Source organism: Oscarella lobularis, chromosome 13 (genome assembly GCF_947507565.1).
Source record: "Oscarella lobularis chromosome 13, ooOscLobu1.1, whole genome shotgun sequence".
In the NCBI taxonomy this organism is placed as follows: domain Eukaryota; kingdom Metazoa; phylum Porifera; class Homoscleromorpha; order Homosclerophorida; family Oscarellidae; genus Oscarella; species Oscarella lobularis.
In genome coordinates this window covers 1527163-1598579 of record NC_089187.1, presented here as the reverse complement: position 1 = coordinate 1598579, position 71417 = coordinate 1527163, and the positions used below count along the sequence as shown (strand labels likewise).

At 48.1% G+C, this 71417-nt stretch overlaps 3 protein-coding genes, 1 long non-coding RNA gene and 1 pseudogene across 4 annotated transcripts; 4 read left to right on the top strand and 1 right to left on the bottom strand.

The window, feature by feature from the left end:
* The first annotated feature begins 38195 nt into the window (after positions 1-38195).
* Positions 38196-38915, top strand: LOC136194562 (uncharacterized). The gene is made up of 4 exons (XR_010671672.1): positions 38196-38331; positions 38383-38596; positions 38645-38753; positions 38807-38915. It is a non-coding gene; the product is annotated as an uncharacterized lncRNA (long non-coding RNA).
* A 1025-nt stretch (positions 38916-39940) lies between these two features.
* LOC136194876 (uncharacterized) lies at positions 39941-42514 on the top strand. Its single transcript, XM_065984125.1, has 2 exons — positions 39941-42195; positions 42235-42514. Exons 1-2 carry the CDS (start codon positions 39941-39943, stop codon positions 42512-42514), a joined length of 2535 nt encoding a protein of 844 aa, XP_065840197.1.
* A 514-nt stretch (positions 42515-43028) lies between these two features.
* On the top strand, positions 43029-50426 carry LOC136194875 (uncharacterized). The gene is made up of 5 exons (XM_065984123.1): positions 43029-43565; positions 43620-43691; positions 46842-48871; positions 48970-50368; positions 50403-50426. The coding sequence occupies exons 1-5, from the start codon at positions 43029-43031 to the stop codon at positions 50424-50426; spliced, it is 4062 nt and encodes a 1353-aa protein (XP_065840195.1).
* A 3211-nt stretch (positions 50427-53637) lies between these two features.
* On the top strand, positions 53638-54779 carry LOC136194874 (troponin I-like). Its single transcript, XM_065984122.1, has 3 exons — positions 53638-53988; positions 54142-54469; positions 54526-54779. The coding sequence occupies exons 1-3, from the start codon at positions 53638-53640 to the stop codon at positions 54777-54779; spliced, it is 933 nt and encodes a 310-aa protein (XP_065840194.1).
* Positions 54780-55602: 823 nt separating this feature from the next.
* Positions 55603-56663, bottom strand: LOC136194873 (uncharacterized; annotated as a pseudogene).
* Between the last annotated feature and the right edge of the window lie 14754 nt (positions 56664-71417).

The following is a 71417-nucleotide window of genomic DNA, read 5'->3' as shown; positions in this document are numbered from 1 at the left end:
GTGCTGCAACCTTAGTAATCAAACGCAGTCAACAGTGCCGCAACCTTAGTAATCAAACGCCGTCAACAGTGCCCCTACTTTATTCATCAATCGCAGTGAACAGTGCCGCAATTAACCTTAATAATCAAACGTAGTCAACAGTGCCGCAACCTTAGTTATCAAACGCCCTCAACACTGCCGCTACCTTAGTGATCAAACGCCGTCAACAGTGGCGGAACCTTAGCAATCAAACGCAGTCAATAGTGGTGCTACATTAGTAATCAAACGCAGTCAATAGTGCCGCAACCTTAGTAATCAAACGCAGTCAACAGTGCCCCTATCTTAGTAATCAAACGCAGTCAACAGTGCCCCTACCTTACTAATCAAACGCAGTCAAAAGTGCCGCAACCTTAGTAATCAAACGCCGTCAAGAGTGTCGCTACCATAGTAATCAAACGCCGTCAACAGTGCCGCAACCTTAGTAATCAAACGCCGTCAACTGTGCTGCAACCTCAGTAATCAAACGGCGTCAACTGTGCCGCTACCTTAGTAATCAAACGCCGTCAACAGTGCGGGAACATTAGTAATCAAAGGCATGACACAGTTGTGCTACATTAGTAATCAAACGCAGTCAATAGTGCCGCAACCTTAGTAATCAAACGCAGTCAACAGTGCCCCTACGTTAGTAATCAAACGCAGTCAACAGTGCCGCAACCTTAGTAATCAAACGCCGTCAACTGTGCTGCAACCTCAGTAATCAAACGGCGTCAACTGTGCCGCTGTATTCATACGCCGTAAACAGCGCCGCAACCTTAGTAATCAAACGTAGTCAACATAGCCGCTACTTTAGTAATCAAACGCCGTCAACAGTGCCCATACCTTAGTAATCAAACACCGTTAACAGTGCCCAAACCTTTGTAATCAAACGCCGTCTACAGTGCCGCAACCTTAGTAATCAGACGATGTCACCAGTGCCGCAACCTTAGTAATCAAACGTAGTGAACAATGCCGCAACCTTAGTATTCAGACGCCGTCAACAGCGCCGCTCCCTTAGTAATCAAACGCTCTCAACAGTGCCGCAACCTTAGTAATCAAACACAGTTAACAGTGCCCCTACATTAGTAATAAAACGCCGTCAACAGTGCCCCTAACTTAATAATCAAACGCCGTCAACAGTGCCGCTACGTTAGTAATTAAACGCCGTCAACAGTGCCGCAACCTTATTAATCAAACACAGTCAACAGTGACGCAACTTCAATAATCAAACGTAGTCAAATGTACCGCAACCTTTTAATTAAACGCCGGCAACAGTGCCGCAACCTTAGTAATCAAACACAGCAATCAGTGCCGCTACCTTAGTAATCAGACGCAGTCAACAGTGGCGCAACCTTAATAATCAAATGCAGTCAAAAGTGCCGCAACCTTAGTAATAAAACGCCGTCAACAGTGCCCTACATTAGCAATCAAACGCATTCAACAGTGCCCCTATCTTAGTAATCAAACGCCTTCAACAGTGCGGCAACATTAGACATCAAGCGCCGTCAACAGATTCTATGCCTTAGTAATCAAACGCCGTCAACTGTGCCGCAACTTTAGTATTCAAACGCAGTCAACAGTGCCGCTACCTTAGTAATCAAACGCCGTCAAAAGTGCCGCTACATTAGTAATCAAACGACGTCAACCGCGCCCCTAACTTAGTAATCAAACGCAGTCAACAGCGCCGCAAGCTTAGTAATCAAACGCCTTCAAATAGTGCCGCGACCGTAGTAATCAGACGTATTCACCATTTCTGCAACCAGCCCCGTTTTATCGCCGTACAGTATTGTTTGAAATAGAGAAATGGAGGTGCGTCGTTTGTGGAACACCGTCAGACAAACGGAAGAAGACTTGACTCAGTGCGAAAATCGGCTGAACTACTAGTAAGCGTCTTTGAGGTTCTTGAGGGTCAGGGTTATGCTTCACTAGCCGTTAGAGTGTGGTGTTTTAATAAAGTAGGAAAAATAAAAAGGAGCTTTCAAAAACAGAAGAAGTGGTTGTTTTAAATGCCGTACATCCTGGTTGGGTAAACAGTTTTTCAAATAAAAGTTACGAAATTTTTTTACTTAACACGGATATAAGGGCTACTATGTTACAAAAGTAGGCATGCGCACTGAACTTTATTTTTCTAATTCCACCAATTTAGTGGCAATCATTACTTTGGCAACTGCTGTTTCTTTGTTTATTCATTAAAAATTCATAATCTCTAGTGACTACGTAAAGTAAATAGAATAGAAAAGGGACCCATAATAGAGAAGATCAGTGTTTCGTTGTGTTTTTTCTGTAATTCCAGTACATCCGGCATTGATAAACGGCTTATAAAAAAATTGAGAAAAATCTCGTTACCCAACAAGGATATCGAGGCTCTCTTATTTTTGAGAGCGTGCGCAATGTAGACAATTATCTGAATCTGCCAATTTTTAGCAATCAATATTTGGCAACTGCTTTTAAATAAATAAAACAATAAAATCTCTAGTGTCTAAATACAGCACTAGAGAAAATAGAAAGTGTCCCCTAACAAGAGATTTGGATCTTTGTCACTCTCGTTGAAGAACAGCCAAAAAATGAACAGCCTTCTTGCGCGGACAGATTGGCGAGAACGGAGGAGGGTTGTACGGATCAGTTTGTTCGCGCTTGGGCGTACAGTATAATGGTCACGTCAGGCCGGGATTGTCGTCAGTTGGTATCCAATAATGCCGTGTGCCATCTGCCTGGTCGATGTTCCGACGTCCGGCCGGAACGGAGTGCAGATTTGCCGTCAGTGTCGGCATACATATCATCGTTCGTGTTGGACGCACTTCCGAGTAACTAATGCGTATCGTCGATCGTTCGCGTGTCTGAACTGTCGAAACGAGATCGGTAATAGCATACAAATTGTCAGGACACAGTTTTAATGAGTATATTCTAAGGACGTCAAAGATTCAGCCGAGTCGTTCGAAATCAAGGCAACATATTACGCAGCTGAAAGCGACGACGTGTGCAAAGTGATCGTCGACCGCGCCTACCAAGGCGGTTTCGAGACGAGCCATCCTCGTACCGTTCAAGAGTTGAGAGGAACAGTAGCAAATCGGCGCGAAGAGATTCGGCGCTTGGAAGACGACCTCAACAGCAGCGACAGAGGCGCCTACTACTGGCAGACAATTTTGTTCTTTTCTTGCGCACGTAGCGACTTTCTGATGTTCTTTGATTAGTAGCGTTGTTAAGATATTATATTGTCGAAAAGATCAATTGCATTTTTGTGTTCGCTAGGCGGAAGAAGGGGGCGCGCAAAGTTTCCGTGTTTTAGCGTGGTCTGCCGAGAACGATCTCGACGCAGCCGATGTTGCTAGACGATTAAACCGCGGACACAACACAAGTGGCCTTTACAGCAGACATGTTTAATATCCAGGCGAATTGGCTTACGCCCGTCGAACGGTAACTGTTAGAAAGCTATATGGCTGCACGTTCATGCGCGTGAGAAGCGGATCTTTTATGCAATTTCCGGAGAATACAGATCTCTACGTGATCTTGAGAAATCAGAGTAACGATTATTCAACAAGAGAACTCGTCGAAAGCTGAGACGGATTCATCCGTGCATTGTCAACGGTTCGTATGCGTGAAGCGGGGAACCTCAAAAGAGAGACAAATTTAGCCTCTAAGTTACGAGGAGTCATTAATTGGAGAGCTTTCTACGGTGAAGCATGTCACACAGACCGAAAAATGATCGCAAGAGAGGAAACGGCATTCACACGTTGCGCGTCCGACCCAACGGATTTTTGCCTGTTACCTGTCTGTGAAACAGATACACAGGTAAGCAAAACTATCGCGGCAGACGGCAGCGGAGCAGAAGCGCTACATAGAGGTTCTCGTCGAGAAGGAGCGCGAGTTCCAAGCTACCTTACGGTCGCGCCTCAAACAGGCGCCAAACTAAGTCAAAGAACAGAAAAAGTATGCGGGACTTGAAACGAACGGCCGCGTTTAAAGAAGTGAATTTGGTCACCCTGAGGGGAACTGAATTTTGGTTAAGACATCGAGTACTGAGACAAAAGAAACAAAAGAAGAACGCAGACGAGAGTTGAAGGGCCAATGTACGAGGCAGGAGGGTTTGGAGACGAGGATCGTCATGAGGTAGGATAAAATTTCATAGAGAAATAGTACTAGGAATAATGCCGGGGAGAAGAGAAAGACAAGTGCAAGGAATACAGCAGAAGAGAGGAGGCGCAACAAGGCGACCCAGAAGAAAAAAACAACACGAAGAAAGCGTCGAGCAAGAGGATAAGATGGAGACCATCCAAAAGTATTCTCATTTCCAAAACCTCATCGTTCGAAGATGACGAGCCACCAGAGATCAGTGAGGAAAGGCCAGAAGAAGAGCAAAGGAAGGCGTCAGCTGTCCAAACTTCTTCAGCTACTCAAGCCGTGTCAGCCCCGGCTGCTTCACCTCCTCAACTGGAAGCTACTGTAAGAAGATCTTTGCGCGCCAGAATGCCCTCGTCACGCCCAGAGCCGTATATAGAGAGAGAGCTGCGCCCACTTAGCGCACTTGAAGCCTTCACGTGCCTTTACGGACGCCATTTTGTGTCCAACTTTGTGCCTGCGGTAGGCCCGTACATGAGGCGATTCAGCCTCAAGATTATCCAAACGAGTAGAAAAGAGCTTAGATAATAGCTCGCTCTGCATCTTATTAAAGCGTAGAGAGCACCTCCTGCGTGGTTAGAAGGTTCGCGTTGTAAAGGCCAGTTTAGGCGATCCTAGGCGAATGCTAATTGCTAGGCTCTAAATGCTCAACACTGCCTGTATCTAAGCTCAGACCATGTTTTTTACCACGTCTTGTCACGTGACCAATTAAGTTGGCGCAGCTCTCTATATACGGCTCTGGTCACGCCTAGTCGAGCACTGGACGGTGTCAGATATCATCCACAGTGAGGCGCTAGGCGACGAGAATGAGTAATTTTTTGTGCTATGACGTTAGAAAATTGACGCCATTAGAATTGTCTGTGGTTTAGGTGTTGCCGAAGAAAAGAAAAAATCCCAGCCACGAATGGAGAGAGCGAGCAGGGTGAACGACGATCGTAAAGTTTATGAGCCGTTATCTCAGCTTCTTCTTTTTGCAGTCATTCGAACAGAAGAGGTATGCACACTTACGCTAAAGTAGACAAAAACCTGTGCCAAGCTTGCAAGCTTTAGAAGCCTTCAAAGATAAGTACATGGCTCAAAATCACCTCCGTTTGAAACGTTTCGAGCAATGTTTCACCAAGACCGTTGCTTATGGTGTTGCTTACGCCATTGCAAAGTCGCTTTACCAACGTTTCGCGAAACGCTGCTGAGTGCGTAACTTCAATACGATGTAATTAACTTAGGTCGAGAGCAACTAATCTAATAATGTAGGTCACATGCCCGATAACAACTATTAATGTGCTGGCTTGTAAAATAGTCACGGTTCCCAAATCCTTATTTATTAAAACAAGCATCTAAGTATATATTCAGCTAAACCAAAACGTTTTCACAAAAATACTATAAAAATGCTATAAATATGTAACTAATTTAAAGCAATGCAAAATGAAAATTTTTCTAAGTTAGAACACTTCACAAAGGCATAAAAAATACCTTAAAAGGTAAAATCATAAAAAAATTATAAATTGACTAAAAGTCAGCCACAGTTAAAAATTAAGTATGATATCACTTAGGCCTGCAAAAGAGAGAAATTAGTGCCACAGCTATTACGATAGAAATTAGGATGCAAATTTAGAGAAAAACTTAGCTTGCAAAAAATGCTAAAGATGAAGTTCGTACAAAGCTACACAAAATTAAAGCAATTACAAGTATTTACCCTGCAAGAGAAATAACCAATATTAGATTAACATGAAGAAAACAAAACGTATTGATATGCAGGAAAAGAATATTAGAATTACTAAAATTTAGTAGAAACTGATTTCAGTACAGGCAGCTCTATAGCTAAAAATAGCTGCCAGTGTCTCGACTCACCTTCTAACGCCTTTGAGCCCGCAACCATCTCTTCCAGCGCGATCGTACAATCCTAAAATAGGTATAAACGTCTAACCTCCGCGTAGAAGCCGCCGTAGTAGCTTGAACGGTGACCGCCCAGGTTCTTCGTTCCGGTTCGCCATCCCGTTTGCTGTCAACCCGCCGATCAAATACGCGCTGCGAGACTCTTCGAACACAAGATTGATCTCCTTGAGTGCGGAGCAAGACAAATTTCACCGTGATCCGAAATCAAAATGGTTCAAAAATTCCGTTATGCGCGCAGCGAATACGGGAGTCATTCGACGGGTGTAGTATGGTTACCGTTGTTGAATTGTGAATGAATGTCTTCGTCTAATGTGAACCGCGGCTAGTTTACGTGAGTTGTAACCTAAGTAACGAGGAGCGACAGAGTTTCAAGGGAGAGAAACTTGGGGACTGCAACTCCTTGAAACTCTAAATTCCCGACTGCTGCATGAAACATTTCACGAAACCTTTCTGAAACAGGTGATTGTTAGCCATGTACAACGATCGCCCAAATGTAAAAATACCTTAGAATGTCGAAATGCCTCGTGAAGAGCTTCAACGGCTTTTTTCGAACTTCCGCGAAAGGAATAGGGCTCCTTTTCGACCAAACGAAGGCCATGAATACGGTCAGAAAGAAAAGAAATCGTGAGACTAATGGTAAAAGCAGTCATACGCCGTCGTCGAAGAAGAAACGAGAGGACTTCGATTTTTAAGAATTTTTGAAACGACCGCGGCGACTCGTGAGTCCAACTCCGTCAGAAAATCTCGCGGTGTGCACTTCGCGAGAGCCGAATACGGGAATGTAATCTCTATGACGTACCTTACTTGCGTGCTTAGGAGGAGCTCGTGAAAGGAAGATTTACTACGGGACATTAGAATGTCGGCCTACACGAGCATGCGCACTTGACCGACCCCGGTGCCACCATGGATGCTAGAAGAGATGGATAGGAAACGCACGCACGCGACTCATTGTAACGTTGAATCCGTGTCCTCGCCACGCCCACACATCGTCGGACGACAAGTACATTCGCAACCTCCCTAATCGACGGTGTGGGTCATCTTGCGGCTTTCCGTTACTAGTGATGCATACAGTAATGATAGAGCTATTTTCTAGCGCCTTCTCTGCTCCAGAATATCCGTTCCTGTTTCGAAATCGCGCCTACTTGTGTCTCGCGCACTCGCGCACGCTTTTGGGATTTTCCTCGCTTCGTCACCCGTGTTTTCGACAACAATTGTTTCTGAGGAGAACTGTAATCGTATTAGACAGCTCGTGCGAGCATTTTCATTTGCAGAGTATCGGTTTGTTGTCCACATACGGGGGAATTAGTTCGTGAAAGTACGTTAATTCGTGGTATTTTACCGACTTTCCCGAAGATTTGCAAAACTATATAACAGTTCAAAAGTAATGTCTACTGTATCCCGCGGCCGACTGAACATGGGGAAAAGAAAATTTTCTTTGTCAATCCCACCAAAAAATTCGACCAAGACGCCGAAGTATGAGCAGTCTGGTAGGCCAAAAAAAAGGCGTTACAGGAAAAAGTCCGAAAAGGTAAAGGTAGAGTACACACAAAATTATAAGTGATGTGGAACATTCATAATCTTTAGGCCCAACCATCAGCTGAAAAGGATACTCTTGAATCAGTGAAACGTCGATAGTCCTGACTACTGAAAGGACTTTGGAAAAAACGTTGGAAGGGCTGCACATTTACAAGTTTAACTTACTTTCAACTGAGACCGGCGAGACTGCCGCCTCCCACAACGTCATAATTGACACCGACCTCACTTGGCGTGTTTGCTGTTTTGACCGCCCCGCGCCCCTCACCAATCCTATATTCAGATCTCTTCCTAACCGTATCACCTGCAGCCTGCAGCACACAGCACAGTCTATGATCTTTTAACGAGAGTGAGCTCAGCTTCTTTTTGTCCAGGAAATGACTTTTTTTGGATCTCGCAATTGCAAAAAAAAAAGGAAGGCTTCTCTCTCCTCGCGGAAAAAACTACTGCAGCCAGCATCACTGCACAGTATCCAAAATCAACTGAATGCCAAACAGTTAAGTCCTCTACTTGCGCGGTGTTGCAGCTGCAGAAAATACCGTGGCACGCTTCTGAAAGCTTCTAAGCGTTTAAAAGAAATGCAGAAGTCACCTGGTAGTTCACTTAGAAGTGACAGCAATACCAATTTCCGGTACCTTAACACGCCGGAAAGACGTCTCCGCATAAAGAATACAAAGTCACGCCTCAATTCAACCGAACTAAAATACAAAAAGAATGGCTCAAAAGTCGCTAGAAACATCCGGTGTTGTATTGGATGATGACGGGCTCCAAGACATCGAAAGTATCATGAAAGAAAAGATCCAGGAAGTAATGGACGGATGCTCTGACAGTTCACTTTTACGTGTCTTTTTGGAAGTAGCAAATTCAGGCATTACAAGTGAAGGATCGCCGTCAGATACGCTGGCATCCATCGGTAATTCGGCTGTGTCTTTATCTCAAGTACAAATCTTCAAGTGCTGTGAAGTCACTATATTAGATCGGGACTATATTTAATAGAACAGCAACGCTCAATGATGTAAGGTGCTTGCGTAGTAGCTAACTAGGTTAAGATACGTAACCATCCCTGACAACGGCCCCGTAACTCAATTGGCGATTTTTAGAAAAAGTTTACGACGTTTCACACCAGCATACATACTGTACAGTGATGAAATTTATTTTTTATTGATTGGGACGTCTTGTCATACCAAGAGGGTGAAAATGGGACAATAACTTTCAGTTCTTATATAGTCCTGTTCTAATATAGTTCCTTCTAAGATGGCACTATTTTAGAACAGGGTCTATTTTAGAACAACCTATTTCAGTACAGAAACAGATGAAGACTCATGCCAGTCACCGCCTGGTAGCTACCGTGCATGGCCTGCATGGGTGCACGTTGAAACAGCGTCTGTTCTAATATAGTCCCGTTCTAATATAGTTCCTCCTTAGATGGCACTATTTTAGAACAGTGTCTATTTTAGAACACCCTGAACAAACGTTTATACGAATCTTTTTCTTTAATGACTGTATTTCCTCGAATAGAACGCCATGGTGCTCTAATTTTTCGTACGAGCGAGACGGTGGCGTTCAATTGGCGCATGGTATTTCACATGGGCATGGTATTTATTCTTTGGTAGCCTCATCGCTTCTATATGTGAGTCCTATTAATTTTCGACTTAATCGACTTCTTCTAAATCTTCTTTTTGATCTTCTTGATCAGAGTCGTAAGTCTCCTCTAGTTCTTCGCCTATTTCCTGCATCTTCTCAGCGAACTCCTGATTTAATCTCTCTTCTTTCAGCTGAATAGCCTTAATGGACTGAATCCTTGGTACAAAAACGTGAAGGACCGCCGCAGTCAACCCCGTCCTTGTTGCGGAATTAGATCATTAGCAACTTTTCCCATTTCAAAGCGCGTATCTTTGTAAATACGAAAAGCCTGCGGGAGTAGCGGTGCGTCTTTGGAAATGTCAAAGGGCCTTGGACCGTATAGCAGATAAAGGATCACAAGTCGTCGTTTTGAATATTACCAGCTAGCGATCCTTCACCTATCGGACGAACGGACTTACGAAATTCTATCAGGAGATCTCATATTGTCTCTCGTACTTGCGATCAACGACTACGTTGATAAAGCGTTAGAAAAACACGTCATTGACGGCGTCACTTCAGATTACCTTCGACGAGACCCTACAGACGTAAGAGCGAAACACAAACTTTGTACCAAAAAATTCATAAAAATTCTATAAATACCGACCTATAGCATCTGGGTGTTCCAAGCCAACAGAGAGATTATCTAATCGATTACCTAGACCATATTATGAACCCGATTGCTCAGACTAAAAATTTGTATATACAGGATAGTAAACAATTCATTAGTCTTGTCGAACGAACGAAATTGCCACCTTTTAAGTATCTAGTCACTATTGACGTAACCTCGTTATATACGAGCATACCACAACGTAGCCGGTGAACCTCGTCGTCACCCGACGAAGGAAACCTGAGTCCGCGAATTGGTTCTCGCTCCGTTCTTAACCCGTGAAGGAGAGACTTCTTTGCTTGACAGCTCACTAACACTAGCAAGAACGTCCTCTACACTTTCATGAGTGAAGCATCGTACAGAGAACCGCACTGTTGTCTTGGTGAAGGGCCAACTTGACCGAGAACGACGTTTGTTGAGCAATTCGTTGTCAGGCGTTGAGCGACATGACGAAAGGCAACGACTGCGCCATCTGACCGTCGTCTCATGTTCTCCTTGCGCGGATAAACGCACGATCGGCGAGCGGCGCTGTCTTGACGACGCTGGCAGTTCATTCTCCTGCCAGTAGAGCGCGTGACAAGTCCGCTCAGCGCACAAAATCCCGTGATAAAGCTATTGCGCATTCCTCATTGCGCGGGCGCGGCTGTTGCGAACGAATATTTTTTGTTGCGCAAGTAAAGTTTTTTGCGCAAACCGGATTACCACACATAAAAGCGCTTGCGCTTCGACGTGAAAACAGGCTTTCACGACAAATTAAACGTGTTCTTTCCGATATAGGCGCATGCGCTTATATGCGAACAACCATTTTGAGTACACGACGTGAGGCAATATAACAGGCAAGTCAAAAACAAAGCTATTCGTTTGGGTTCCGAAGTTCAATCTTTGTAGAGATCGCCCACATCTTGGCCCACATCTCTATGGAACCTGATGCTTTCGTCTGGATGCTCTGATTCATCGTCTGACTCATCGTCTCCTTCAAAATCAGCCGCAGGTAGGCGAGCAGCATCGTCGCGTCGTCGCAATGTCTTGAACACCGAATGATTGTGTTTGCCGTAAAGCAGGTGGCCCAACTCGTCAGATCCGGAACAGGGTAGAGCTTTCTGCGGGTTCCCGGAACTAGATCACTCAACGGATTGGCCTCCTTCAGCGTGGCCACCGGGCTGACGTTCTCCGCCACGACCTCCGTCATGTCCACAAACTGCTTGGACACAATACGTGCCTCCACCTTTCTTGGAATAGCGACGCCTTCGTCCAGGATAAAAGTCGCCGGCGTGGCAGCTTTCTCGAACGCCGCCCCTTTTGGCGCTTTCGCTAGCAGCGACACCGCCTCTTTTTTCCCTCGTACGCAGCACCTCCGATGGCCGCCCAACGGCGGAAGCAACGCCCGCTCCCGCCGCTGACGCGCCCGCTTCTCCGTTCGTCACGAGAACGTCGTCTACCACAGGGATTTTTCCTAGAAACGCCCCAGACGACCGATTAGCGCCACCGCCCACCAAGCCAGCCTCGCCTCAGATCAGCCGTCTGTCGTGCCCATCGGTCTCCTATGTCGCCCGCTGTCGGCCGCCCGCTGTCGGCCACCACCAACTCAACCACAACGCCACGCGCCCGGATCTCCGGCCAAGCCAACCGAGCGGCATCGACGTCGTCCGCTCGCCACATCCCAATCTTCCCGTTAAGTCCACCGCGGGTCATAAAAATGTCGCACGACGTGGGTACCCCGCGCCCGCATGGGAAAACACGACGACAACCGAAACCAAACAAAATCGGTCGCGGCTCTATCGATCGCGCTGCGCAAGCCAACAAGATGCTCTAATATCGGCAGTGGCATCTGTGCCAGAATTGGTCGTGGCTAAACTGGGAGGCCTTGCTGGAATTGCGGCCATGGCATTATCGCTACGAGTCGTCGATCGATAGGCGGCAGACGCATTCTCGCTAGCAGTCGTTTCGTCAATCGCGGGAGATGCAATAGCCTTAGGTGTCGGTGCTTGAATAGCGGCGGAGGATACAGCGTTTGCGTAATCACGGAAGGAGCAATCGGAAAGGAACGATGCTGCCGAACGACTCGTCGGAAAACGATCACTGCTGCGCATTCCGAAAACGACAGCCTACTTACGGAAACGCAGCTGTTACAAAAAAATAGCTTTGCAGCGAATTAATCGCCAACCTTTCACCGCTCCTTTCAGCGCGTCGCGTCAGCTTCGACGGGCATTCATCTGCAGAAGTTTCAGAAATAAAGTAGGAACAAACTAATGTTAAACAAAGTAAAAAAGCTCAGTAGGTTCTCTGCAAGGGCTACCTCCAAACTCAAGTTCCTGCATCAATGGAGCAATTGCTCGCATCATTCTGGCTATAATCGGCCGACAACCTCTCGATGGAAAGATCTTTCCAATGGCTGGGAACTTTGCGTTCGTCGACTTTGCCGCCGAACGATGACGTCTCCTTTCGCTGCCGCGTAGTTTCACTGCAGAGAACGTCAAACTAAAGCAATATAGAATCTCACCCCGTCTGAGTCATACCGAGACCGGCTGAGACATATTGAGAACCCTTTTGAGACATACTGAGACCCCATATGAGACATATTGAGACCCCTATTGAGACGTACCGAGGCCCCTATTGAGACCTACCGAGACTTCTAGTAAGACCTACGGAGACCCCGTCTTGAGACCCTGTCTGAGACCCTGTCTGAGAGCTTCTGAGACATACCAGTTTTCAAGCATTATGCAATTTAATATATTTTATTCATAGTTTCGTATTTATCAATTTGCCTCTGTTTGTCCAAGTTTGTGATATAGTATCACATTGGCTAAAGCCGGCTGCATTGGCGAAGTCGCCAGCGAGAGCGTCTCAAGACTGAACGAAAGCCCGTGCATTTTCATTGATATATTTATGTACGCACGAACCACACCTCCAAATAAACGAGCTCTGCATCGCACTAATACTGCACTTGACCGTTTAATGTCTACGACGTCCTTTTTCTCACCAGCCGAACGTCTTCCAAACCTGCTTTCTAGAACGTCTTCGTAATGTAGACGTAGTCGCTTCGCCTTTGTGTGACCCTTACCGCAATGACGTACCAATCGGAAGAAGCGTCTTCGGTGGCCTCACGTGAGTGTACACCTGAGGAGCCGTCAGAGCAGAGGTACTTAGAGAAGCTGACATCGAATCCTTTTCGCTCCTGTATCTCCCCGCAAACGGAACAGTAATTTTGAGCGGCTTTGTTTGCTCCACAGGCGTTGCACCGCCTTAGTAGCATTCAAGAGTTGAGACACGTACTTATAGGAAAGCCTATGAACACTATTAATTAAGAAATCAAAACAAAGCGTGCACAGACAAATTGTAAATAAGACAAAGCGACTTGAAACGGCGTCAAACCAGCACCAGTGAAAAAAATTATGTGAAGTCTAACCCCCACCCAGTTAGACGCGGTTGATATCCGGGATATCGGGGGAAAATAGATAAGGCGCGCGCTGGCAGCGTAGGAGTCAGTCGTCAGGCTGCCAGCGCGCGAAAATTATCACTACTCAACTTTCTTTTGCAACTCTCTCGATGGAACAGCAAACGCGGACGACAACAGGAGCGGGAATGCTCACGCGCAGTCAGACACGGACAACGCCGTTGGCCCCGGCCGCCTCGGCGGGTACGTCGACGCCGCTTTCGGCCGCGCCCGTGGCCGCTGCCACGTCCTCTCCGCTGACGTCAAGCTTACCCGTTCCCACGCTACAGTCGGCCTCGACGACACCGACGACGGGAGTGTTGGGATCGCAGCCCCAACAATCGGACATCCTGCTGCAGACAGCCGACGGCCGTCGCGTTCCATTACGCGCGTTCGTGCAGTCAGTGGTGGCGGAAAACACATTGACGCGCGCAGGTAGGCAGGGGTTGGTTCAGCGGTTGCGACGGCGTTGCCGATCGCACTCCGTATCGGGGTCCCAGTTTGGGCGCGTTGGCGCTCGGCCAGGGAAAGCCAGCGGTTGGCGCCCAAACGTCCCATCTTGGCGGGAACAGTGGCGCGCCCGCGGGAGGGGTGATAGGCGGGGCTCAGCCTGGCGCACTTCCCACAGGTGGCATAGGAAGAGGCGGGCTGGGAAGTCTGCCCTCGGCGAGTCTGTTATCAGCGTTGGGCCGAACACAGACGGCGGCGGCAGGCTCTCGACCAGGCGTGAGGGGAGCGTCCCAGTTCCCGCTAAGGGGCGGGTTCACGTTTGGGTCTGGCCTACGCCCTCAGGGCGAGAGCGCGGTGCGTTTTGCGTCGGCGTCGGGATCGACACCGAGCGGCGCGGCGGTGGTGCAGCCGCCGCCACCCGGAGTGCCGGGTGCGGGCGTTGGTCTGTCAGCGACGGGCCTCAACCAGGGCTGGGCGCGGGTCACGATGCACCCGGAGGCGGGACGGCGTCGGCGCAATGGACGCTTTCGGCGTGGACCACACCTCCCGGATAGATGGATATGGCTCCGGCGGCAAAAAAGGCTCGCTCGGCCCCCTTCTTCATGAGAGAGGCTCTCCCGCTGGTGCCGGGAAGGGCGGTCGACAAAATTCTGTCCGGAGAATATATCGATTTCTCGGAGTTGCTCCCGGACAATATTGAGCTAATGCGCAGGGATGGCGAGAGGAACATGGCGGCGGGGTGGCAGTCAGTGCGCTCGCCGATACGGCGGCTGACGTCCCTTCTGTCCTGGGTTCAGGCATATGCCGCTTTCGCAGCGGTCGTGCTCTCGCACCAGCCAGATTGCTCCACAGAGCTGATGGCATACCTGCGCGTGCTGGTGCGGGAGGCGCAGCGGTGCGGCGGAACGGGCTGGAGAGCATACGACCAGCAATTCCGCATGCAGGCCGGGGCATACCCGTCAAACGCCTGGACGTCACTCCAGACAGCGATATGCGGCGGCACTTTCTGGTCGACAAAGCACGCCGGGGCAAAGACCCCGGTAGTATGTGACCATTGCCTTGAGGCCGATCACGCAACAGAGGAGTGCGCGCTGGCCCCGGCAGCGGATGTGGTTTATCGCCCGTCGAAAGCGAAACCACTTAAGACGAAAAAGTCACCAGCCGCAAAGTTTTGCCGACAGTTCAATTTTGGCAAAGAGGGTTGCAGCTACGGGGCTGACTGTGTGTTTGCACACGTTTGTGCAAAGTGCGGCGCCGAGGGGCACAAATCCGGAGCGTGCAAGCTGCCCGCAGCGGCGCATGGGCAGTAGCAAGCTGGCAAGAGGAAGGCACGTTCTGCTTTGGATTACGGACATTAGATAATGGCGCTGTGTTGCGCGAACGGTTTTCGAGCGTTTGTTTTGTTTTCGGGGTATGGCATGGGGCGGGGTCCGTTAAGCCGTCTGTTGTGTTTTGCTGCGGTTTGGACTTGTTAGTATAACAACCAGTTGGTACGCGCGTGATGGGCATGTCTCTCGTAGATGCGTGTGGCTTGGTCAACGGGCACCACGTTTTACTGCCTCGGTTGCGATCCCTTGAAACGGCGGACGCATCGGGGTCCCAGGCGCTCCCCGAGTGGGACGGGGCGTCGTCCTCGCCGGTGCGGGTGGAAGCATGGCGGACAGCGCTGGCGAAGCACCCCGATCGGGCGTTCGCGCAGTTCATCGTAGCGGGCCTGACAGAAGGTTTCCGGATCGGGCACGGGGGCTCGCACGTGTGCAAGAGAGGACCGTCTCGCAACATGAGGTCGGCTGGGGAGCACCCCGACGTGGTGCAGCGTTACCTAGACGAGGAGCGGGCATCGGGCGCCCTACGCGGTCCAGTGCAGCACCCCGAGGCCGTTCATGTGAGCCCGTTTGGCGTCATCCCTAAATCAGGCCCACCGGGCAGGTGGAGGCTGATTGTGAACCTGTCTTCGCCGATAGGCGGGAGTGTTAACGACGGCATTTCCCCAGCAGCCTGCTCGGTGGAATACGTGCGCCTGGACAAGGCCGTTCGCCGATGCGCGCGGCTGGGCAAGGGGACATCGCTGGTCAAAGTTGACATCAAAAGCGCGTACCGTATCGTGCCGGTCCATCCGGACGATCGGCATTTACTTGGCGTAGCATGGAGGGACGACGTGTTTGTGGACACGGCACTGCCGTTTGGCCTTCGCTCGGCCCCGGTGATCTTTTCGGCGGTGGCCGATGCACTGCTGTGGATAATGTTGGACCGGGGCATCCAGGACGGAGTCCATTACCTCGACGATTACTTACTTCTGGGCTCCCCGGCAACGGCGGCGGGCGAGCGCAATCGCAGGATCGCGCTGGAGACCTGCGCGGAGCTAGAAGTACCCGTGGCAGTGCAGAAACTGGAGGGCCCGAGTACGTGCGTAGTCTTTCTCGGTTTGGAGTTGGATACCGAGAAGCAGGAGATTCGATTGCCGGCCGAAAAGCTTGACAGAGTGCGGGGGTTGATCCGCCTGTGGCAGGCGCGTAAAAAATGCTCTAAGAGGGACCTACTCTCGCTGGTGGGTCTACTACACCACGCCGCGACGGCGATCCCGGCAGGGCGGTCATTCGTTCGGCGTCTGATCGACCTGTCCATGGTACGGCCGGCGATGCACTACGTCATTCGTCTGAATGCGGAGGCAAGAGCGGATTTGCTCTGGTGGTCGACGTTCCTAAAGCGTTGGAACGGACGTGGATTCTTTGCTTGTATTGCGGCAACTCCGTCGGTGGTGGTACAGACCGATGCCTCGGGTCTATGGGGCTGCGGGGCAATCGCGGGAAGCGTCTGGTTCAGCCACCAATGGTCGCCCAGCTGGCGCTCGGAAAAGATCGCGGCGAAGGAATTGGCGCCGGTGGTGGTGGCTGCAGCGGTATGGGGCCGCGACTGGACGGGCTCGTCTGTGCTCATAGAGTCCGATAATTCGACCGTGGTGGCGGCAGTCAACTCGGGTTCAAGCCGGGACGCGTCGCTGATGCCGTTGCTGCGGTCGTTGCAGTTTGTGAAGGCAATGTTTGCCTTCTCACTGCGGGCGCGACACATACCTGGCGCGCTGAATGTTGTGGCGGACGGCTTGTCAAGAAACCGACCGCTGGCTGATATACGTATGCTTTCCCCGCAGATGGCGTCCGCGATGTCGTCGGTGCCGGCGGAGATCTGGGAATTGCTGGAGCCCGGCCGGGTCAACTGGTTGTCTCAGGGCTGGAGAGCGCAGTTTCTGGCTACGCTGCGCTGGGCATCGCCGACTCCACTCGCCGGGCATATCGCGCCGGGCAAAACCAGTTTGCCCGTTTCTGCCGGCATCTGGGAGTGACGCCGGTGCCAGCCTCCGAACACTTACTGTCATTATTTTGCGCGTCCCTGGCGAACGAGGAAAAAGCTTATAGTACGATTAAATCCTACCTGGCGGGGGTTCGGCACTGGCATGTGGTCTGCGGGTCGGGGGACACGCTCTCGGTAGCACATCCGCAACTGGACTTGGTCTTGCGGGGAATAAAACGGCGCCAGGGCGGTCCGGCACCGGACCGCCGTCTCCCAATCACGCCGGAGATTCTGCGCCTACTGCGGGCGGTGTGGGGGCGACGCATGGGACGCCCAAATGCTGTGGGCGGCGAGCTGCTGTGGCTTCTTTGGCTTCATGAGGTCGGGCGACTTTACGGTGGACGGCGAGTTCGACCCGTCGCGTCATCTCTCGCCGGCTGATATTTCGGTGGATTCCTGGAGTTCCCCTTCGTGGGTATGGTTCACCTAAAACAATCGAAGACGGACCCATTCCGGCGAGGGGTGGACGTGTACTTGGGGCGCACGGACTCGGACCTATGCCCGGTGGGAGCACTACTGGCGTACCTGGTGAGTCGCGGCTGGGAGTCGGGCCCCCTATTTCGTCATCGCAATGGGCGTCCACTGTCGAGGACGACGTTGGTCCTACGCATTCGCCAGGCGCTGACATCGCAAGGAGTGCAGGCGGGATCCTTCTCGGGTCACAGCTTTCGGATTGGGGCGGCGTCAACAGCAGCAGCGCGCGGTCTGGAGGATTCGACGATCCGAACGCTGGGGAGAGGGAAGAGCGACGCGTACCAGGGGTACATCCGGCTCCGCCCAGAAGAGATCGCGGCGTTTAGCCGGAATTTATGCGCGTAACTCGGACGATTCGGGCGGTCTGAGAGGTTTCGTTGTGTCGCGATCGCGTGTTATTGTTTTGCGGTTTCTCTGGTATGTGGGCAAGGGCCCGGATTTGGTGATCGCGTACTACACACTGATCTTAGTGGGGTGGTCTGGGGGCGTCGGTCACGGCGCATAGCCCCGCGCCCGACTTGTGTCTGGGGTGTTAGTTCGGCGACGCCTAACTTACAGGTGACCACGCCCACGGCGGTTACGCAGCCGGACACCTCCGGGCACCTACCAAACCCTTGCAGGGCAAGGGTGTAGATATATACGGGTGGGATAGGTGGATGTCAAGTGAAGTCTAACCCCCACCCAGTTAGACGCGGTTGATATCCGGGCTATCGGGGGGGGAAAATAGATAAGGCGCGCGCTGGCAGCGTAGGAGTCAGTCGTCAGGCTGCCAGCGCGCGAACATCATCACTACTCAACTCCCTCCCTCCCCTCCCGCGGCAATACGTAGTTCTCCGCTAGCCTGGCTAGCGTGACGTGCCATACGGGGGTGTTAGTTCGGCGACGCCTAACTTACAGGTGACCACGCCCACGGCGGGTACGCAGCCGGACACTTCCTGGCACCTACCAAACCCTTGCAGGGCAAGGGTGTAGATATATACGGGTGGGATAGGTGGATGTCAATTGCGCGTCAACACGGCAAAGAGGAGAATTTCGAAAGGCGAAAGCGCCAAGAATGTCTTTTGTCTAAAGAAAAGAGTGGTTTATAACCCTATTCAGTCATCTCGCACAAGGAAAGCCTTTAAGATTTAGCTTGTCCGCGAGTTTAGGTGACAAGCTAGGACCAAGGCAAAATGCAGCCAAACCAAATCAGTTTCCCATATATAAGCGCTTTGAACGACGTTGATGCCATGTTGCCAGTGACGAAGCGGCAAATTGAATACTTTGAAAATCAGACGCTGCTCTAGCACAATTCGCTCTCCTGGTACAAGATGCGAGTTGGAAGGATAACAGTAGAAGTTGTATGCACTTTAAAATCTGTCACAGTTGCTAATAATTAATAAATATAGAAAATCAAGGCTTATTTGCTCCTGCGCTTGATTGGGGTAGAAGTAATAAAGAGAACTACTACGCCAAAGAAACCACCCACCGTGACGTTGTTCCGTCCTTGAGCGGACTTGAAATGCCGTATGTCGCTCCGATCTTCGACGGCGCAGTTTATTTGTTTGTGATGCGATGAGAGCGAACTCGTCGAGTAAAGACTGACAGTGCCAGTAATGGCGAATTAGATCCAATCATGTCAGTGAGGTAAAATCTGAACGTCACACGAATCTACGATGAGCGTCAACGTCTTCGTTCTACGCAGGGAAGAAATTCTGAGTTTCGAGTCCCATGTCTGCGCGATGGACTTCAAGAATGCGAATAAGACAGGGAACAGGAAAATCAATAAAGAATCGGCCCAAGACTTCCTCGTGAAGTCCCTACACGAGCCTACATGGATTATATCGTAAGTCAAAGACCTTAGAAAACTAAAGATTAATTTTTCATTTTTAGGTCATGATGATGTGCACCAATGCGGCGCGAAATGAAATGATATTCCGTTCTTGAACCTTCCCATGACGAAGGTGGTCTTATCACACGAAACCGACAACGACTTACGACGAGACCGTCAACGACAAAACCGACAACGACAAGGCTTCCGAAGGACCCCCTGCGCCGCCTTTAACCCTTCCGCCGACGGAAGAGTCGACGAAGAACTCCTCCGTCGTAGTTAACGCTGCCGCCGACAAGGAAAGTCGACGAAGGACCATCTCCGCCGTAGTTAACGCCGATGGAAAACCCGACAAGGAACCCCCTCCTGGCGGCAGCTCACGCTGTCGCCAGGAGGGCTCCCGAAAAAGAACCATCTCGCGTCCGGATGACGCTACGTTCGACAACGCTCCAGCGCACCGAGCACGACGCCAAGCGCGCCAAACACTCCAAGCGCGGGAAGATCCTTTCGCAGGCGCCTTTGCGCTGGGCGCCGTTGGGCATGAGACTTTTGTGTGCGCCTATGCGCTATCTCTGTCCGTGTTCGTTCTTTTTTCTGTGATAATATTATACTTTGCGTGGAAAGTTTTTTTTCGTTGGCGATCGCATTCGAGCGCAATCGAGGGCAATTAATTAGTCCGCGATCCGAAAGCCGCACGCGGATCCGAGGCGAAACGCCAGCGCGCATCGCAGCGAACTTTCCCCTGAGTGGTGCGGCGAGTTTACGGCGATTTCACCTCGATACAAAGAAAGTTGACGCGCAAAAACTGCTCGATGGATTGTAAACAAATTACGAAGCTTCCATCAGTTTCATCATAAATTATTTATCTTTATCAGTATCCTTTTACGGTTCTGAGTCAGAATGTTCATACGAATCTGCGTTCTTTGGTCCAGAGTGGTCTCGTGATCCATTAAATAGCGTGAGCGCATTTCATGGCGAAGATAAAAATCGCTCCCCTTTCGTTTTGACCCAACGATTCACTTTTCCCTTCGTTTTTGGTTCGTTCGATGGTCAGCGTGAAACGATGACAAAGACGGAAGTTGAACTGGACGAGGTTTGTCTTTTGAAATGTTATTGTGGGTCGACTCTGTTCGAAATCGTCTGTGTCGAAATTGAGTCGCAATCACATGACATACATGTTTCTTCCCGCTTTTGCGTCGGGCGCCGTTTTTACGGCGAGCATGGTCGACTGTACAGAATGCTGGGCATGTCAATGATTTGTTCTGCTGTAACTCAAAAATTTCCTTGAATCGCCCTGAATGTCAATGATTTTGTCTGCTGTAACAAACAAATTTCCTTGAATCGCCCTTACAGCCAGCATTGGAGAAACGCGACTAATCTTCTTGCAGTGTGGTGAGCAACCTATTTTTGACTGCTGCCTCTAACTCAAAACGGCATCTGAAAGTCGTCTTTGGTGGAGCTTAGGATGTGGAGTCATTATATTTAGAATAATACTGGTAACTGACCGGAAGCTCTAGATATTCCAATAATTCTGGAAAGAAACTCATAGTCACCAAAGACAAAGAATTTACTATAAGAAGCTAAATACATCCTCTGAGAATAATTAGGCAGGGCAACGTGGTACCGCCAGGAGCATGAAGAAACTTTTTTGATCTCATTGTTGTCCGGGAAAGAGCGACATTTAAATTGTTAATAAAAATTGACTAAACTCAAACCTAGCCATGAGATAGCTCAAGGTTCCTTTTATTTTTTATGTTGGGAACTCAACTCAAATGTTCTGCAAAGACAAAACCAAAGAAACTAAAACTCAAAAGCTAAAAGGAAAAGGAAAGTCAACAAAGCGTCGCCGAACGCGCGCAACGGTCGCGCAAAGGGCGTTCTGATCTTAGTCAGGCGACGACGGTGGCGATATGACCGGTTCCACTTCCGGCTCCCGCTCAGAACTCCCACTGGCTTCAGCAGCCACACCTTCTGGGTTTGTTATGGTCGTGACCTGCGCCCCAAAGAAAGTACAGCATTTTTAGCGATGCGGAAAGAATCCCTCAAGTTTCACCGAGAAAGGGGGCATTTGGATCTTTCCGGGAACTCGTCGGCGCATCGACGACAGCCAAAAGATGCTGACGCAGCATGTTGTTATGACCACCGAATTTGCCAGCGGCTCAAGGCAAATTGTGCACTTAAAAATGTTTTGAAGTCGTTCCATTTGCGACGCATTTGCCGCCAATTCGTTGACTTTGAATTTGATGTCGTTCACATCGGATTTCAACTCCTCCAATTTTTCCAGCATGGTCTTGGTGGCGTTCTGCATCGGATCGAGGGGCTTGATTGAACTGGTGATAGTACAATGCCAGCAGCGTGACCCCAGCCACGGGTTGTGATTATGTCCTCGGCGCTTTCGTACTCCCGCCGTCGAACGGCGAAGATTTGCTTGTTTTTAAAATTCCAGAAGTGAAGGCCAAAGCATCCTTATCAGAAGTGATCTTAACTCAATTAGCACCTTACTTCGTGTAGGAGGCTCGTCGTACAACTTTGAATCGTTCCTGTTGAGGAGAAAGGTTTTCTCATTGGGCGGGATCACGCCACCGTTGACGAATCTGTCTTGCGCTGCGCGTATCACGTCGGGCCCGGCTTCATCTTCTTACAGTCAGGAGAAATGTTGATCTTCGCGAATTCGATTCTGTTTCAAATTTGTCGTTTTTCAGCGACCGCTGCTTTTCTCTTTCGCCTCTCTTTCGCCCGAGGCGAAATGACGCCGGGGAGCTTTGCATAAATCAGCCTGCTCCCGCAGCAGGATGAGGATTGCGACGCAATGGGCGAAAGAGGCTTAGCATGATCGGCAGGCTGTCAGCAGGCGGGGCAAATTCAGTGCCTGGCGCTCTCGTCGTGACCTACGACGACGCAGCCAATTCGCCATTTCCTTCGCCGGGATCGACGACTTTGTATTATTTGTTTTTCAATAATTCCACGCGCTATATACCCCTTACACTGACTGCCCTTACTCTTAAAAAGTAAGACTTTTAAACGCGGCAAGGTGACGTCGGCGGGCTTGAAAATGAACTTCGACGTTTCCTTGACGATGAAGGCGACTTCTGTGGCAGACATTTCCTGGTCTTGACGTAAGAGCGTCTCCCATCGATTATGTACTACGTGCATCTTATTAGTAAGATTCGGCGTTGCTGCATAACAAAATCTTTTGAAGTTTGATCAGTGCGGCACCTTTCGTCACCTTTCGCCTCATCTCTACACGCAATTGCTTAAACGAATTTCCGTTGGTCTTAGAACGGACATTCCCTTATTGACTGTTTCACTGCAAGTCAAGTAGGTGCTACTGTAAACGGTTGTGCGCTGGTAATGAGGATTAGGTGGCCCTAGGCTCGAGGGTCCAGACCGTTGCTTCGCCTAACGCGCGCGACGCGTTAGTCTCCACAACAGGCTGGACCCAACTGATTCACGTGACCTTAGCCGGCCAATCATGGCCGAGTATTACGAATTCCTCCTGCTCGGCGCTGATTCGTTCGTTTGATGTCACGTGATAAACACAACTATTTTTAGCCCTGCGTGTAATCGTAATGCGGGCTACCGATGCGAGGCGTTGCGACGAGCAAGAGGCTTACCGAAGGCCGAACGGCGTCGATCTCAGATAAGTTTTCTCATCTTGAGCCCAGCCAACGCGATTCTTTGTGGTCCCTCGTTTAGTTTTGCTCGCAGCGCGAGCTCGCGGCGACCCACGAAGAAGATCGCACGCGCAATGAGCCATTTAGTCATGAGAACGTCGATTAGATCGCCTATTTACGCGTTTCTCTCGGAGTAATAGAGCGCTACGGTAAGTAAATACCTTGCGGATCGACGTCTTTAGAGCTTTCGTTTGCTGTGCGTCAGCCGCGGTGTGAAGACGCGCAAATTTGGCTTCGCCTGCTAAAGAGAGAAGGTGCTGTTTGTGCTGCGTTGCCTGTCAATCGCGAGATAAGACCTTCAACGTTGTCAAGAATGCGAGTCTTTTATCGGATTTTGAAGATATAATCGGAGCCATCACATACAAGGATTCGTCACCCATTTTGTGCGATGCTTGCAAGAGACGAATCGTATCCGCCAACTCCGGAAAATCTGGAAAAGAGAAAATTGTAAAGGTTACTCGCCGATGGAGAAGTGTCTCGGGGCCCTGCAGAAGCATCTTTTTGCCAAATTTGCTGTCTGCCTCTGAAATCGACTGTTTTTAGCCTGAAGACGTTTGCGGATTCTCTCAAGTGGGTATCTGTCAAAATTCCCATTGTTCCAGGCAAGTCTAATCGTATCTGCCACTCCTGCAAGACAATTATCCACAAAGTCACCGCCGCCGAAGAGCTCGCGAAAGAAATCCGTCGTGCGCACACGAGAAAGCTAACTGCGCTAGGAAGAAGCGGCTTGCTGCAACTCCGACATCAGCGAGAGCTAATATGTCGGACATCAGACGCAAAAAGCAAAAGATTGACACATCAACAGGAAATACACTTTTGCCTGTTCGACTTTTTCATAGCCCTGTACGCTGTCGACCTATTCTTCCTCGCACTGAGCCCGTCTTTGCGGATAAGACATGCCCAGAATTAGTTGAATCCGCACGTGCAGAGTCAATGGCTTTTCCCGCTTCCCCTGCGGCAATCGACAGTCTTGAGGTACAAAGAGAGCACAGAAATAGAAATAGCTCATATAACGAAAGTGATTTATAATTAGGTCACCGTAAAATACAATGAGAGAAGCACTCTGCAGAGAAAGTTGCCACCTTATCTGTTTCAAATAGGACATTCACTTGCTCGATATTACGACGGCAGGGAAATGGCTAAGGCGGTCATAGACCATCCCTTACTCTATCCCCAAATTCAGGAAGAAACATTTGAAATAATTGCTGATGAGTGCAAAGCGCTTTGTCGAAAATCGTTAGACGTTTCAGTTCTTCGGCTTACGAAGCCGCAGCATCTCTTTTCATTCGGGTTTAAATCTCTTTCTGGGGAGTTACACACTGTAGCTCCTGTTTTGATGAAGATGTTAGCTGTAACTGCTACATCTGAAAGAGAAAGATTGCAGCAGAAAAAACTTTCCGAGAAGAAGATTGATATTAGAGTTCTTTTAGCTGCGACAATTCTTTTGAAGGCACGAGACAAAGATATGACAGCTTGTCATCATCTCATTGGACTGTTTTTGCATCACGAAGGCTGTACGAAGCAAGCCTTAAGACAGCTGTCGTCATTGGGCATCAGCACTTCCCACACAACAGTTCTGAAGAAGATGGATGAAGTCTGCTCTACTTTCGATGAGAAGCTGCGGCTATTAGCGATCACTACGCTGCTACGGCTGTTACGCTTACTTCTCAAGGTAGTTGTTGTCCCACTGTTGATTTCCAAATTGTGGGAGACAATATTGATTTTGAGATTCATCACACATTGTCTACCCTAAAATACAAAAAAAGAGTCGGTTCATTGGTTTAATTCAATGGCCGTGAAACACAGGATTCTTGGGAACGCCTTGCCAGATACTGAACCCCAGCGATCAATAAGTGACTTCGATGCAACATTCCTGCTTCCTACAGCAGATGATCACTCCGCACTACGGGAGGCATTTGTGATTCTACTAGAGCGAATTTTTACTTTGAGATTGAAAGCTTTTCATTCTCTCCGTGACGTTGTTAATTGGCATATTCCTCACAAGCATAGCAGTAAAACAAAGAAACCAACTGAAGTGGTAAGAAACTTTATTGAATTTACACACCATAAGATCTTTCCTTTAGGACTAATGCTAAAGAATGAAAACATAGCTTCAGAAATGATTGAAATAATGCAAGCCCTTCAGAAGTACGTACCTAAAGGCCATAATATTTTTCTGGGCGGTGACCAACTGACGTCAGAGCGAGGACGAAACGCTCAGCTTACTAAACAGGATAGTCAAACGTCAGATAAGCGTCTTGAAAACCTCATATGCAAGTCTGAAGATTGGCACGCTGGGGTTTCGTTTCTAACCGTCGTAATGCAAGTTCTCTATAAAGAAAGCAGCGTGCAGGAAAAAGGAACATTGTACCAGTTGCAAAAACTGCTTAATCGAACTTACGTCAGTAAAAAGGTTTCAAAGAACGTAGCCTCGGTCCAGGAATTTTTGTCAATTGTTACAGATGCTTATGTTATCTCTTCTGGAATGGACTATCTTGGATTAGACTCCTTAACGAGTATGTTGGATTTGGGGGCAGATCCGAGGAAGTATCTGAGGAACGCTGCTACTGCTGTGATGGACAAGTACATTCTATTTGATCAGGAAACGGAGAAGCAGCGATTCGATCAATTTCGAAATGAGTGCAAAGAGTTAGGAACAAAGTTTCGTTGCAGATTTTGCCAGAAGCAATTCTCCTTACCTAAACTCCGAACTTTCCATGAGAAAACAGTTCACCAAGTAACTTTTCCCTTTGAGGATACAGAGGGTGCAGCGGAGCTCGGGAAAGAACTTCTGGTCTGCGACCATGACTATATATTTCAATATAGCTCAGCAGTGATGAGAATGGGACTACTATATCGAAACTTCTCCGACGCAGTTTCTGAAGGAGACGGCGAACGCGTCTGTTTAATGTGGAAATATTTCGCTCTTCATTTCCACGCCTTCGGCAAAAGAAAATACGCACTGGAGGGGCTCATTTTGGCTGCACGACTTGGCTTCACCCTAAGCGCCAGAAAGGCTGAACAATTGAAATGGAATCGCTTCGTCAATGTTACTGGCCATATAGGGAAAAACAAGTCTCTGGATCTTCATCTAGAACAGCTTAATAATTATACAAAGAAGCTGCTAAAGCGTCTTGGAGCGAATCTTACAGAAAGAGCTGCGGTTCGCTCAAGTCAATCGGCTGGAGTTATGAAAATCCTTGAAACACATCGCAGGTCCGAAACGAAGACGAGAGAAGCACATGGTCACCACGGCACTCCAAAACCGCAGACCGATTTTCAAGAGCTAATGAAAGAATTAAGGGCAATTCGCGCAACTTCTTTCATTCCTGGAAGAGCTCACAAATCCTTTCCTGAATTTCGCAGCGACGTTCTATTCAAAATCAGTTTGCCAAAGATGTTCCAGTGGGCGAAAGAACACAAAAGAAAGATCGAAACTCGCCGAGGAGACTTTCTAGTGTAGAGTCACAATATGATATTAAATTCAGAGTTCGTTCGTTTCGTCTTCGTCTTCTACTGCTTGCTGTATGTCTTCTTTGCCCCTGTCGTCTGCCGAAGCTACTGCTTTCTGCAGTCCAAGTGGGCTAACGTCGTCGTTCTCATCGTCAGTGCTCGAAAGGCTTGTGCAAGACGAAATGCTGCTGTCGCTGTCTCTTTCTGCCTGAGAACAATGTATTCCGCGGAAGCACGCTTCATGAGCCACTTTAAGCTCGTCTGCAATCTGCAGCTTTTCCTCCGTATCACCAAAGACTTCATCAATCACTGAAATCACCAGACGCGCCTGCGCCTTTCCTCCTACTGATGGAAAGAGCTCCATGCAGTCCGAAGAGGTGAAAAGCAAGGGATAATTGGCTAACACATCACTGATGAGGTCTTCAGATATCCAAGTTCCGATAGTGAGACTGTAAGTTGGAATTGTGAATTTGTTGATTTTAATTTCCCTAAAAGTTTCTTTCAGAAGAATTTCACTTTCAAGGCAACGTTCTCTAGGCGGTTGTTTTTCCTCATTCACTTTCTGCGCAAATCACTATTAATTGATGTTTAGAGGAACAGAAATTTATTGCAAAGGTCTACCTCACAAGAAAGCAGAACAGCTTTTTGGATTTCATGATCGGCGTTGCCTTCTGGCAGTCCTCCTGGCCGCAGTTACAATATTTTGCACAGACGTCGCAGCAAAAGTGTGGTAGAGTATAGGACTTTGGCAATTCCCATCCGAATTCTTTAAGGAGCAGCTTTCGACGACATTCACTGGTATTGTGCAAGTAACGCTTCATTTCTGCACTTGCCGTTCTCAGCTGCCGTGAATGCCAAAGCAGAAATGCTGTGGAGAACTTGCCATCCCGCCCTGCCCTTCCGCATTGCTGAGAATACTGGTCAATCGTATTGGGCGGACCGTAGTTAATTATGTATCGAACGTCTGGAAAGTCCAAACCCATTCCCAACGCCACAGTAGCGAAAACGATTCTGCACACAGAATCCAGCGCAGCTAACGACGAAGCAACAAAGTACTTGATTTCGCAATCAGTAGATCTGTGGTACATTGCGTACAGTCGATGTCGAAAAGTCATGGGTAACTCAGGTGAGGCGTACGAAGAAGCTCCAGGCAAAGCCGTTCGAAAGGCGTCGTAGAGTAATCCACACTCTTTTAGGCTTCGACAGTAAATGATTGTTTTTGGAGTCATCTTCCCCTTTTCCCTTAGCAGCTCGATCAGCCAGAAAAATGTCTCCTCTGGTTTTTCTGACGTCCTCTCAATGACGTACTTTATGTTTGGCCGATCAGGGTTTGCTTTAATAATTGCCGGATTTTTTAGGCACAAGATCTTTGATATCTTCCGTTGTGTGCTTTCCGAAGCAGTGGCGGTGAGGCACAAGAATGGAACGTCGTGTTCCACCAGAGCCCTAATTTCGCCTAAGTGGCTGTACCACTCTCTAAATGCCCTAGCCTGTCGTTTCCTCTCGTTCATTCCCCTAAATTTGCGCTAGGTAATACGTATAGAGTTGCACGTTAGTGTTCACTTAGCACTCAGTAACGCAGTGTACTTCGTCGATTACAACTGCAATCAACCGTTCCTTCAAGACATCCCTCCGGAGAGCGCTCCTCCACCCTAACGACAGAATTGTTTCAGGACTTGAGAATGCGTGAGAAACTTCAGGCATGATTGACTTCCTTCCATCCTTTTCGGTTAAAACTACTCCACGAATAGCCATTTTTGTAAGCCTGTCTAGCTGATCAGCGATGAGCTGCGTCAGGGGCGAGACAACGAGGATCAAAGCCTTTGAATGTCGGTTAGATACGCAGTCGTGCACCAGTGGCAGTAAGTGGTATATTAGGGACTTTCCGTAGCCCGTCGGAAGAATAGCGAAGGTGTCCCTTCCTTTCAAAACACTAATTAATGACTCCAGCTGTTTCTCTTTCAAAGGTCGCGCAATGGCAGTGTATCGAGAAAGGACATCGACTAACCCACGCTGAATGTCTTCACCGCTCGCGTGAACAGAAGCCATAGCTAAAGACGTCGATCCGCAAGGTATTTACTTACCGTAGCGCGCTATTACGCCGAGAGAAACGCGTAAATAGGCGATCTAATCGACGTTCTCATGACTAAATCGTTCATTGCGCGTGCGATCTTCTTCGTGGGTCGCCGCGAGCTCGCGCTGCGAGCAAAACTAAACGAGGGACCACAAAGAATCGCGTTCGCTGGGCTCAAGTTGAGAAAACTTATCTGAGATCGACGCCGTTCGGCCTTCGGTACGCCTCTTGCTCGTCGCAACGCTTCGCATCGGTAGCCCGCATTACGATTACACGCAGGGCTAAAAATAGTTGTGTTTATCACGTGACATCAAACGAACGAATCAGCGCCAGGAAGGAGGAATTCGTAATACTCGGCCATGATTGGCCGGCTAAGGTCACGTGAATCAGTTGGGTCCAGCCTGTTGTGGAGACTAACGCGTCGCGCGCGTTAGGCGAAGCAACGGGCTGGACCCTCGAGCCTAAGGTGGCCCGGGTTAGAACTAGCGTAAAATGTAGGAAATTTAGCGCTGCTACCCAATCGCGCGATGAAAGAGTTGGTAGACGAAGACGATATCCTAGCGTACATTGGTCAAGGCTTCACGCACGAGAAAATAATGGACCTGCTGACGGAACAGCTTCACGGTGTTTGAGGTTTTAGTGCCCGCAGTGTTCGACGCTATTGCAAAGAACACGACATTCACTGCACCACTGCTGTCACAGACGATAAACTGCAACGCGAAGTGAAGAAGGGCGTGTAATATGATCAGAAAAAAAACCAGACGTATGTAACTGCGATATCTGTATAGGTTGGTCCAACATACCGGCAGAAAAACGATGAAGGGGTACCTAGCTAGCGACGCAGGGACTGCACGGAATCGATGAGGTAGCTTCAAACCAGTTTCTCGCATTTGTAGGCGAGGGTGGGGCAGGCTTTAAAGAAGGCGGCGCCGGCATCGGCTGCTCGTTGAGCAAATCCAATACCATACTACGCCGACTATTTTGGCTACAAATTACACATCACAAACGAAAAGTTAGGAATGTATGGCGTCACTCACGTCGCGGCGATCGACGCTTACAGCGAAAAATTTGTTCAAAACAGCTACGACTCCGCTCAAGAATAATCAAGTAATATATAGAAACGTCCTCCGCCCAGTTGCTTTGAGGTACGGACAGCTCTGAATTTTTCTCACGCTTTTCTTTTTAGAAGGTCTCTCTGCGCAAAGGACAAATATTTAACGAGAATGTTACGTGCATTCAGATTCGACACGGGTCAGTGCTATCAGGCTAATTAACCTTAAACGATTAAATAATTAATGAAATAATTTAGTACCACCCCATTGAAAGGGAATGGGGAGAAGTACATCAACGTGCTTACATTTGTCCCTCCCTCTCGTGTGCATAGAGAAAAATGTTGACGGTTTCCTGAGGTCTTTACCCTTTCTAAATCGCTTTGCAGCCAGCCCTATAACAGTCAGCTCGTTTTCTTTGGGCGATCTTTTCCTTTACAGCTGGAGGCATCGTAATTCCTGTCAGGAGGAAACAAAATAGCACTTATATTGGTACTGAGAAATTGATACCTAAACTGGTTGTTTGATTTTCTTTCAAAGCGTTCTCGTTTGGCACCCTTTGCATTTGATGAGTCTGTGCTCTTGGAGAATACAATATCTTTCCTTTCTAAAAAATAGTCACATTTTCTAAGTATTAACACTATTTTTATAGTGATGCTTTGATAATCTGCCTGAAGAAGCGTCTTCTCGGTCGGAATCGTTCGGAATCGAATTTGTCTAGTGAGAGCAACAATCTCAGCGTCCGGTCGCTGTTTAATATTATTAATTTATTCATTAGTTAATTAATTAATTAATTTATCTATTATGCATTATTATTTATTTATCATGTAATATTTGCGTCTATACATATTAACTAAAGTCTGCAATGTATATTGAAGCCTTTCTACCTTCTACTTCGAATACAGAATCTTCTTTTCCTTCTTTCCAGAAGTCGATCAAATCCAACAACACTTCGAGTCGTCGTTGAAAGTGGACATTCGATGCTTTCCTTTTCACTAAATTTAGTTGTCTAAATATCAATTACCACCATAGTAGGCTTTACGAAACTGTTTGTGATGCGTCATTCCTTTGATATGAGAAGCACTGGCTTCAGTGCTCGTGATGAAAGATGTGGGCTCATAAGGTGCGGTATCGAATACTCGATGTACTTGCCTGTAGTAGTCAATTGTCCACCGTTTATCACAAACTAATTCGTCGAACAGAGGCGTTCCCAATTCTTTTGCTAGAGAATTTATATGGCAAACAAAGAAGCTCATTGATCTGCGAAAGATACAGCTGCTGTCGCAAAGGCCGTCAACTACAAAGACAGCTGTCTTTAATAAGATACACTAGTTGCCACGTCCATCCGCTCGTCATGACCTACCGGACGGAACTCTCTTTAGGCTGGGAAGCAGGGGAGGGAGTCTCTGCGGCAAAACGTGACGGGGCAGACGAAAACCGTACCGAAGCAGTTGTGGCAGTCTCGGGGCAAGGCGGCACATAAGGCAACGGAACCGACGCTGGAGTGTCCGTCTGAAGATATTCCGATGCAGGGAGCTGCAGAGACGAGCTTGGTGTCTCTTTCTAAGGTCAGTGGGGCTCAGGCAGGGACGACGATGAAGATACCGCACCCTTTCGCGAACCTTTCTTTCGCGTAAACGGACTCGAGGCATGCCTAAGCAGGAAAACAAGGCATTGAAAAAATCTCCCGAAAGCAGTGCTAAGCAAGCCGCGTTTGCGTTCCTAACTGCATCAGTTATCTAGAATGGCTGTTGGCGAAGAGACCAAGCGATCGAGCTCTGTAGAAAGTGCCGTGCCGCGACTCTGTGTGTTCTCCCGGTAATAACTCGTAGGTGGAGCCAAGCGCGATTATGTATTTAAACATACGACGACCCCCGTTTGGCGCGTAGGCGTATTCGTGTATCGCTAGCCGACCATACTACTTCGGCGTTATTTGAACGGCACCTTACCATTAGCTGATATCTCAGAACACTTTCGCTTCAGACAATTGTTTCAACTAAGGCGAAAAGAACACGAACTCGGAAAATGTATACGGGACAAGCGAACAAAAGGCTACAAACGCCTTGCTTCACCCACGTTCTACAGGACGGATCACGCGATAACGCGAGTTACCAATCCCTTCTTTTATTTTACCTATGCTGCCACGGACTCACTTCAGTGTACCACAGCCCAAAGTAAAACTAAGACTGCATTTTAGTTACACTGCACAATGACAAACGTTAAAAAAGTATATTGAACTTGCCCAAAAAATGTTGTTTCAGACGAAGGTCATTACGTTGACTATCAGACTGTATCAATCCGTCGAATTAATGACGTTGGAGACACTATACGTTGCCTTAAAGGAGCAACGTTTAAGGAATTAAGGCAAGCTAATAGTAACTGAATTTGTATCGTTCATGTGAATTTTGTTTATCAAGTGTAATTTTTTTATAAGCAGGTTACAACACAGGTGGTTTACGTCGGCTGGACCATACACAGTGCATCTTTTGAATACATCAATAACCGCTGATGCTTGCTTAGACAATAGATAGAAGAAGAGAGGGATTGGACACTCTCCGTTATCACGTGACTTTTTGAGGGTCCAGGGTAGTTACGTTCGCGCCCTCATGCGATTGACTTTTTTGGGTCGAATCGCACTGAACACTGTACAATACCCTTATCTAAACTGCGAGCACCTTTAAAGCTTCTTGTTCGACGCCGCAAAACGATTGGAATTGCATGTAGTCGCGTACGCAGGGTTTATTCGGTTGTCATTGGCGCCTCTGACTGCGGACGAGTTGGCGACCTCCCGACGCAATTGTCTGTATACCAAGTGTCTTTCCTAGGAACTCACAAACATCACCGGCGTGTTCTCGCTATCTTATTATTCGAATTACCGAAAGACTGCAATGCACCAAGAGCACTGTTTTCAGTCAACCCTGTTTATACTTACGGCTTAAATTAACCGAAAAAATGAGCAACTGATTCTTGATGTTCTAGTTCGGAAAACATGCCACTACGAAAGCGATCGCGTCTCTGCACACGTAAGTACTCCCGTCATTGACCCCGTCAAAGCTCGGCCAAGTCTGATAGCCTCATCCCTCTTTCTGACCCGTCAGAGGCGCCAATAACAACCGAATAAACCCTGCATACGCGCAATTACATGCAATTTCAAACTTTTTGCGGCGTCGAACAAGAAGCTCTAAAGGTGTTCGCAGTTTAGATAATGGTATTGTACCGTGTTCAGTGCGATTCGAGCCAGAAAAGTCAGTCACATCCGGGCGTTAGCGTAACTACCCTGGATCCACGAAACGTCACGTGATAACGGGGAGTGTCCAATCCCTCTGTTCTTCTATCTATGCTTAGACCTAAAGCGCGGAATTAGATACTTAAGAAAAGGTCAAAACAATTGATTTTCGTAGTGGCCACATAATTCCACCTTGCCTTTGCGCGCAGTTTTTAGATCTTTGACACCACGTATTGATGTTTTGTCCGGTTAAAAATGCATTTCTTCACATCTATCATTAGCCTTTTTTCAAACCCCGTCAACTGTTTATTTTTCTTTAAATGGAACAAGTTCTGCTTTCTTCCGCCTTGACGGAGAGGCAAAGATAACGTACGTGTACTAATATGGTCGTTGGAAAAATGCCGTTTTAGGGGAGATAAGAGTGGAGATCGCGGTTCGGAAATTTTCTGCGCTTTGCGTGGCGTACTCAACTCGCTGGGCGTAGCGCACCGTGGAGCATCACTTTGCCCGTTTCTAATGCCAGCGGAGACTGACGACGTTGCCCGCGTCGGAACATTTTCCTGCGGGGTTTTGTGGGGCTTTAGGGTCAGAAGGCAAGACCATAGCACCATCATATCTTACCTGGCTGGTGTCAGGCATTGGCAGGTTGTGTCTGGCATGGGAGATCCGTTTGCGGCAGCGCAGCAATAACTAGATTTGGTACTGCGGGGTATTAAGTGTAGCAGTTTGTAGTTCTCCGTTTAGTCCGGGTACGTAGATCCGGGAAGTGTGTTTCTAAGAGAGAACAAGAAAGCAGTACACCACAACTCAACTCTTAGCAAATACCGCGCCCCACGCGTCACTGCAACTTCCCCACAGCCACTCCTACCGGCAACCGGCCACAACTTGGTGGAGAATCGGGGTAGTCGGAATACACGGGGATCGCGATCGTCCATCGCCGTCGTCGGCTCGCTGGATTGTTCGTTTTCGACTCTGGCTGGAACAGGTCGCAGCGACGATCACCGCGGCAACTTGTCGTCGACGCGTGTGTGGCGAAAGCGCCTCGTCCGACTACCCGCGCGGTCTTGGTTTGAATCGGCCGTTGCCAAGGGGGAGTGGCCGGTGACGTGGGAGCCACTCTGTGATTGGACGACGAAGAGGCACCTGGTCTACACCACGCCGCGCGACGCACGATTGTGTAATTTCGGTTTAGTTCCGGGTTTTATTAGATAAAAATTTCTATGAAATCTTTTACGTGTACACGACGTCTCTACTCTACGTTTGCTACGCGTGCACCCCGCGAGACCCAACTGGCGACTTTGAAAATATTTCCATCGATGTAAATGCGACCTAAACACGAATGTCAATTCCAAATACTGTCTTCGTCTAACATTTTTGTTTTTTGAAGGTGTTGGCTTGTCTGTCACTCACTATGCAGTAGAACTGGTTCCAGATTAGGTCCCCGGCAAATTGCCCTTGCAAAACCTGATCCTCTTCGAGGACCTCTAACGACCATCGTACCTTGGGTCACCAGAGCATCCAAGATACTCTGTTGATATACCTTTTTCCTTGCTGCGAGAATGTCTAGGATTGACGTGTCCCGCGGACGAAACGGGTTAATATTGAGGTTGCAGGTAATCCCTATTGGGCGATGACCTGTCTGCGAATATTTTCTGTGTTCCGCGAGCCGCATTTCCGCGTTCGTCAGCGCTGTGCACGTTTGCACGTAGAACCCTGCGAGGTCGAGAAGCGGCGAGCGGCGCCAACGGCGGTCGTGTACGCGGCGGTGGTGATTCGTCGTTGCCCGATTAGGTACTTGGCGGTATTGTGATGCTTGTACTGGGACCACGTGCACTTGTTTCGAAAATTGTCGCCAGGCGTCTCGATGAAAAGCTCGAAACAGTCTATAATCGAAACGACCTTTTTCCCGTACTCTCGCTGAATGCTGGAGGCATCGTTCTTTGTAATAGTTTTCGTTCGGGCCAGAAGATGAAAAAGGAAAGTGGAACTCTGAGAATATTAATCCATTTTCGAAAAAGACGTCCGATCGACGATTCGTGCATGCCAAAACGATACCCAAGGTCGAAATTCGTGCAACCCATATGAACTTTCATAAGACAACAAAGAAGAGCCGGAAATCGATTGATTTCCCTTTTGGCGGCCATTGGAAGACTTGGCAATACAAGATCTAATATCATTTCGAGCAAGCTGAACGCTGGAAGCCCGGTGAAATTTCTAACAAAATTTTCATCTGAGCACATCAATTCCAATGAAGGAAAGCCGCATCCTCTTCTGGATGGTCTCCACTTGACCTTCTTCCTGATCATCTATGGCATCGACGTGCTGCTGTAAAGACAAATCTGTCTGAGCGCGAAAAGATGCAGTTCCAGTCGGAGCATCATTCTCGGGGACATCAGATGGGGGTGGGACGGTGACGTCAGGAGGAAGATCAGCGGCCACAGCACCTTCAGGCTCTGTATTCTCGCCTTGCTCTCGCCCTCGACTGCTTCTCTTCTTCCTCTCGAAATCTCATTGCGCGCTTGCGATGATTGGCGATAGAGCGGTGAAATCAACGCATTTTCTCAGTCGATTGCTGATTTTCATTCGACAGGTATGAGAGAAAATCGACGGAACGTAAGCGGGTGAGAGAGGATTGTCGCTTTTCGCTCCTGCATGTAGAATCCTAACTGTGCAGAATGTTTTGAAACCAGGGGAGAGCGTACCGACAACAAAATGCTGACTGCAGAGCACCGAGTGCTCCGACGGCTTGAAATCTTTTCGCCGAATCGCCGCGATCCACTTCACACGACATTCTGGGTCGCGCGGAAACCTATAGAACTTCACGCCGGAAGCTTTCGAGTCTTGTGCGCGGCATCCAAGTGCCATGATCGAGCCATGCCTACGCCTGCCTGTGTACTCGCCTTTCCCTGCGGAAATACGGGAACGGTTAGCTCTGTGACGTCAATCGCAAGTGCTCTATGCCAAATGTGCAGTGAATCCCTTGAACTGTTCGCCTTGTTCTTCGCTGAAGAGACTTCCGTAGCTGTATATCAACAACGTAGATTTCGGTGAACTAAGGTAATGAATTTTTAATTCATCCCAACTCAGGCGAACTTTTTGATGCACTTCAGTGGTGGAAAGAAAATGAAGCACAGTACCCGGTTTTGAGTGAGCTAGCTAAAAAGTTCTTCAGCTAGTCGGAACAAGCGTCCCATCAGAGAGGCTGTTTTCCGTGTCCGGCGAGCTCATCTCTGATCTTCGAAGCAGGTTAAAACTTAGCAACGTGAACATGTTTTTGTTCTTGAACGATTGTTTGTCTTGAATGTAAAAGTTTTAGTTCATATGGAAATAAAAATAGCGTGAGGTAAGTATTGTATCGATATGTATCGATACGAAATGATATTAAATTAAAAATATCGATATAACGTATCGTCTTTAAAATACCCGTATCTCCGATAGTTGGTTCGAGCTGTTGTTGGCTGAGCGGTTCGAGGCAAATGGCTGATCTCAGACGGGGGCGCTGTCGGTGCCCTCTTTTGCCTGACTCGAAGCGATAAGGCTGCGGATGACTGCCGCTTCGTTGCCGTCGTCGCTGGAGTCAGAATCACTACCGTGTGGGGCTCTTTGTCCTGGCATCGTAACGATCGTTGCTTTTTGCGCGAGATCTCGGTACGATCTCTTCCTTTTCCTTTCCCTTTGCCCCGGCTTTTCCCTCTCCCTCTCCCACTTCCTCTGCCTCTACCTCGTCCTTCATCATTGTCCCGATCACCACCGAATCCTCCTGGAACATACATTGGACCTTCCGTTCTTGATTGCTGCGTCTGAATCGCTTTTTTCTGTCTCTTTTGTAGATACATGTTCTTTGTCCAGAATTCCGTGCTTTTTAGCACGCGGTAATAACGTCGAGTAACGTCGGTAGCTTTGAAAATGCGTACTGACTGTCTTCCTGGTGGCGTGCCACGGAGATTCATTTTTCTGTCGTAGGCAAATGCTCCGTGATTGAAAACCTCTGAAGACAACTTTGCTGCAATGGTCATAAGCTTTTGGCCTCTATTTTTTCTTTTGGGCAGAAATTCCATAGGGTGCTGTGAAAACGTTCATTCTGTAGGGAAAAATGTTAATGTTATGCAGGGTCATTCTCAGTTCACCTAAACACGTTCTGCGTGTTTCCTTCTTCGTATCGAGTTCGAATTGTCTAAGCTTCAGATTACGCATATCGAAGCTTCAATGAATAAGCTTTGATTTTAGCCCTGACGTTGTTTTAGTTGAGGAGGACGTCAATCGAGAAAAAGCGGTTTGAAAGTTGTGACACCGCTTGACAGCACCATGACTGCACCTGATGTCCGCTTGTATAGCTACAAACACGTATCAACCTACAAATACATTCAAAAAATCGCGCCTAACGGCCGAAATGGTTTAAAAATTCAGCTGGCATCGATCGCGCACACACTCGATCGAACTTACCAGGACGATGCAGAGCGATTTCTCGTGCTATTACGAAAACCTTACCCATACGCGTTCGTGCAGTGCGTGCTTCGGCAAATCCATGTCTTTCTTAGACGATGCGCTCGCGAACTAGGATTCTTCGAAGACGTGGCCTAATGCTTGGAGCACTATCGGGTATCGCGCAAAAATTAAGAAGTGCTGCGTTCTTTTCGATTTTTTTAGGTGTTTTGGGCCGCTGCGGTCTTGCCCAGAGCGACTGCACGCCGCTCTTGACGCTTCATCTGCCAGTGGCATCACAACAACATCGACTCGGCTGAAGAAGTGACATCGCACCAGCGTTATAGGCCACCCGCGAAGCGTTCATCGGTGGCGTCAATGCCTGAGGAAGAAATTGAAGTTGGTCCTATACGCACCGAGATATCTATTTATATCTCCACCACTATGAGCATACGCGCCATCTTGGGCGAAGGGTCACGTGACGACTTTGTCCACGATCTCCTCCGCCGTTTCGCGTCGGAAGCCGATTTTCGACGAATTTTCGAGCTCTGCGAAAAAATCAAGATAATGTTTGGGCCTTTTTTTGCGTCGGGGCCCCTTTCGAAAATCGTCGTATTTCGAGCGATTCGGGCGACGTTTCGCTTCGTTCGAAGTTTCGACGGCGAATGTTCGACGCTTCAAAGCGTTTTCGATCGTCGAATCGAGCCGAAAACGCTCGCGAAGCCCCGTTTTCGAAGATTCTCGACATCGATCGATTTCGAAACGCGCGCGGACGACGTTCTCGACGAAAGGGCCGCTCTTTCGCGTCTTACTCGACACCCTTCCACTTTCGATCGTTATCGAGGCCCCTTTTTAGGGATCGGCGTATTTCTCGAAAACGAATCGTCCCGCTCACTTGGCGATTTTTCGACGTCCACTTCGTCTAATCTTCTGTCGCCTTCTTCGATCGTTTCGTTGCAAAGACCGCTTCGAAGCTTTTTCCGCCATCTTGCATTCCGTCGCGCATACGGGTCACAGCCATTGTCGTTTCGTCTCCGTCTCGGCTCTTCTCGGCGTCTTCTCCGTGTTTTTCGCTCCTTTTCGATCTGAAAACAGTCTTCTTGCTTCGTGGCAAGCGAGAATCGCCTATCGGTGCGGTATTCCCCAGCGGTTTTACGTTCTTCGATCTTCTCTGACGCAAAGGTCTCTCGAACGTTCTTTCCCGTCGTTCGAACGTTGCTAACGACGGAATCATCGCGCCGTCGACATTTCTTCGACGAATTCGTCGCGTCGACGTCGTCGATAATCGTCGCCATCTTGGCATTCTTTCGTCGGTCTCGCGACGATACTTGTGCGAGCCGTTTCGCTGCCGATTCTTCGTCGGAATCGCCGTCTCGAAGGACCGCCGCGCCTATCGGTACTTACTTATTCCGCTTTCCCCCATCGTTTATTTATTCTCGCGCAGTTTTCTTTTTCTAACGTTCTATTGTCGAACGTTATCGCCTTCGCCGATTTCCAATTTCGTGGAAATCGCCGTCTCGAAGAGCCGATTGCAATCGGTCGACTGTCGCTCCGTGAGTATTTCACATTGCTGTGGTCGAAAGCACTTGAATTGCGCCTTCTTTAGATTTCACAGACACTCGACGTTTTAGTCCGTGCCCTGCGGCCGGACTACAAAAATTCTTATTATCCCAAAAAAGCCAAAAAAATCTAAAACAACAAGAACAACAGATAAACGCAGAGAAACGAAAAACTCTCTTCTCTAGATTTACCCTTTTTTCGCAATGCCCCTCAAGAGAAAGAAGGATTCCGACAAGGACAAGCCCTCTCGCGGTGCAAAAAGAAAGCGAGAAGACAGATCCTCATCGCAAGACAGGAGAGACCACTCCTATGCCGTAGTCTCATCCCATCGTTCTTCTGCAACATCCGTTGAATTATTATCCGAGTCTGCCAGAGATCGCCGCTCCCTAATACCTACCGATTCAGTCGATCGCACGCACGTTTCCCAATCTTTTCTATCCCTTGCTGCACCCACTACTTTCCTTCGTCTTAATGTGTCTTCCTTAAGCACTGCCGGCCTTTTGCCACATATTCCTTCATCCACTAATTTAGCTGCCCCAACAGGACCTTCTTCGTCTAACTCATCTGAGGCTTCCGTTCCTTCTCAGCAAACAAACGACACAGCCAGTAGTACACAGCGTTTACTAGCAGACGATCGCGAACAACGTGCCCAAACAGCCGATGACGCAAACACGCAGGAAATTTCGACAAATCGGTATTCGGCCTCAAGGTTCAATCAAACGCGTTCTATTGATATCAACGAAACACCAGTATCTCTTCTAACCCAAGAGACTGTTTCTCAACAGGATCGAAATGTCTCGCCTTCCACTTCCCATACCTTGCAAACTATCCAACCCCAAACCGATAGCGCGCAAAATCCTACAACCCAACCCGAACCAATACCAAACGAGCATGCAGAAGTACACGACGTACCCGTGCGTCTCCCAAACAATCCCGCTTTCCATTATAACCCACAAAATCTGTACGAGGACGAACGCATAGGTTCAATGTCTGCTACCTGTCGCCACTGCAGTGCAAAAAAGTGGCCAACCGAACCTCCCAGAATCTGTTGTGCAAACGGCAAAGTCGACGTTCCCTTGCTCGGTCCTCCTCCCGAACCGTTACAAGCTCTTCTGACAACTAACACACCACAAGCCAAAGAATTCAGAAAAAAATACGCACATACAATTCCTGCTTCGTTATGACGTCATTTCAAGCGCACACTTTAGTCGAGCCCGGATTCATGCCCACCTTTAAAGTTCAAGGGCACATTTATCACAATATCGGACCTCTGACTCCTGCAGCTGAACAGCGACCCCAATTCGTTCAAGTATACTTCATAGACGATCGCGGACAACAAGCCGACGCCAGATTATCTTGGCAAATAGACCGAGAATCGCAGTTAAATAGACACACCACCCTTTGCCTACAAGACATGCTTCACGAGCACAACGAGCACGTGCGCATTTTTAAAACCGCCCTCGAACAGCGAACACCAGACATGCCCGACTATCGTGTCGTTATACGTGCAGACAGAGTTCCCCGAGGCCAACACCAAAGAACGTTCAATGCGCCATCTGGCAACGACGTCGCCGCCCTCTTACCCGAAGGTCAAGAAGGATATCGTGACATCGTCCTCTCCAATAGAGATAGTCGAATTAAACGCATTACCGAAATTCACAGATCTTACGATTCGTTACAGTATCCGCTTCTTTTTCCAAGAGGAGAAGATGGTTACACAATATTGTGCAGACAGAAGGATCCGAAAACGAATCAAATTACCGAGAAAAAAATGTCTATGCTGCAATTTTACGCATTTCGAATCATGCAGCGCGACTGCGACTTTAACATTCTTCTGCGCGCAGGCGAATTGTCCCACCAATTCATTGTCGACGTTTTTGCAAAAATCGAAACTGACAGACTGAACCTCCTTCGCACTAAGCAAGAACAATGTCGTGCTGCCTCCTACACGGCGCTAAGAGATGCAGTCGAAACTGATGGCGACGCGAGCAACGTTGGTCAATTGGTCGTTTTGCCTTCTTCATTCACCGGAGGACCACGATACATGCACGAAAAGTGCCAAGACGCAATGACGTACGTCAAGCATCACGGAGCTCCCGATTTATTCATACCCATGACCTGCAATCCAAATTGGCCGGAAATTACGAGCGAACTCCTTCCGGGACAAACACCAAATGATCGACACGATCTCATAGCAAGAGTTTTCCGCTTGAAAGTTGAAAGGTTCATGTACCTCGTGGACACGCAAAACATTTACGGCATCAAACGCTGCCACGTTTACACGATCGAGTGGCAGAAGCGCGGCCTACCTCACGTACACTGTCTCTCGTGGATGGTAGAAAAAATTCGTCCCGATCAAATAGACAGCATCATAAGCGCCGAACTTCCCGACCCAAACGAAGACCCAGCACTTTTCGCAACGATAACCAAGCACATGATCCACGGACCTTGCGGCCAACTCAATCGCAGATCTCCTTGCATGAAAGACGGCCAATGCACAAAACGCTATCCAAGACAGTTTTTGCGCGAGACCATCACATCTCTCAACGGTTATCCGCTGTACCGACGTCGATCTCCAGACGACGGTGGAGTAGAAACGACTATAGGCAGATTTCACGTTGACAACAGGTGGGTCGTTCCGTACAGTCCATTTCTATCGCGCACTTTCGACTGCCACGTGAACGTCGAATACTGCAGGTCCATTTGCGCCCTAAAATACCTGATGGCCTACTTGAACAAGGGCAAAGACAAAGCTGTCGTCGGCTTGGCAAATCAGCACAGAAACGACGAAATCCTGCGGTACCAAATTGCGAGATACATTAGTACAAACGAAGGCGTCTGGCGCATGCTGCAGTTTCCCATTCACGACCACTTTCCAGCAGTCGAACAACTTCAAGTCCATCTGGAAAACGGACAGAGAACGCTGTTCACCGTTGAGAACGCCCCTGACCGTGCAGCAGAACCTCCTGCTACGACATTGACGGGTTTCTTCGAGCTCTGCTCTAATGACGATTTCGCCAAAACTTTGCTATACATCGACGTTCCGCAATACTACAGATTGGTCAACAAAAAGTGGCAGAGAAGAAAGCAAGATCACATCGTGCCCGAAACTGACGGCATTAGAAAGTCAAAAACTTTAGGACGCATTTACACGGTTCATCCGAAAAACACCGAATGCTATCTTTTGCGACTTCTCCTGCTTCACGTTCGAGGACCGACGTCTTTCGCTGACCTGCGCACAGTAGACGATACCGTTTTTGATACGTACTCCGAAGCGTGCAGAGAACGCGGACTTTTGGCCGACGATCAGCATTGGCACCTCGCACTAACCGAAGCCACGGTCACCGATCGTCCTTATAAAATTCGCGACATGTTTGCCATCATGCTCCACATGTGCGAAATTTCCGATCTTCTTCGTCTATGGGAACAACACAAGTAAGCGATGGCCCAAGATTTCCTCCGAACGCTTCGCAGACGCGCAAACGACGACACGCTTCCGTATACCGACGAAATTTTCAATCGAGCCCTACTATGTATCGAAAACAAGCTGCTTTCGTTTCCCGGAGGAAAGCCACTTAGCGATTACCATTTGCCCAGTCCTGATCGCTCTTCTGAACAAGACGACGACACTCTTCCAAGAGAAATTGCCGCTGAATACTCTTATAACACCGCGGAATTGCAAGAACGACTCACAGCGAACGAAGCGTCTCTCACGCAAGATCAAAGGCACATTTACGAAGAATTACTTGCCTAGGTCGCTCGAGGTCCCGACGATAGAATTATTTTTTCGATGCGCCAGGAGGAACAGGAAAAACCTATTTGCTCAATCTTTTCCTTGACAAAATACGATCGCAAGGCGACATAGCCCTTGCAGTCGCTTCTTCCGGAATTGCAGCAACACTTCTCACTGGCGGCAAAACAGCTCACTCCGTTTTCAAGCTACCCCTCGACATCAGTCGCTACGAACGTCCCACGTGCACCGTTCAAAAAAACACGGCAAGAGCGCGACTTCTTTGCTTGGCCAAAGTTGTCGTTTGGGACGAATGCACCATGGCAAACAAGAAAGCTGTGGAGGCACTAGATCGATCTTTGCGTGACATTCGAAACTACGACGCTCTTATGGGAGGTTTACCTCTGGTACTCGCAGGAGACTTCAGACAGACATTGCCCGTAATACCGAAAGAACAAAAGCTGACGAAATCGCCGCGTGTTTGAAGTACTCCCGCATCATATGGCCGAAAGTTCGAACACTGCGCTTAACCACAAATATGAGAGTCCACCTCTACGGAGACCGCGAGTCGGGATCTTACGCGCAGTTGCTCTTGCTAATCGGCAATGGAACGATCCCCACGGACCCTGAAGACGGTCTCATCAACGTCTCTTGCGGCACAGTAGTGCAATCTTCCGACGAGCTCATACAAGCCGTTTTTCCTCAACTTCACGAGCAATACAAAAACACAGCCTGGCTTGCCGAACGCGCCATTCTCGCTCCTCGAAATGACGCTGTTAATCAAATAAACGACACTATGCTTCAGCTTATACCAGAAAACGAGAAAGTATATCTGGCCGTCGATACGACAATGGAACCAGACGACGCTGTCTACTATCCTACAGAAGTTCTTAATTCGCTGAATCCCCCCGGTCTTCCTGCGTATACCTTGGCCCTAAAGGTGGGTGCTCCGATTATGCTTGTACGCAACATCGACGCCCCGAAACTGTGCAACGGAACGAAATTGACCGTTACCCGACTCTGCCCCAACGTCATAGAGGCGACAATATGCACAGGACAGTACGCTGGCGAGAGTGTATTTATTCCGCGCATCCCCTTAATTCCTTCTGATTCCACTATTCCGTTTAAGAGACTGCAGTTTCCAGTAAGACTGTCCTTTGCAATGACGATAAACAAATCGCAGGGACAGACATTGAAGACGGTAGGTCTCAGTCTTCAGACCAAATGCTTTGCTCACGGCCAATTCTACGTAGCCTGCTCGCGTGTAAGTTCTCCTACGAATTTGTACGTCCTGACAGAATCTCCAAAAACAGCTAACGTAGTCTATCACGAAGTGCTTTAGCCCCACCTTCCCCCTTCCCTAACCGCAACTTTATCCTTCGCCTCGAAAGAGGCCAACATTTTTGGGCCACGTGGCGTACGGACCTCCCCGTGGTGTGGCCTGGGTAACGCCGACACGTACGCCAGTAGGTAAGTAAGTAATAAATTTAAAACCACACCCGGGCGAAGCCGGGTAGTCAGCTAGTCTCTACCACTATTGGCATACGCGCCATCTTGGTCGAACGTCACGTGACGACTTCCACCGCGAACTCCTCCGTCGGATCGCGTCGGAAGACGATTTTCGGCGAATTTTCGAGCTCTGCGAAAAAATGAAGATAACACTTTGGGCTTTTTTCGCGTCGGGGCCCCTTTCGAGAATCGTCGTTTTCCCGCCGATTCGGGCGTCCTTTCGCTTCGTTTCGCGTTTCGAAAGCTTTCATTCGACGTTGCGAAGCGTTTTCGATCGTCGAATCGCGCCGAAAACGTCAGCGAAGGCCCGTTTTCGAACGTTCTCGACATCGACCGATTTCGAAACTCGCGCGGACGACTCTCTCGACGACAGGGTCGCTTCTTCGCGTCTTCCTCGACACTCTTCCATTTTCGATTGTTATCGAGGCCCCTTTTTGGGATTCGGGATGTTTTAGCGTTCCTGATTCGATTTTCGAACTTTGCCACCTTTCGACGGTGATTTTGCCTGCCTGCGAATTCTTTTTGAAAAGCGAATCGTCATTTTTTACTCGGTTTTCGACGTCGCGTCATTCATACGGGTCACTCGTGCTGCTCGGCGAACCCTTTTCGCTGCTTCTCCGCGTCTTTTCTGGCTTTCCTGCCGTTCGAAACACGTCCTTTCGCTTCTTTGCAAGCGATATTCGCCATTTCGTACGGTTGCCCTTTCGCTATTTCCTCCTTTGCCCATCTTTTGTTCGACAGTTTCTTTCCGAGCGCTCCGAACGTCGTCCGCTCGGCAATTTAACGCGACTTGCGAGTCTTCTCTCTCGGCGTCGATCTATTTCAGGCGAAATCGTCTACTCCGTCGGTCGATTCGACTCTTTTTCAGCGAATCGTCGACTCATCGTTTCTTCGCTTGCGCAGCGCATCCGCACACGGTCCAAACGGTGTGTGCGAACCGTTGTCGTTCATTCTCTTTCGATTCGCTCGATCGAAGAGACGAAATATCGCCTTCGTTCACTGTCACGTGAGTCACGTACTATCTTCTTCTAACGTATCGAGTGCGTGCTCCTCTAGAATCGCTGTCAGTGTCACTCGGCGTCTCTGTTTGCGGAGAGGTATACATCTTTTGCCGACTGCCACGTGAGCCACTTTCTTTACAACTCTGCCTGAACCTCTATTGAATTTTTCTCTTCTTAGGTTTTTCTCAGTGTCAGTCGGCGTCTTAGTCCGTACCGCGAGGTCGGGCTACAAAAATCCAATAAATCAAAAAAAGCCAAAATCTTAAAAGCTCACAAAAAAAGCCAAAAAATCTCACGAAAAATCTTAAAAAATCCTGTACAACAAGAACAACCAGAAATTCTATTTATCCCAAATTTAGGTCTTTCTGACGATGCCTCGAAAGCGAAGGTTTGTTTTCGATCTGGGAAGACGGTCTCGCAATGCCAAAAGGATACGATTGCAAAATTCAAGAGCTTTGGCTTCCGAAAACCGAGCCGTTTCCACCGAACATTCTATTTCTGCTGAGGACACTCATTCCACTTCTGCTCAGCACTCTGATTCGACTTCGTCCACCCTCTCCCCAGAATTGGGATCAATTCGTCCTCCGCAGAATTTGATGTCATCTGAAAATTCCTTTTCTTTAGATCACCACTCCTATTCCTTTTCGTCTCCAAACTCCACCGGCACCGATCGTACGTTTTCTATTCGTTCCAATTCTACGTCACTTTCACGCGCTTCTGAATCACTACTGGCCGCGCATTCCATACCGAATGACCAAGGCTCATCCATCTGTTTGAACAGCCAAGCTTCTCTTACCCGCTTTTCGCCATCTCTCGCTGTTCCTGTTCTTACCTTTACGCGCACGGCGACTTCTACTAACGACATTGATTTTTCCACCATTTCGCTTCCAGGTCCATCTACAAGAGAATCTCGCTCTACTTCAGATACCCGTCTTTTCGAAGTGGACGCAGGCTCTTCTACCAGTACAAGTTTTCCAATGCGGTTTGTGTCTCCAATGCCGGTCCGATCGCAACAAAGCAATTACGTACAAATTGCTAAGCGCGTACCCCCGCCAATCACAAACCAAGTTCCTTTGCCGACCCAAACAAGTTCATTCCTATGTACCACATCGCGTTTCCAAGTAAGATCTACTGCCCCGACCGTACAAGATGCGACGAACTCCGGTGCAAGCACTACTCCACGTTTAATTTCTGACCGTCAGGAAGACACGGCATCTGTCCGAGTACCAGTAGCCGAGGCAGGGGAAGACACGTTGAGCGAATCCCTAGAAGTACACGACGTACCCGTGCGTCTCCCAAACTATCCCGCATTTCATTATAACCCACAAAATCAGTACGATGGAGCGCGCACAGGTTCAATGTCCGCTACCTGCCTTCGCTGCAATGCAAAGAAGTGGCCAATCGAACCTCCGGGAATGTGTTGCGCAAACGGCAAAGTCGACGTTCCCTTGCTTGGTCCTCCTCCCGAGCCGTTACGCGCTCTTCTTACCAATAACACACCAACAGCCAAAGAATTCAGAAAAAAAATTCGCACATACAATTCCTGCTTTGTTATGACGTCATTTCAAGCGCACACTTTACTCGAGCCCGGATTCATGCCCACCTTTAAAGTTCAAGGGCAAATTTATCATAATATCGGACCTCTGACTCCTGCAGCTGGTGAGAGACCCCAGTTCGTCCAAGTATACTTTATCGACGATCGCGGACAACAAGCCGACGCGAGATTATCGTGGCAAATAGACCGAGAATCGCAGCTAAATAGGCAGACCACGCTTCACCTACAAGACATGCTCCACGAACACAACGAGCATGTTCGCATTTTCAAAACCGCGCTCGATTAGCGAACACCAGACATGCGTGACTATCGCGTTGTCATTCGCGCCGACAGAGTTCCCCAAGGCCAACATCAACGAACGTTCAATGCGCCATCTGGCAACGACGTTGCTGCTATTTTACCCGAAGGCCAAGAAGGATATCGCGACATCGTCCTTTCCAATAGAGATAGTACAATAAAACGCATTACCGAAATTCACAGATCTTATGATTCGTTGCAATATCCGCTTCTTTTTCCGAGAGGCGAAGACGGTTACACAATATTGTGCCGACAGAAGGATCCGAAAACGAATCAAATCACCGAGAAAAAAATGTCTATGCTGCAATTTTACGCATTTCGAATTATGCAGCGCGACGGCGACTTTAACATTCTTCTGCGTGCAGGCGAATTGTCTCACCAGTTCATTGTCGACGTTTTTGCAAAAATAGAAACTGACAGACTGAACCTCCTTCGGACTAAGCAAGAACAACTTCGTGCGGCCTCTTACACGGCGCTAAGCGATGCAGTCGAAACTGACGGCGACGTGCGCGACGTCGGCCAATTGGTCGTTTTACCGTCGTCATTTACCGGAGGACCCCGATACATGCACGAAAAGTGCCAAGACGCAATGACGTACGTCAAGCATCACGGAGCTCCCGATTTATTTATAACCATGACCTGCAATCAAAATTGGCCAGAAATTACGAGCGAACTCCTTCCGGGACAAACCCCAAAAGATCGACACGATCTGATTGCCAGAGTTTTCCGTTTGAAAGTTCAAAGGTTCATGTACCTCGTGGATACGCAACACATTTACGGCATCAAACGCTGCCACGTTTACACGATCGAGTGGCAAAAGCGCGGCCTACCTCACGTACACTGTCTCTCTTGGATGGTAGAAAAAATTCGTCCCGATCAAATAGACAGCATCATAAGCGCCGAACTTCCCGACCCCAACGAAGACCCAGAACTTTTCGCAACAATCACCAAGCACATGATCCAAGGACCTTGCGGACGACTCAATTCCAGATCTCCTTGCATGAAAGACGGCCAATGCACCAAACACTATCCAAGAGAGTTTTTGCGCGAGACCATCACATCACTCAACGGTTATCCCCTATACCGACGCCGATCTCCAGAAGACGGTGGAGTAGAAACGACTATAGGCAGATTTCACGTTGACAACAGGTGGGTCGTTCCCTACAGTCCATTTCTATCTCGCACTTTCGACTGCCACGTGAACGTCGAATACTGCAGGTCCATTTGCGCCCTGAAATACCTAATGGCCTACTTGAACAAAGGCAAAGACAAAGCTGTCGTCGGCTTGGCAAATCAGCACAGAAACGACGAAATCCTGCGCTACCAAATAGCGAGATACATTAGTACAAACGAAGGCTTCTGGCGCATGTTGCAATTTCCCATTCACGACCACTTTCCAGCAGTCGAACAACTTCAGGTCCACTTGGAAAACGGTCAGAGAACGCTGTTCAACGTTGAGAACGCCCCGGACCGTGCAGCAGAACCTCCTGCTACGACGTTGACAGGTTTCTTCCAACTCTGCGCTTCCGACGATTTTGCCAAAACTCTACTGTACATCGACGTTCCACGATACTACAGATGGGTGAAGAAAAAGTGGCAGAGAAGAATACAAGGTCACCTCGTGCCCGAAACTGACGGCATCAGAAAGTCAACAACTTTAGGGCGCATTTACACGATTCATCCCAGAAACACCGAATGCTATCTTTCGCGACTTCTTTTGCTTCACGTTCGAGGACCGACGTCTTTTGCAGACTTACGAACAGTAGATGGCACCGTTTTTGAAACCTACGCCGAAGCGTGTCGGGAACGCGGACTTTTGGCTGACGATCAGCATTGGCACCTCGCACTCACGGAAGCCACGGTCACCGATCGTCCTTACAAAATTCGCGACATGTTTGCCATCATGCTTCACATGTGCGAAATTTCCGATCCTCTTCGTCTATGGGAACAACACAAAGAAGCGATGGCCCAAGATTTCCTCCGAACTCTTCGCAGACGCGCAAACGACGACACGCTACCGTACACTGACGCAATTTTCAACCGAGCTCTACTTTGCATCGAGAACAAGCTCCTTTCGTTTCCTGGAGGAAAACATCTTAGCGATTATCATTTCCCAGTCCTGATCGCTCTTCTGAACAAGACGACGACAGCCTTCCCAGAGAAATTGCTGCTGAATACTCCTATAACAACGCTGAAATGCAGGAACGACTCACAAGAAACGAACTCTCACTCACCGAAGAGCAAAGACACATTTACGAAGAATTACTTGCCTACGCCGCTCAAGGTCCCGACGATTCTATCATTTTCCTCGATGCGCCAGGAGGAACAGGAAAAACCTATTTGCTCAATCTTTTCCTAGATAAGATACGATCACAAGGGGAAATCGCTCTCGCAGTCGCCTCTTCGGGAATCGCAGCAACTCTCCTCACTGGCGGCAAGACGGCCCACTCTGTTTTTAAACTTCCCTTAGACATCAGTCGTTACGAGCGTCCCACTTGCACCATTCAGAAGAACACTGCACGATCGCGACTTCTCTCCCTCGCCAAAGTCGTAGTGTGGGACGAATGCACCATGGCCCACAAGAAAGCGCTCGAAGCATTAGACAGATCCCTTCGTGATATTCGCAACAACGATACGCTCATGGGCGGTCTGCCTCTAATACTGGCCGGAGACTTTAGACAAACGCTGCCTGTCATAGCAAAAGGAACCAAGGCCGACGAGATAGGCGCATGCCTCAAATACTCGCGCTGCATTTGGCCTAAAGTTCGAACCATGCGTTTGACAACGAACATGAGAGTCCATCTGTATGGAGACCGCGAGTCAGGCTCTTATGCACAGTTACTCCTGCAAATCGGCAATGGAACGATTCCCACCGACCCTGAAGACGGTCTCATCAACGTACCTTGCGGCACAGTCGTCCAATCACCAAACGAACTCATACAAGCCGTTTTTCCTCAACTTCACGAGCGATACAAAGACACCGCCTGGCTTGGCGAACGCGCCATTCTCGCTCCTCGAAATGACGCCGTCAATCAAATAAACGACACTATGCTCCAGCTCATACCAGACAACGAAAAGGTTTATCTCGCCGTTGATACGACTATGGAACCAGACGATGCAGTCAACTATCCAACCGAAGTTCTTAATTCCCTAAATCCCCCCGGTCTTCCTGCGTACACTTTAGCTCTAAAAGTCGGTGCTCCTATTATGCTCCTGCGAAACATCGACGCCCCGAAACTGTGCAACGGAACGAAGTTGACCGTTACGCGACTCTGCCCCAACGTTATAGAGGCGACAATTTGCAATGGACAGTACGCAGGCGAAAGTGTATTTATTCCGCGCATTCCCCTAATTCCGTCCGATTCCACCGTTCCGTTCAAGAGACTGCAGTTTCCCGTCAGGCTGTCCTTCGCAATTACCATGAACAAGTCGCAGGGACAGACATTAAAGACGGTAGGTCTCAGTCTTCAGACCAAATGCTTTGCTCACGGCCAATTTTACGTGGCCTGCTCGCGTGTAAGTTCTCCTACTAATTTGTACGTCCTGACAGAATCACCCAAAACAGCAAACGTAGTCTATCACGAAGTGCTTTAGCCCGACGTACCTTCCCCCTTCCCTAACCCCAACCTACGTACCTTATCCTACGCCTCGAAAGAGGCCAACATTTTTGGGCCACGTGGCGTACGGACCTCCCCGTGGTGTGGCCTGGGTAACGCCGACACGTACGCCATTAAGTAAGCAATCAATTTAAAACCGAACCCGGGCGAAGCCGGGTATTCAGCTAGTCTCTACCACTAAAAGCATACGTGCCATCGTGGACGAATCGGTTGTTCGCGAACTCCTCCTTCGTTTCGAACCGCACGGCGCTCTCCGCTTTTCGGCGCCTTCTTCGAACTCGTGTGGGTGATAGTAACTGGGTTTCGCGCGTCGGGGCCCCTTTCGGAAATCGTCGTTTTTCGAGCGATTCGGGCGCCGTTTCGCTTCGTTCGAAGTTCCGAGAGCCGTTATTCGACGCCGCGATGCGTTTTCGATCGTCGAATCGCGCCGAAAACGCCCGCGAAGCCCCGTTTTTCGCGATTCTCGCGATCGATCGATTTCGAACCGCGCGCGGACGACTTTCTCGACGACAGGGTCGCTTTTTCGCGTCTTCCTCGACACCCTTCCGCTTTCGATCGCCGATCGAGGCCCCTTTTCGGGAAATCGTCTTTTTTCTTCGAAGTCGCCCACTTTCGCGAGTCGTTCCCGCTTCCGAAGGCGATTTTTCGATGCCGCGAAGCCTTTTTTCCGTTCGCGAAGTCCCGAAATCGCTTTCTCGCCCCGGTTTCGTCACTGACGTCATCGCGAACAGCGCGCGCCATCTTGGATTCCGTAGGTCACGTGATACATCGGTTTTGACTGCTCTTCCAGCCTCCTTGGCCTTTCTTTCTGCGTTTTCGCACTTCGCACGAGTTGTATCGCTTCGTCGGAAGCGTTATTCGTAAGTTCGAACGGTTCTCGATCCCATCTTTCCTTCTTTTCACCAGTGTAGTCCTTTCGATCCGTCTGAACGCTCTTCCACGTCGCCTTCGAAGCTCCCCGCCGCGAATACTGTTCACAAAACGGGTATTCTACACATACGCCTAATTAGTTCACTTTGAGCGAAGCCCTGCTATTGCCAATTCGTTCAAGCGGGTATTCGTCATAAACGCACAATGCATTCTACGTGTGAAGCGCCAAAGGTGGTCGAGCCGATTGTCTTCTGCTAAGTACAGTATATGACGGGATCACCCTATCCATTGAACAAATAATTGAACTTATTACTTTGGGTTAAATCAATTGAATCGATTGCCTTCCATTGATTTAACCCAAGCTCTCCATATTACTGTCGAACGATAAACTGAGCAAGTGCAAGAACTAAAAACGTTAAAATCCTTAGCGGTAGCGGGTTTGGCTAAAAACGTTCTGGAGACGCTGTTCTTCAATCAGAGTATACAATGACTCTGACCTTCATTACATGCATGGTCACTTTGTTCTGACATATACTTACACCCATAACTTCATTTGCACAACGTACCGTGCAGTTACGGCTAAATCAATTGAAGGCAATCGATTACAGGCAGCTTAAGCTCTTCATATTACTGTCCAACGATAGACTGAGCCCCTGCCAGAACTAAAACGTTAAAAACCTTAGCGGAATCGGCTTTTGCTCCGAATGTATGATGGTACGTCTGGAGACGCTGTTCTTCAGTCAGAGAATGCAATGACTCTGACTTGCATGATATTCACGGTCACTTTCTACTGACTCATGTATACACCCATAACTCCATTTGCACAACGTACCGGGCAACTTCTAGCGCACTTACTCTGAACAAGTAGTGGTATCTCAAAGTGCAGTCGGTATACACCGACCAAAACGCGGGTCACAAGATGTAAATTCGTTCTTGGCGCGGCCAGATTAGCGAGAACGGGTTCACAAAGAACGAAAAGGTGCCGGTACTAACGACCGGTAGTGACGAACGGAAGTAACACCAACTATTACCGGATGTAACGCCGGAAATGTCAAAGTTTCACGTGTCTGTAGCGAATAACCACGCCAGAACAGAAAACTTGGAGAACAGACCCGGGCGAAGCCGGGTAGTCAGCTAGTATTGATCTATTTATAGGTCTCTCCCACTCCCACTGCTGCGCGTCACACTGAGCAGCTTGGATTGATCGAAGAGCAGCTTGCTGTAGCATCTGTTCAAGTCCAACAGTTGCTGTTTGAGGGAGCAGCTTCATCAGGAAATGGACTCGCTGAAGGCGTATCTAGGTGAATGCGTGGCCTCGTAATTTGTGACATCACGTTTACCGCAACCTCTCCTCAGACACTTTCTCCGAGCATTTGAGCAACGTACGTGGCGATTTGGTTAGAGCGGTCGCAGAAAACGGTGAGAAAAATTTGGGCATGAATTTAGAGCGGTATATACAGTCTACTCACCGTGACTGTATCGGACAGATGTACTACTCGGTGATATTGACCAAGCGCGAGCCCGTTGTAGCCGTCTATTGTAGCCGAGCTGGAGCTTACAAAATCAGAGAAGGGTATGTATTATGTTTGCCTTGCCGGTCACCCACCTCTGAATGACCTATTTTTCCAGATAAATTACATCAAGAAAATGAGTCACTTAGAGAAGAAATACGATTGAAACACGGTAATTTTCAAGTACCGAGCACCCATTTTGGACGCTACTGATTGTCATTGCAGAGTCTTTCCCTGTTCTCAGGCACAATGTACCTAGAAATGGAAAGATCTACAATCCGTCAGAAATGGAAAGCTTTTGCGTTTAAAACTCTCCTGGACTCTTCAGCCAGATAGAAAAGTCCAGAGCTATAAATAAATAGAGCAACGACACTCCCTTACAAGGACCGCCATTTTGTGTCCAACCTCTTACGACCACCCCTTGAAGTATTGCCAAGGAGCTGCTCGAATTGCTGTCTCACGTTGCGCGAAGCTTTCTTATTTACAGACATCTCTCTCGCGAAGGTTCAGTTGTACATACTACGCAGTGGAGGCGACTTTATCGATGCGTGCGAGACCCCGTATTTGTTGGGATTTGATTGCATGATTTGTGTTAATTCGAATACGGGGCGTAGGATTAGGTGGGTGTGGAGAGAGGGGAGACCTCGCTATAGCTGAATAAAGAGTTGCATCCGGCGACGACCACTCGATCACCCGAGTTACGACGACCCACGGACGGGAAATCGTAACAATTTGGGGGCCTGTCCGGGATCGACAGAGTGCGACCAGGAAAAATCGAAGAGGAGTCATGCCGAGAGGCAAAACGAAGAAAGCGAAGATGCGACGCAGGCAAGCGTCGCCAGAACGGACCCCGTCGCCGTTGCCGCCGACCGAAGACGAGCGCGACGTCGACGTGGGAGAAGAGGAGCGTGACGAGTGTGCGCGACGACCCGCGACGGACGTGGGAGACGCTCGAGCGACTCGAGCGGAGGCGCGCAACGTTGCGCGATTAGAAAGGATGGCGGCCGAGCAAGCAGACCAACTCGACATTTTAGCGGACCGGTTGCAGCAGGAACGCGAGGAGCGCCGCGCTGCTGAGTTGGACTGGTTGCGAGAAAAAGACGCTCTGCGAGAGCGCCATTTTGAATTGCTGCGGCAAGTGAGTGAACGAAGGTACGTGTCGTCGAGATCGACGTCGAGAAGTCGAGGAGACGAAGAGTCGATCGCGGAGGAAATGGAGTGATCGGAAGGGAGTGAGGAGGACCGGGAAACAGAGTCGACTTCTGAAGATGAAGATCACGTGGGTGTGGAGAAACACCACGTGGAGGACTCGAAAAAGAAGAGGAGCGGTCGTAAACAAGCTAAGACAAAGAAAAAGGAAGATCGGAAGGAAAAGGCGGCGGAGAAGTTGCAAATTCAAGGAGGAAAGGAACAAGGGACGTCGGAACGAGCCGAATTCATGGCGGCCATACGCTCAATGGCGATGCCTAAGCTTCCGCCGTATTCGGGAAAGGACGACCCAGAGGGAGAACGTTTGGAACAGTTCGTGAAGGAATTCGAACGTCATTCATCAATTGCGGGATGGACAGGGCAGCTGAAAGTCCAGCAATTCGCGTTACGCCTGACGGGACGGGCGTTGAGTGCGTACGAATCCATTTCCGAAGTGGACCGTGAATCGTTCTCAAAATGCTCGAAGTATTCAAGGCGAAAGCCCTGCCTTTGATGCTTGAGTCGTACCGAAGTCGAATGTTCCATAGCAGAGTGCAGGAGAAAGAGTCCGTGCAGCAATACGCACAAGAGCTCCAGCACTTATTCGAGAAAGCGTACGGTCGTTTCGCAGTGACGAAGGGACTGAAAGATCACCTGCTACTGGGACAGTTCGAACAAGGCTTATGGGAGAAGTGGAAACGGGAATTAAAGCCGCCTCCCCGTACCTTTGAAAAGCATTGACGCTGGCGCACACCGCAGAAGCAGCGGAAAAACAGCTGCTACGTCGAAGCCGAGAGAATGGTCACGAGGGCGTGACTTGAGCTTAGAATGGGAAATTGTTGGGATTTGATTGCATGATTTGTGTTAATTCGAATACGGGGCTTAGGGTTAGGTGGGTGTGGAGAGAGGGGAGACCTCGCTATAGCTGAATAAAGAGTTGCATCCGGCGACGACCACTCGATCACCCGAGTTACGACGACCCACGGACGGGAAATTGTAACATATTTCCCTCCGCGCATAACGCTAGCTAGGACCAGAGCTATAAATAAATGCATCCGAAGGCAGCGCAACACGACATAGCGCTTAGACAAACACGAATAACTTCCCGCCCGGATAATGCTTTGTAGGACACAAAATGGCGTCCACATAATCATGTGACTATTAAAAAACAGACATACGCATGTCGTTACTCTATTTATTTATAGCTCTGGAAAAGGCTATCACAAGTGACTACTCTTCTACTCTTGACTCAGAGAGACGAGCTGCACTTCGGCGCACAAGAGTTGTTGGAGAACTTCACCGATTGGCTTATCTAGGAAATCGGGTTAGGACTCGGTTAATTTTTTGCTACTCATAACTACTGTCTGTCCAGCTTCAGTTGGCCTATAAGAGACACTTAATAACTTCTGCTACGATTGTCGCACAAAGGCCACCTTGGTACCGCTGTAAAGCGCAAGACGAGGGCATTTTCGCTATGTAGACGGACGCAATGATACAGCGTACCGTGCGCATTAGAGGCGTAAGTGGGCGCGATCTAATTATGTCATTAGTTTAACTTAGTTACTTATGACGTGTCTATAACTCGATCTTGAATCAACAACAGCTCGTCGTTCTCGTCGCGTTCGTCTTCGGAACTATCGCTTTCGCTCTCAGGTAAGCCCGTGGGGTCCTCTTCGCCTTCGGAGTCGGTTTCGTCTTCGTCGACGTTAAACTGAATAATAAAGTCCTCAACCGCTTCTTCCTGGAGACCGTCAGAAACCCAGAATCGCTCTTCTTCGCTTTCCGTGTGCCGGCAAAATGCTTCCCACATAGCCGGTAGAACGGCGGCGAAGCTTGCAGGCACCAGCTGTTCCAAATCAGCGAGCTTGAAGGTCGTATTGTGCCTTCGTAGATACCCCTGAACCTGAGACCAAGCAAGCTCGATTGGATTAAGTTCGCAATGTGCTACTGGGCTTCTTAGAACGGCGTGACCGTGGCGACGCGCAATTTCGTTTGTAACGAATTTTTTCATTGGTTGGGCTTTTTTTATTTTTTCGAGTAAATCTTTCTTTAGATCTCTTGAGTTCCAGTCAATAGAGTGCGCAGACAGCCAGTCCTGCATCACATTCTTCCGAGATGATTTTGTTGGCACTTTTTCGATTACTGAATTGTGATATGGTGCATTGTCCATAATAATGACAGAGTTTGGTAGGCAGTTGGGGATGAGCTTTACTTCGAACCACTCACTGAAGTGAGTTGAGTTCATCTCGTCGTGGTAATCACCACTATTTGTTTTTGATCGAAAAACCAGCGAACAATTTGGAATCCACCCGTCCTTCGAACCTGAAGAAAGCAATTCAGAATTGTCAGTATATCCATGTATCAAATAGAGATCACCAGCGTGGAGAATGATAAGTCTCTGTCCTCGCCCCGATGGACGTTTCCAACCACTTTTTCCTGATTCGTCTAACCAGATTCTCTCTGGGGCAATATGTGCATCGCCCAGGTTTCATCAAGGTACACAAGAGCTCGCCCTTCTCGTCGATACTTTTTTACTGACCGCAAAAATTTATGACATTGACTAACAATTTCTTTTCTTTCGTAGACATATACTTTATCGTTTCTACGGCAATACTTGAAGCCCATATTTTTCAGAAGGAGAGACAGCGTCGACCGACCTACGCGGAATACTCCTTCTCCCTCAGTGCCTGCAAGAGAGTCCTAAGGGTAGGGTAATCCCGCCGTTCGTAAAACTGTTGAATTGTCTGCCTTATAGCAGCTCGATCGAAGTCATCAGGATTTATCCGTATTCGAGATTTGTGATATCTAACTCGCTTTTTAGGTGAACGTTCAATCCGTCCCTTTTCTGTGAATTCCTTATGATAACGTCTAAGACTTCGGATGCTATAGCCAGTTACTGCCTGCAATCTCTCCTCAATTTTTGTGACTCCTATTCTCTTTTTCCGTGGCGTGTCTCGCTCCTCTTCCAGCCACTTTCGAACTCGCTCGATGAGCTGTTTCTCTCGGGAAGTCGCTCGAACGACTCTACGAGACATAGACAGCTTCTTTCTCGAGTACGCGCGCTTCTTTCTCGAGTACGCGCGCTAATAGACATGGCGACTATGGCGGCCAACTACTGCTAAAAAGCCGATGAAAAAACTCTCGCATGGTGAATTTCGGCCACGCTGAAGCCAAACAAGAGTGGAGGCACGGTCGGAGGGAAATAATAACGAACTGGGAAACTTCCGCGTACGTTGACTCCTCTTCCTAATTGACGGGTAGGGAAACAATTACGCGCTCATCTAATAATAACATCCGGAGGCCAACTGAAGCTGGACAGACAGTAGGCGCCTTCTTTTACAAGCTTAACTAACCTTTAACTGTTTTTAGTGCAGTATACTGTACTATTTTTTGAGTCTAAATAAATCACCATTTAGGCAAAACTGGCTTTATCTAATAGTAAAGAGATCGTAGAACACATGTAACATACGGGCAATTAAAAGAAATGGCAAAGAATGTTGTTTAGTGTAACCAAGGATACTAGAGGGAATGGATTGGAAACGAAGCACGCTACCCTGTTTTATCCGTGTCATGGTCACGTGAGAGACAGACCCGTATCATGAATCGCAAAGCTGTTAGAGATATCCTTCTTGGCGTTGGGAGCGACTGTATGTTTTCGCTTCCGTCAGAGAGGTGCCGAAAAAGCGTCCTTCAGGCCGAAGCATTGCTGGCGGCCTACGATTCAGGAATGCATGTGAATGAATTCGATACCCTTGCAAACGAAATTGTCCGGAGCGTGAATCTGGCAACAGGAGGAGCGCAGGGAGCAGCTATTCTGACGCCTAGAAAGAAAGCGTCTATTTTTCAGCGATGGCATTCTATACGGACGGATCGACTTGCCAGAGTTTGGGATGAATTTCTCAGTAAGATTTGCCTCTCTCTTGACCGTATTGTTCAGCAGCACGTTAATGAAAAAATGCTCGAGAATATGGTTCTCACATCGTCATCTTCTTCTACTCTGGAATGTCAAGTGGATTCAGTGAGGAAGAGGAAGTCATTATTCGCTATGCATCGGGATATGTTCCATTTTCCCTGAAGAAGAAATACCAAAAGTCAAAGGCAACATTTGCAGCCAATTGCATAGAGTTGCTTGACGCCATGAGTGTTGAAGGACCTGAGTCGTCCTTTCTTGATTATACAAAGGACTAGGTTCAGAGAACTAATAGAGGCGGTCTTTTCCAGGTAAATGATGACGCCTTCAGCTTATTCAGAGAAGTGGAGATGTCAACGCGAGATTTGTTGACTTCTGCTTTGCTGTCATCTGCGGATGATGGTGAGGGAAGCAAGAGGAAGGCCATAGTTCGCACAGCCTGCGAAGATGCGTTTTTCAGAGGCTGTTGGGCCTCTCTGACAGATAAAGTCGACTTTGAAAATTCTCGGCTACTCTTGGAAGACATCATTAATTTGTGGTTAACGATCAGAGGTTATTCTATGGCCGGAAGTTGGATGGAAAGATACAAGAACACGCACTCTAAAACCACAGCAAAATCCGCACCATTCCGAAAGACTCTTGCAATTTAAGCACATTGTACCTTTATTGTACCTTTCTTCGAACGACGTTTAGGCAAAGGAGTGTCACTAATCTGTATCTCTTGTAAAGCACGTCTTCTCTTCCTGCAGTTTCCTCGAAGAGGGGCAAGTGCAGCAGAGCCCTGCATTCTTATGCTTACTGCGCTGTCGTTGAACTCCTTCACGGTCGGATTGGTATTGCTTCCGCCTCGGCTTCTCTGCTTGCCAAAGAACATTTCCAACGGATCCTGACAGAATCTTTCACTTAGGACGTAATCGACGCCAGGAATTTGGAGCAGTAGAGGCACCAATTCGACGAAAGAAGAAACTGTATAAAAACAATGAGCTACTACATCAAATGCTAGGTGTGGGCAAGGTGTGGGCCCTTCATCCCTTACCAGTAATTCGAAGTCCCTGTAACGTTTCTCTAGACAGCTGCATCAACTGCTTTTCTTTTGCAGAAAATCCCGGTCTCGCGTCAACTTCACTCCTTCAATCATCAAAGTAAGCTAAGAAGTCTTTCTTTAGCCACTAGCATGAAAATGACGGTCAATTTTGGTTTCACTGATTTTACCTGTAGTCGTTCATCGTCTGCAGAACGGTACGGAAGAAGATCCGGTTTTCTTTTCTTTATTCCTTCAGAGAGGCATCGACCGTTTAGACAGTCGAAAAATTTGTCCATCATCGGTACGAACAACTCTGTTTCTTTCGTGTCGTCTGACCGAAAGTGCCCAAATGCGTCGGCGACCGATTTACTAAGAACCTATTAGATGGAAAAATATGTGTGAACATGCCAGGCAAAGAAATCTGATTAATACCTGTGCAGCAAATGACACGGTTATTCTTGAATATGACGTTAGATGCAGGTGCTCTCTTCGAATTTTTGGTAAGATAGAGAGACCTGATGACGTCGTGGATTTGTCGTACAGGTCTCGAAGATGTATCCAGTTTATGAATTGACCGTTTCTCTACGAAACCAAGGAATTACGTCAGTAAGTTATAGCGTTGGCTTACGCTTACCCAGAGTTTTCTCGAGAAGCGGTGGGCAAAGGAATTTGACCAACAGTTTCTGGCTGTTTTTAGCAGATGGGGGACATCAAACATGAAGTAAATGTCGCGATCTTGTTCGGAATAAGGATTTCTTGTTTTGCATATCTCGTCGCCGGCAGAAGAATGCAGTCCAAAGAATTTCCGATTCGTTGCGGCTCCATCGCAGACCAATGCCATGACTCTAAGGCCACATCGTTCAAGGTGCTTGACAACGTCCCAAACAATGGGATAAAGCTGAACAGCTGTCGCACCCGTAGTGGCAAAGTGTGCGTAGGGAAATTCCAGTGTCGAGAACAGTCCTCTGACCATAAACGCCAGCATGTGAGTGGTAATTTTCCCTGCGGGTTCCCTGCTTCGTTCGGTCGCGCCTTCAGCCTTGCAACGTTCTTCTAGCCTTTGAATGCCATTTTCAAATTCGCCAAGATTAGTGAATCCGACAAGATTCAGGCCGTGCTTGTCAAATACAAGATTCTCCTTAATTTTCATTTCGTCAAACGCGACGACGACATATTTATCTTTTTCAGCCCTAACGTTTGCCTCCGCTATTAGCTGAACGTCGAGGGTTTCATGGAATCCGGCAGCAGCTCGAGTCCAGTGCGTGTAATCAAAAAGGGTGCGTTCGGATGGAAGACGAAGCACACCAGAGTCTCTCAAAGCGGTGTACGCTCCGCTGGACTTCAGCCTGATGTACAGACACCACCGGATAAAGGCTGGATGCCATCTCATCTGCTTAGGGTTTTTCCGCAACGCCTCCACTTGCTGGTTCCAGAATAATTTTTTCAAGGAACCGTCCGGGCACTCTTTCTGCACGGCGTTTTCGGCACTCATCGCAATTTGTGCAAGATCATCCTGCACGAGAGGCTCGACGGAGATACCATCCCTCTCTATTTGCCTTTGCAGAGCTCTCACCAATCTTCTCGCTGAAGACAGCTCTTTCCTAATTGCAGACATTTTGAGTTTCTTCTGCGGCGATCGGAGGTATCTATCGTTTGCGTGACTTGATGATAATGAAGCGTTATGTTCCAAGTCATTATTTGATTTTTCCCAGCGACTATTGATCTTTCTTAAAACATTCCGGTACTTCACGCATTCCGAGCATCTTCGACCTGTCGTCAACATTTGGCACGTCGTCGAACGAACAGTCTTTTCGTGGACGACACCGTCGAATTTGACGGGCACAGAAGAATCAAGGATGGACGACGCCTCCTTTCCATTTGGAGAAAGCAAACTGCCTTTCCTAGATTCAATTAAGGCGATGAAAGCCGAGTCAGGATTGCCAGGACAAATAATCGAGCTTTCCAGTGTGTTCAAAAGATCATCAGCGGCACGGACAGAAAGAATTGTAGGCATTTTCTGTAAGACAATACAGTCCCGCTTAACAGACTTGCCAGCAACGTGCACCTCCCAGGTAAGATCCTCATAGATAGTAACATTAAGCAGAAGAAGCGGACCTCGTGGCGAATGCACAATTTTGCTGACATTCACACAGTCGCTGAAAGAGGATGACCAAGACGATGAGGGCAGATTGACCTGACTCATTAGGTCAGTCATTGTGACTGGTTCAACCGTCTGCAGCTCGACAACCTACAATCAAATGACGGTGTCAATCAAGACTACACTGATAACTGCTCAGCTTTGAACATACGCTCAAATTTTTCTTCCTTGGGCGTCCTCTTTTCCTACGCTTTTCCCACTGCGTCTTCCTTTCTTGATTTTTCCCTTCAAAAAAGAGCAACTTCCTTCCCATAACGACGGTCCAGAACTAGAGAAGCAAGCAAAAGTGGATTTTAGCGAAACGTACTCGTCAGGGGTTTAATCTTTTCACAAAAATTACACAAAGTTGGTGCTAAATAGCGCGCGTTTAGACTTATACGAAGACCAAGAACGTCCAAAACTACTTTATTTTAGCATAATCCACAGCAGCAACAATGCGGCGAGAAGTTGTAAGCGGCGAAACTCAGAATAGCAGCTTCATTTTGTCAGGAAAATTACACAAACCGTTATTGCTCCTAAAACGCGACATATCTACGCGACGGATGCTTCTACATGAGTGGCAGAGCGATAATACGCTAGCGGGATCATACCGGAAACGATTGGAAACAAACAAGAGAAGCGACACGCAGATAAAACAATACAATTTGCCCGCAGGGACACGTGTGACAGACGACTAGACGGGGGCGTTACCATGACGCGGATCTGTGTCGTCATACACGGGTAGCGTGCTTCGTTTCCAATCCATTCCCTCTAGTATCCTTGGTGTAACCAACAATGTTTCGTCTTTTCCTAAAAATTGCATGTAAGTCCATCATTTTGTGTAAGAAAAAAATTATTCCTACCTTGTGTGCCATTCCTCAAGGCATGGCGCGGGGTATAGGTACACGTCACAGTCATTGCAACGATATTGCGTGCGTTTTGGGCTGGTGGCAATAGCGCAGCGACCCCTTCCGTTGCTGTCTTTTAGAAAAGGACGGTCTATAGCGACCGGCAGTCACTATTGACTGGCGGCCCGGCCTTTGCCTCGAATAAAATTTTGTCATGAGATCCATGGCGACCGCTTTCCTGAACGTGATCAAGGCGTTTACCTTGCCGATTCAATCAGGTACCAGAATAGACGCGTGTACCACCGCCGTGATTTCAACGAGAAAGAGTACGCTCTCAGAAGATTGTCCGCGAGATTGACTTCGCCAATATAGCGATTGTAATAGCCGACGGCAGCTGGGCAAGGAACTTCGATACTGGTGCCGTCTTTCTCGCGTCGTTTCACCGTAGTAAAAAGATTCTCCGGAGTAACAAGTCTCAAATGAGAAATCGTTGATGTTATTACCTGCTTCTTGTCGATCCAGGTAAGACAATGAACCTTGTGTCCAACAACGCTGGCATTAGAAAACAAAGATAAATCTGCCCAAGAAGACGATGACGATCCCCTGGCTGAATTCCGCAGGGTTATTTCGGTGACTTTCTTGGGGAAGCCTGTACGATTTGTCGAGCGGTTCCGATGCAGTAGGTATTCCGTACTTGCCTCTCTCGACAGCTTGAAATCAAGTGAAGATGATCATCAACACGACTTAACTTTCGGTTAGATTGATTCGGTGGATCGCGGTGGGCTATTTAGAGTTACCGAGAGAGCTTACAACTTATTTGTTTTGCTGGATAAGACAGTAAGGATGTCTTTGGGCCGTCACATCTGCTCTTAGAAGCGGCCGTCTTTTTCTCCACTTTCAATTCCTCCAACCGAACTGAAGTTGTTGAAAACCCATTGTAATGCACATGCCAACAAACAGCTCTAGAAAGTTTAACAACAAAGGCTCATCACAAAGACACAAAAAGCGAGAGACCGCCAAGAACAACGTTGGATTATTTTTTAATACTATTATAGCAAAGCAGAGCAAGCATGGCATTTGAATATAAATCATCATATAGAACGGGTTTGTAGTGTGTTATTGACGTACGTCACTTCTTACTGGTACATCGCCGCTTTGGCAGAGGAGTCGATCCTATTATTTCTTCAGCAAACAGCCGTCTTCGTCTCGAGATGTTTCACCGTGTAGGGATTTGTGCAAACGGAATTCTGAATGACAGAGACGAAAAAGGTTGGAAAGTAGAACCTGCACCGTAGTTGTAAAGACGCTAAGTTGTATAAACACTGCGCGATGGAGGGGTGTCACTCCTTCCACCCTTACCCCTCTGTTGACCAAAGTAATTTTCTAAGGCGTCTTGGCTGACGTGTTCGCTTAGGATGCAGCAGTCATACACAACATTTGACGTGAAACTTCAAGAAACGAGTGAACTGTAAAACGCGTTATCATCTACCTAGGGAACCTGTCATATAGTTTTATACCTGTCACTGTCCAGCCAAAAAGTGTCTCTTGGTTTAAAGTCAACCGCCTGCGATCAAGCAGGGAGACACCTGGAATGGACTTGCGCGTACGCATTCCATTCACCTAGGTATCGCAGAAAACATTTTCTAGCCACTAAATAGTAAGATGTTGTTAGATAAATGTATTCATCTGCACACTTTCACATCAGTCTTTCATCATCATCCAATGCTGTATAACCTCGCCGAGCCGGCCTCTTGTCAGATAGACCACGACCATTCTGGCAATCGAAGGCGTAGTCAAACCTTTGACGAAAGGTATACAGAAGTTTTTTGTAGCCTCGATTTTTAGAAATTCCCTTCCAGATGCTGCTGACGCACTAAGAATTTTGTATGTATTAAACAAAGATGGCGTTATAAACCCAAAATATATACCGTAATACGGCACATAAAAGGGCATGCGCTTCTACATGAAATTCTTACTTTAATGTAGCCTCGCGTGCAAAGCCCTTCTCCTCTGATCCCGGATAAACCCGGAGAGGAGAAGGGCGTTGTAATATTCGTCCGCGTCATAGGTTACGTGTAGCCCCTTTTGGGTGCGCGGTTGACTTAATTAATTCGTAGACGTTTTTCTCCCAATCAATAGCCGCCTGCACTTCAGACACATCTATTGCGTCGCTGTGGCCTAACGACTTCGCAACGCTTTTGGTGCACAAGATCGATCGAGAGACTCTATCACGCACACCGACTTTCTATATTCTCCATAAATGCATCAACGCTGGTAGGCAACTGTAGAGGTGGAGTCAGCAATGTACGTGTGACAGGAGTGCATCCAATGAGAGGCCAATCGAATTTGGTAGGCGTTGCGCGCATATTTAATAGCATAACGAAAAGTTTAAAATCACACTAGAATGCTTTTATAAAGGCTACCAAAAATGACTGTGATGCAAAGAGACTTGCATCAGAACCACACTGTGCCTCGCTGTACTAGCGTATGCGCTACTACCTCCAGATATAGACGCACCCAAACCAAAATTCACATAGAATGCACGCGCTTTAATGAAGTAAGTGCATGCAAAATTGCACTGTTCGAAAGCTTCGCGTTAGTCTCCACAGGCTGGATCCAACTGACGGCACGTGCCTCACGTAAAGCCGTTGGGCCAATCACCATCGAGCATTGCACATTCCTGCTTCTGCTTGTGACTTCAGATGCCAATCACGTGGTATTGTTACTCTGACAACGCGTCCGGGGCGGCGACGTATTGGCTAATCGCGCTCCTGATTGTCCAATCATGTCAGTAAGCTAAAATCTAACAGTCACACGAATCTACGATGAGCGTCAACGTCTTCGATCTACGCAGGGAAGAAATCCTGAGTTTCCTGTCCTATGTAAAGAAGTGGCCCAAGACTTCCTCGTGAAGTCCCTACACGAGCCCACATCGATTATCGTAAGTGAAAGACCTTAGAAAACTAAAGATTAATTCGTCATTTTTAGGTCATAATGATGTGCACCAAGCGGCGCGAAATGAAATGTTGCCGGAAGATATTACATTCTTGAACCTTCCCACGCCGAAGGTGGTCTTATCATACGAAACCGACAACGACGAAACCGAAAAGGACGAGGCTTCCGAAGGACCCCCCTCCGCTGCCGTTATCTCTTCCGCCGACGGGAAAGTCGACGAAGGACCCCTCCGCCGCAGTTAATGCCGATTGGAAAGCCAACAAGAGACCTCCCTCCGCCGCAGCTCACGCTGCCTCCGGAATGGCTCCCGAAAAAGAACCCATCCCGTCAGGATGACGCTACGTTCGACGACGCTCCAGCGCGCCGAGAACGACGCCAAGCGCGCCAAGCGCGTGAAATAACTTTCGCAGGGGCCGTTGCGCTGGGCGCCGTTGTACCCTTTTTCTGGGTGCCGTTGCGCATGAGACTTTTTTCTTGGCGCCGTTGCGCTATCTCTTTCCGTGTTCGTTCTTTTTTTCCGTGGTAATATTATACTTTGCGTTGGAAGTTTTTTTACGTGTGCGATCGCTTGATTTGTACATGTCCTGCAGTTAAAGGCCAGCATTCGAACAGCGTCGCAAAGGAGTTTGCTGACGCTTTTCGGCTATTTTCACGCCGTGAAGATGTGGCAGATTTTATTCTAAATTCTCTAAAGCATTTGCCAAATTGTGTTGCGGTCATAAATTCTACGGCAAACAAAGAAATTCGGCTCCACACCTGCATTGAAATTTAGTTTTTCTGAGTGCTGAAACGTAGCTTTACGCCAAAAGATAATTCGTATTTGTAATCAATAATTTCTTCCGTGTTTCTCTCATTTGTCAGTAGTATTGTGGCTCAAGGGACTGGAAGAAATCCATGTAACGATCGTTATGAAGGCGATTTTCGCTCGCCAGGTTGGTTTCAGCTCGACTAACGTCCGCCACGTGTTCGATCAGGTGGGCTTCCTCAAGTGATGAAGCTGTGGGCCCCGAAAAGCGAAAGTAAAGGCAAACTAGGGAAAGCTGTCGACTTTCTGGTGGAAAGACACTCCCTGAGGAAAGTCGAGCAGATGTGGGGCGTGCCCAAGTCTACATTGTTCAATGCTGCGAAGCGCAGGAAACTTGAGGAAAGCTGTGTCTAAACCCGATCCAAAGAGGTACTCATCTTCTTCTGTCAATGGTGTCCTGCCAAGGATCGCAGACGAACCACGCCTTTCTTTTTATCAGCAGACAGTCTCTTCTGGTTGTCTTGCCGCCGAGCTTGCAAAATGCATGTGTTGTACACGCGGTGCTTTCGACCTCCCGGTGTGTAAACAACAAAGGGAATGTGAAATGATTTGAACTAATCTCGACCCGCAACCGCTGGCTATTAATTTTGCGTAATGACGAGCAAGAGTTCAAGAAAATTTACTGTATCGCAGTTGATCCCAGTTTTGTAATGGTCACATTAGTCAGTTCCAAAGTTAATGAAGTCTCCAACGATTTGTTAAGCTTCGACATCAAATCCCGTCAACATGGAAGAGCGCGTTTCTATCAATGTGTCATTGTCTTGTGCATCATTGGATTCTCCTGCAGTGTCGCTGTCTTCTTTCCGTTGGTTATCGTTTTCGTCGTCAGGGGCCAGTAGCGCAGCAAACGAGGAACCACCAACTAAGAAGGCAGGCAAAGCGATTATAAATTAGTCTTTTATTCTATTTCTTTTTATAGGCAAAAAGATAGTCGATTGCAAGGTATATTATGCGTTTGTAGGACGTACGACTTAAAATAGTTTTACGTAGAAAGGAAACGGATCTGAAGCTGCAAATGATTCGGTGACGCGGAAGAGGATCTTGCACTCAGAAAGGCATTGATTAGACGCCAATTTCAAATGATGACGCTCTTGTGTGGGAGTTCAAAAACGGTGTTAGCTCACGTCAAACCATTAGATGTAAGAGGAGAGGGATTGGAAACATGTTTCATTCTGCGACCCACGAAGAAAACAAGAAGACGGTTTTGGAATCGTTAGAAACAGAATCAGGCACGTGCAGGGTAGTCATATCTACAAGTGCTCTGGGCATGGGCATCGACATGAAAGGGGTTCGAACCGTTGTGCACTACGGTCCACCACACACAGCTGAAGATTACTTACAAGCTATTGGACGCGCTGGTAGAGATGGCGGAGAAAGCCACGTGGTTCTACTGCACTCAGGCGCTCTAAACAGAGGGACTGACATGAACATAAGGCAATACTTGAGCAAACCTGATGGCTGTCGGAGAGAATGCCTATTAGCTCTGTTTGAGTGTAGCGTTGAGCAAAAGGATCCATTGCACAGTTGCTGCGACTTGTGCTCCATGCGCTGCTCCTGCCAAAATTGAAAACAGGAAGAACTTCCTGTACCACGTTACATATTCCACCAAAGCGACACCGGAATGCTTGATAGCAAGGATCGCGACTGCGACGATGACGACGACGACTCAAACGATCAAAGCGACAACGAATGCGAAGACGACGAAGTCGGCGATAGGGAGTGCACTGAACAGTAAATTAGTGATGAAAATGTATTTCTCGTTTTGTGTGACTGTCTCTTTTGCTACGTTGAATCCAGCTAAGCAATTTGCCCCTGTCTAGGTTGTAGATAGTTACTGGTTGCTTTCGAGGAAATGACGAATGCCGGCGGCGAGGTACGTTATTAAAAACCTTATTGGTAGTGAGGCAGTCAATAACTGCAAGAACGTCTTCCATTGAAGATGCACGTCGATGCTCTCCGCAGTAAACAGGTGCGTCAGTAGTGATAAAAATTTTCAATAATTTTTTCCTTTCGCAACGCGGCTTATGACTTGGGCTGACGCAAACGAAACATTTGCTCCTTGATTGGAAATCATCTCTTTTAGGTAACGGTTGTTGGGCTCTACCATTAAATCAAGAGGTATATTTTTCCTTTGCCTCCTCTAAGATTAAATCCCCTCTCCCATAGCTGCCGGTGAGCATCTGCAGGAGATAGATGCGCTTTCTGATCAGCTTGGAATTGGAACAATTCGTGGGCATACTTTGACCGACCGGCTTCTCGGAAAAACAGAATCATAATTTTCCAATGAAGAAACAACCTCGGCCCGTCCAGCTCATTATTAGAAGCATCTTGAAAAGAGCGTTGAAGGAGGCACATTGTCATTAATGATGTCGTGTAGTTGAGAACCTTGTCGCTCAGTTCTTCTGTGTCAACCAAATTTTCACGGGTATCAGGGAGGATCATTCCGTGTCCAATCCTCTCGTGCTGCTTTCTTTTTTCGTAGGATGTGAATGTTCCTTCGCACCCATACCATCTGCAGTGAAACGACTCGATCGATGAGCAATACGTTTGGTCTTCGCCTGTTTTTTTCGACTTCGAAACCTCATCCTTTTCGTCACCGTCTTGCAATTTCTCGATTGCGCTAGTAAGGGGACGTATAACGAACGTCTCAACGACCTCATCAACCCGTTCGTAAAACCAGGTCTTTTTTAGTGTTTCGGGTATGCCTGGTGGCACGACGTTCTCGTGTGGGCTTTTCATATTGTTCAGGAACATGAACGCCGCGACGACATACCCGTCGAATACGTCGTCGATAAAAGTCGTCGACGATCTAATGTCCGTGACGTTCTTTGAAACATTTTTCGATTGAGAAGGCATTTTAGCTGAGCAAGAGTCCCGCATTCGTTGTTGGATTTGTCGAGGTAAAACTTGCTAAAAATAAGGTCGATGAAAGTCATATGGCAGTGAAAATCTTTGGAGTGAGGTAGCAATCCCGTAAGACGTTTCTCCTCACTGTCACCGTCAGCGAGAGCAAAGCAAGACGATCGAAGTCGTTCCGTCGTTAGCTGATCTCCTCCGAATTGCATTGGTCGCACGACAGAGCCATCGACATACGGAACATATTTCGAGTTAACGTACTTCTATCATTTCGTCGGTTTTCTGCTCATTGTGTTCGATCAATCCCAGCGGGATTTGAATAGACATTTGAGCCGCAACATCATACGATATTCTTGTAATTCGCTGACGTACTTTGTCAGGGTTCTCGCTATCAGTCCACGTCGGTTAATGTAGCAACAAATGTCTTGTTTTCGATGTCAAATATTGAGCATCTCGGTTTTCCGCTGGATAAGGTGGAAGGTACAGGAAACCGCTCGTTCGTCGCAACCATATTGAATCAGTGATAAGACTTATTTCGTTTTTACGCGTCATAAATTTGGTTTTGATCGACAGGTCAACCTGTAATTGGATACATCAGACTTTTGTCACCATCTTGATGAGGGATGCAAGACGACTCGTCATCATCGCCACTGTCGCATTCTTCTATGTCACTGTCCTCGTCGCTATGACAACTGCTGTCGGTATCAATAAATTGTGCCGGCGGCGTCCTTATGTCAACCGTTCCGGACAATTGCATCTTAGACTGCACCACAGGAAGATCAAAGTCCTTGGATATGTCTCGAAGTTTCCTTCGTAGACTTGACGGGTGAGCACAGATTCCTAATCTGTTTAGAACTGCGGCAGTCCGTTTCTTTATCCCAGAATATTAGAGCAGAATAGAAATAACGTACGCCAGCGCGGAAACCCTTTTATTGCGCTGCTTCAGCAAAATGGAGATAGCCGTTGCCATGGGACCCTCGCTTTCGCAACCGGTTGCAGCACTGATTACGGTATAGAATGTCGGAGCTACTCGCTGAACCTTTGCTAGCATGGCGTTCATGGTGACGTTTTTCAGTTCATTGGGTGAACTTCTTCTGAAAATGGAATTGTGCTCGCACAGTTCTGCACATTCCTTTGACACGACTGACGACAGGACATGAAGGAGCTCATCTTGCAGACAAATCCAGGCAGCTTTTGCTGCAGCAGGCTTGGAGTTCTTCAACATGCTCCTTGCCAACGTCATAAATTTTCCTCTTAGAATTTTCACAACAGACCTTTGTTTTCGCGGATAGAAGACTGACACCTGTCAAAAATAATGCAAGAAAAGCAGGGTTGGAATCTTCATGTACTGACTCTAACTAACTATTGAACTTTTACGCCTGTTTTAGTGGGTAAACTTCCTGAGATAAAAGAATGAAGAAGAATGCCGTCCATTACAGAACACGTACCTCTTCTCTTTGACACCAGTAGGCGGATTTCGCCTAAAAGCGTGTGTTGTTGCAGTACCTAATCAAATAGAATCTGCTTATTATTGAACGTCTGCGTCCAGGATGAAGTTTACCTTCGTCGTGCAACTGGTTGTTGGCATCCAGCGGCGAAAAATGAAGAGAATCATTGTGATCGGTCGATTCCTTAAAGATTTCTCGTGGCTGTAGTCTCCTGGCCGAAGCACCAGAGGAAACCACATCACTGGAACAACCGACAGTAACTGACATAACTCATTATGAATGTGTGATTTTGGCTTGCCTTTCTTTGACAGTGCCCGACTGTATTTGATCCACTGAACCTGAGATAACGCCTGAGACGATGGCACCACTTCAGGTGAAATTAGCAGATAGTATGTCTAACGACTTTGATACGGTCGCTTGCCTTTCTCGACTGACGTGTTCGTTGACAACGTTCGACCCTGTCATTCCACTGCTGACCTCCTCTGTAGAGAAAGTGCACCGTCTTTCGTCCGTACGATTACTACTACTAAAGTGCCAAAGCAAATAGGCTCCGTCGATCCTAGCGCAGAAAATGACGTCGCATCACGATTAGAAGTGGCGCTCCTACCGTTCTCACTGACTTATACGATATCTTTGCCGACTCGCTTTACCTATCAGCTGGAGAAGAATAGCGAGCAACTTTTGAGGAAAGTCGATCTGTTGCGGGTAAGCCGTTGCACATCCTCTTGTATCGAATTTTCCGCAGCGTCACATCCATGGTTGCTCGTAGCCACGTTTGCACTACCTCAAATTGGGAGCCAAGGGGTCGGAATTTTACTAGCTTTGAGCGACAGCCAGAGCACACAGCAGCAGGTTAGCCGTCGCAGATTTGGACGGATTTGCAGTCCGTAGCTTCTTCGAGAAAGACGTACAAATTCTCTGCGCCGTGGAGTGGACGACGCATCTTTCTTGTCGGGTACGGGTTGCCGCACACGCGACAAACATCATGTACGCATCTAAGCGGGGTCCCATCCCTTGCTATTTCCCAGTGGTGAAGACGGCTACTCAATCCACTATCCTACCCAGAACGGGAAAAATGTCACTTGCATGAAGTTCTACTGCCACCGACTAATGGTTCGGCCATCTCCTGATTTCAACACATTGCATAAATCACGAAGGCTAATGCAGCAATATATTGTTGATATGGCTGTCAAAGTTGAATCAGAACGGCTTGCATTTCTTCGAGCAAAGCAAAAGCAACTGCGAGCAGAAAATTATTCTATATTTGCCGACGCTGTTCTTCAAGATGATGCTAATCCTCAAAATATAGGACAAAAAGTCATTCTGCCAAGCACTTTCATAGGAGGACCGAGATACATGCATCAAAGGACCCAAGACGCAATGTCCTATGTTAAAA

Coding starts and splice junctions, on each gene's coding strand:
- LOC136194876 (XM_065984125.1), top strand. CDS start 39,941: ATGACGTCATTTCAAGCGCACACTTTAGTCGAGCCCGGATTCATGCCC. Junction 42,196..42,234: donor CGTCTATGGGAACAACACAA/GTAAGCGATGGC, acceptor AACGCTTCGCAG/ACGCGCAAACGACGACACGC.
- LOC136194875 (XM_065984123.1), top strand. CDS start 43,029: ATGAGAGTCCACCTCTACGGAGACCGCGAGTCGGGATCTTACGCGCAG. Junction 43,692..46,841: donor AGGGACAGACATTGAAGACG/GTAGGTCTCAGT, acceptor GCGCTCGATTAG/CGAACACCAGACATGCGTGA. Junction 50,369..50,402: donor TTTACGTGGCCTGCTCGCGT/GTAAGTTCTCCT, acceptor ACGTCCTGACAG/AATCACCCAAAACAGCAAAC.
- LOC136194874 (XM_065984122.1), top strand. CDS start 53,638: ATGCCGAGAGGCAAAACGAAGAAAGCGAAGATGCGACGCAGGCAAGCG. Junction 53,989..54,141: donor ATTTTGAATTGCTGCGGCAA/GTGAGTGAACGA, acceptor GTGGGTGTGGAG/AAACACCACGTGGAGGACTC. Junction 54,470..54,525: donor CCTGACGGGACGGGCGTTGA/GTGCGTACGAAT, acceptor AAATGCTCGAAG/TATTCAAGGCGAAAGCCCTG.